Source organism: Lactuca virosa, chromosome 4, assembly GCF_052849685.1.
Source record: "Lactuca virosa cultivar CGN04683 chromosome 4, Lactuca_virosa_CGN04683_v6, whole genome shotgun sequence".
In the NCBI taxonomy this organism is placed as follows: Eukaryota; Viridiplantae; Streptophyta; class Magnoliopsida; order Asterales; family Asteraceae; genus Lactuca; species Lactuca virosa.
The window spans coordinates 257,966,361-258,038,449 of record NC_136429.1 but is presented as its reverse complement, the minus strand read 5'-3'; the positions used below and the strand labels follow the sequence as shown (position 1 = coordinate 258,038,449).

Sequence of the window (72,089 nt, the reverse complement as noted above, 5' to 3'; positions counted from 1 at the left end):
ATAAAAGAGTTTAAGTAAAAGTGTTTGACAAGTAAAAGAGTTTGTAAAACAGTTTGGAGTAAAACAGTTTGGTAACACAGTTTGAAAGGTAAGAATCCACTAGTTTGGTAGTTATTAATCACATGTGATTGATATAATAACTATAATTGTTCAACTTGTATTCCCCCCCCCCCCTATAAAAGCATTTAAAAATATTTAAAAGGTTAATTAAGGGGTATGAACTCACCTGTAGTGAGTGGTTTGGATGAACTGAAGAAATAGGATTGCTAGGTGTCAAGTGATGACTTGTACACACACAATGATCCTAGTTAACATATAAATACACATATATGTATCCAATTAGTCTTTAAACAACTAATTAACAAAGTTAAGACATCCTAAGACATGATTAACACCTTATATAGGTGTCATAAGCCCCTAGGATTGCATCTAAGTGTTATAGGACAAAGCTATTGGGTTTAGGGTTCAAAGGAACCCCTTATAGGAGTTTACGGTTTTGTGACCTCAACTCAATGAGTTTACGGTCGTAAACCCATGAGTTTACGGCTGTAAACTCATGTCCTTATGACCATTTTGTGTTTTGAAGGCTTATGAGTCCCTAGAAGCTATTCTACTTGATGGTTAAGCCATTGGAAGAGGTTAGGGCACCATTTCACTCCTTATTGGAGTTTACGGTCCTAAGACCATTTCTCTTTGGGTTTACGGTCGTAAACCCCTATGGAGTATGGTATTTTGGTGTTTTCAAGTCCTAAACATATCAAGGTATGAGTCTAGACTAGTTTCCAAAGCTAAGGAAGGGACTAGGGCCACTTTAGCCCCTAAATTAGGGTTTACGGTCCAAGGTGTTCTTGGACCGTAAACACCTTTGATCTTGGTGTTTCTTTGTGTTTTCTTGATGTAAAGAAGTGTATCAAGCCTTAACATACTCTAGGATAGAAGTACTTACAATATAGAAGCTTGAAATGAGCCAAAAGTCCAAGAACACTAGTATGTGTTCTTGGTGTTCTTGGTGAAACTTGAAGATTCACCCTTTTGGAAAGATCTAACGGATAGAAGTGTGTTAAATCACTAGATTAAGTGATATACTAACTTGAAAGGGTTAGAAACACTTACTAGATGAAGATTTGGAAGAAATCTTTGGATGATACTTGAGAGAGTTTGAGATTTGATCTTGAAAAGGTGGAAAAATGCTAAAAATGGCTAAGTGCCACTTTTATACCCCTCCCCTTTAGGGTTTACGGCCGTAAACACCAAGTTTAGGCCGTAAACTCTAAACTTTCGATGTGTCGGGACTTTATTGTTACACAATAAACCCTAGGGCATCCTCTCTCCTGATATCTCCTAAAGTGCTAATCCTAAAATACCCAAACTTATTCCAAAAAGTCTGAAAATTAACAGTAACTGTTTTGACTTCTATTGACTTGAAATGTTGTACATAATAGAAATTTCGGGTTGTCACGGTAACTCTAGAGGATATTCAGGTGGAAGACAGCTTGAACTACATCGACCGGCCGGTAGCCATCCTCGACAGGAAGACGAAGGATCTAAGGAACAAGAAGGTCGAGTTGGTGAAGGTACAATGGTAGCACCGCAAGGGCTCAGAGTGGACTTGGGAGCCGGAGGACGAGATAAGGGAGCACTACCCTGAGCTATTTCCAGATGCAGCAGACTTCGAGGACGAAGTCTAAAATAAGCGGGGGAGATTTGTAACACCCGGTTCCTAGTATGTATTTTGAATTAAAACTTTAATTTTTGCAAAGGGACTCGACGAGTCGGAGGCCCCAGAATCGTCGAGTAGGAATGAAGGATTGGACGCGGAATTGAAGCCTATCTGATGAGTCGAGAGGCCTCGACTCGACGAGTAGGGCTGCCAGAGTGAAACCCTAATTTTCAGGGTTTGCACCCTATTTAAACACCTTAATTGACCTCAACTATAGCCTCTATCACCTCCAAGCCTTATTCACAAAACCCTAATCCATTTTGAGTGTTCTTGAGCCTTTGTTGTATGTTCGTGGTGATTTGAAGCTTGAGAAGGAAGAGGAAAGCTTGGGGATTTAAGAGGAGGCAAGTAGATCCAGAGTTTGTGCTGCATTTCCAGCTCATTTGAGGTATAAAGTCTATACCTTGTCTATTCATCTATTAGATCCTTTCATAGAGTAGTTTAGGGCTTTAAGGAACCATTTTTGGAACCATTCATGGACGCACGCATGTTTGGGGCTAAGACTTCAGATCCAGAGTCTTTGAGGGACTCCATGGCATAAAGGTGCCAACTTTATGGCCATGGGAGTCACATGCATCATATGAACCACTTTTTAGGGCTATTTAAGCTAAATAGCCCATGCATGAACGTAAAGTTTGTAACTTTACGTATTATATAGACCCAAGGAGGCCAGATCTATGTTTTGGATGCATTAAGCCCGACTAAAGTCGACTGTGTGGAATTAGACTTTGGGGGACTCGATAAGTCATTCATAGGACTCGGCGAGTTGGGTCGTGGTTCCCCAACCTTTTCTGTTACTGAGCAAACGGTTGAGTCTAGAAGAGGACTCGGCTAGTTGGACGTGTTTATGGACTTGAAGATCAAAGAACTCGATGAGTCCAAGGATGAACTCAGCAAGTTTAGAGCAAATGTCCCAACTAATATGAAGAGGAACTCGACGAGTTCAAGGATGAACTCGACGAGTTGTGAATGAAATACCCCGACTCTGTATGAAGGAGAACTCAACGAGTCCATGAAAGGACTCAACAAGTTCAAATGGAAAGTCATGATTTTGTCATAAGGAGAAACTCGGCGGGTTAGAGGGTAACTCGATGAGTTAGATCGTGAGTTCGAGATTCCCAGAATCATGGAACTCGACGAGTTGATGGACCAACTCAGCGAATTGAGTCAACCAGAGGTTGAATTTGACTTTGACTTTGACCAAAGGTTGACCTTAACTTTGACTTTGACCAGAGATGACCCTTATAAGGTTTATGAGTATGAGAGGATAGTTGAAGGAGATTGTTATGTGTAGGAGTTGATAGGAGTTGATCCCAGCACCAAGGACAGTTCACCTATTTCACGACATTTAGGTGACTTACCTTCCAGTAGGAGTGGGTCTAAGGCACCAATGTCGGCCCACTAGTAGGTGATTATAGATGAGATGATTGTCTTTGTGATTATTGTCTGGTATGCCACTATCTGATATGCTTTATGTGCTAGTATGCTATGTTATTATGTGGTAGTGGTAGGGGTGAAATATTCCCCGGTTACCGGTTGAGAGAGACCGAAGTAGAGGCCAGCACCCAGATATGCTAGGCAGTTACCGGTTGAAAGAGACCGAAGGGGAGGCCAGCACCCAGATCTGATAGGCGTTATGTGATTATATGGTATGTGGTATGATGGGGGAACTCACTAATTTTTGTGCTTAAGGTTTTCATTTTTTGTTTCAGGTACTTCTTCTTCGAAGGGAAAGGAGCCGGTACGGTAGCAGCGCATCACATACATGATTTTCCGCACCTGAGATTCTTGGGATTCGTACTCTGAGGTATTTACTATTTTATGATATGGTTTTGAGACATGTGATCTATGGTTTTAATGAAATGAATTAACTTGATGATGTTTTCTTATAAATTGTTTTATGAATCGTTATATCAAAAATGAAATTTTTGGTCTTGAATTTTGGCATGTTACATCTTTGCTGTTTACACATCCTTCTTTTTATATATATACACACAACACATAGATATTTATTCGTTTACACATTACGTTAATTTAATATATACAACACACATATTACATATTTCTTTTATACACAACAAATATGCATATATAGAGGTTGAAATAAACCATGTTTATCTACTCCATGATTACATAAAATTTAATTTAGTAATTGGTAAATTTGGTCTAACGAATTAGAATGAGTATTTGTATAACGTGTTTATTTAAATTTATACCTTCTTTCAACAAAAGTTTGAATGTTTCTTATTTGATTATATTTATATATACATAAAAAATTTCAATTTTCTCTTATTTGATTATATTTATATGTACAAAGTTGATAAAATTTGATAATTTACTTATATTTTTAGGATTGAAGTTAGATTTATTAATTTTTGAATAATTTTCTTAATAATTAACGGTCCCCAATTAATCCCCGATTAATCCCCGCCTAGCCGATTAATCCTTTGATCCATGTTCACCGAATAGCTAACGTCGAACGTTATTTACAACATTGTTAGATACATACAATCACATGTAATTATATACACGATAACAAATATTGAACCAAGAACACGAAAACAAATCTTTATCCAAATTAATCAAATGTGATTAAATACATATAATCACATGTGATTAAATACATATAATCACATGTGATTATATGAATCTAATAAAATATGATTTATGTGGACATAATTCATTTTTGCTTTGTCGATTCAATAGTTGTTCTCATGTATTTTATCACATGTGATTATATTTATAATCGTATGTGATTAAGTACATGAGCACAACTATTGAATCGAGAAGGAAAAAATAAATCTTGTCCACCTCAAATAATATGTGATTATATACATATAATCACATGTGATTAAATACACAAAATCAATTATTCAATCGAAATGCAAAAATAAATATTGTCTACATAAATCACATCTGATAAGATTATTGCGCTATTAGATCGATAGATTCAAAACAGATAAACTCGAATGAAGCAATCAAAGAACACAAGAATGGATCAAAGATGCCGAATGATTAATATCACACACCTCAGAAGAGCTTGATGAAGAACTTTGACTATAAAGGTGTGTTTAGGGTTACAATGCAAAAGCTATTAATGAGAACGTTAACCTTAAAGCTATACATGCATGCATTATATATAAGCTAACCCTAAAGAATAACCACGGTTGGACAGGCCCAGACCGGGTAAACAAAATAGACTATTAAACGAGCCCAAAGACGCAACACTTAAACCCAACAATCTCCCCATTTGCGTCAATAGAGGCGAGAAACTACTTCAGTTGAGTGAGTGTAGACTTCTTCACTGTCTTGAATACATTCGGTATAATCGCCAAAAGAGTGTGACGAAATGCTATATACCACCGAAGCACGTCAGAGAAGTTTTTCTTATCTGAATCACTGTTCTGTTTACACCTGTGAGTTATATCAAGTACATGCTCCAAACAAGTTGTGGAGAACAGGTGTTTGTCAACTAGAGCGAAAAGAAATTTTTCACCTTCGCTTCTAGTGAACAAAACAGTGTGATGAACTGGATCTATCTTGCCCATTATCATCTTATTTAGATCACTTGCCTTCCCGATATTCTTCACAATCGGCTTCCTTCTCATAACATTTGCAACTTCCTGATCCATCTTAGCAACATGGATGTAGGAAGCCAACATTCTTTTAAGATGATCGAGGATCAGCTCATACTGTTGTTGATTGGTAAGCAGAATGTTGAACAACAAAATCCAATCATGTGGGTTCAGGTTTGGAAGATCAGCTAACAAAATCATATGAACCGAGTTATCCGAACCTCGGGTCACCCTGAAGTTAACATTGATAAATTTTCCAGCAACAGTTGGTTTCAATACCTTGACAGAGGTTATTTTCTAAGCACTCCAAGTCAAGTATTGGGGTTGGGGAAAATTCAAGATAATAATCGATTAGATCTTGATCAACCTGTGGGTGAGGAGAAGGGACTTCAACCGTTGAATCAAAACAATGGAACACGAATGCCCTACAGGTGATGGGCATGTCAAATTGAGAATCCCTCGTGTTTTCTCGATCAAACAAGGCAACAGGTTCTAGCCAGTGAGTGCTGGGAGACTCAATCGCTTCCTTGATTAATCTTTCTCGTGTCCAAATGGGAAAAAGGGCCTGCTTGCAAATCAGTGCGTCTTGAGCTTCTTTCTCCTTTCGCTCTTTCTCTTCTTCATCTCTGGCTATTCTCATATTTTCATTGATCTCTTTATCCCTTTTCTTTCTCTTTAAAGCCTCGGCAATCGTTTCTTCTTCTTCATCATCACTATCTTCCACAACACCCTTCGATTTTTCTTGTCCAGCAGAACCCGAAGCTACATTAACCTTCGGTTCGGTTTCGATAATGACTTTGGTTGGAATTGGAGGATTTTGAGCACCTTCTCCCCCTTGTTGCGGAGTGACCACGGACTCCGTAACACCTTGAATCTGACTCAATATCTGAATAGCAGGAAGAAGTCTAGCTGTCAAGTGATTCCGGATAGTAAGAGTGAGAACAGGATCATGAGCATTGACAACATTACTGAGAATCGAGAGAACATCCCCAGCACAACTTTTAAGAACTGCCCGCTCAGCCTTGAGTGATGCAATTTCCTTCTGAGCATGAGCAAGTTGAGCTGACTGGACTTCAAGTTATGTAGTCTTTCGAGCAAGGTCGTCCATAATCTTATTTTCCATGGCCAGGTCAGCCTGAAGCTTACCAAGGCGAGAGTTGACCGAAGTGAGAAGAGAAGTGTGATCAGCCTGGAACTCAGTTCGAACAGAGTCAAATTTTGCTTTCTCCTCTTGAAAGGACTTTGAGAGCGAATCAACAGAAGCATTAAGCTTTGCAGCATTGGAATCGGCATGACCTTTGAGTGATTCCAAAAAGATCTTTGAATCATGAACGAGATCTGTTACTTTTGTTATAGCTTTCTTGCAGGTAGATGTGGAGGCATCCATAGCCTTTTTAGACTCGTCGATTGAGGCTGTATATTGCTGAAGAGCAGTGTCAAGAAAAGCTTTTAAAACAACATCGGAATAAGTTGTTGAGGTACCAAGCAATTTGTCAAGCTTTTCATGAAGATCTTGTAAATGGAGCTTTGTCATCGGAGCATCATCATCATTTTCACTTGGAAGTCGATAAGGACTATAATAAGTGGAGTCAAAATCAAATTCACCTCCCAGAATAGGCTCAGAGTCTGTTGATGGTGATGGTGAGAGAGGTTTGGTGGTAACAGGGGTGTCAATGGGAACGGTATGTGCCCCCGTATCAGATATGTTGACACTTACCGAAGGTCCAGTGGTTGTGGTTGTTGTAGCTTGAGAAAAGATTGGTGGTGGTAGTGGAGCAGTAGTAGTAGGTTGAGAAGTGACAGGTGGTGGAATGGGAGCAACCGAGATTGGTATTGTAGTTTGTTTTGGAAAAGGAGGAGGAGTAGGAACGTGAATTTGTACCTCAGGAGTTGGAGATCGGGGAGGAGTATTTCCCCTTGGTATGCCTTCGAGTTGAACTTCCTCTTCTCCATTTCCTGGTTGGTCCTCTTCATTGGAAACAGAAGGCGTCTATGCCTTTGGTCACTTTGCCATCTGCTTGATCTTTTTATTTTTGGGAGCTGAAGGTGCAGCTTTATTAGCCTTACGCTTTTTAGGAGATGAGGGACCCTCGGTCTTAGCTTTCTTAGTCTCCTGTTTCTTCCCCCTCTTGGCAGGTTTTTCAGCTACCTCCAAAGCACTCTGCATCTCAGGAGTGAGTTGGCGTGGACCCGAAGGCGGCAATTTCCTGTATTTAGCCATGACTCTACTTTCACTAGAGACACATCGGCTCATTGATTCAGGAATAGAACCGATGTACGGGTAATTGGTAGGGTCAGAAACAACAATTTTGACCGTGTGAAAAGTAGCAATAGAAGACAGCAGAGCATCCGCCATGACTGGAATCTGAAAAGTCTCAATAGCTCTGCGAGTGACTAATGTCCAGAAACAAGCACATGAAATCTCAGAATCTCTAGACGAGGAGTTGAGGCTCTGCACCAGTTGTGACCAGATTAGAGAACCATAATCCAAATTGATGCCATTGTAGAGACCATAAAGGATGGTCATGAAACATTTACTTGCCCCATCGGACCCTGCAACCTTTTCTGCTAATCCCTTGTAAAGAAGTGTAAGCAGACCATTCCATTGAGATGGTAAACAGGACTTCTTGAATTTCGTCACCGTAGTTAGAACGTCCGTGTATCCCATGTCATAGAACATCGAAAACAACTGAGTTGTTGTTATGAAATCTGGTGAGATGACAGAAGCATCTGCAGCAAGCCCTAGCAGTGAACAAAAGCGTGCTTTGGATACAGATGTCCTTTGATCAAAGATATCGAAGAAGATCTGTTCCTTGCGTTTGTCATAGGAAGCAGTGAAATAGACATGTAATAGAAGGGACATGGGAACTGATTCGACTTGTGTAAGAGCAATCACCAATAGAGAATACTTGAGACACTCTACAACGTGAAGCATGTACGAATCATAAAGGAAAGGGCCCAGTTGAATGATGAGATTCTGATTGGGTTTTATCTTAAGCAAAGATGATGAAGCAGTTTGATCTTGAGGAGAGGATGCTTCCGCCATTGTTGTAGTGACGAAGAAGATGAACAGTTGTATATCGTCGGTTGTTTTCGAGAGAGAGGTTGAAGAAGGTAAGGATGTACAGTAGGTGTGAGAACCCCTTTTATAACGTTGCTAGGAGAGAGAAAATATCCGATGTGATGATGATACGATCTCTGAAACGTCGCCTGAAAAAGCGCGATTTGACAGCTTGGTTTCCCTAGATATACGTCAGCAGGCATGGATGTAGGAACCATTTCAAATTCACACGCCCAATTAAGTTCTTATCCATTTATCGTCTCTTTAAATCCGAGTACAGGCAGTTGTAGACAAGACTCATCCTTTCTCTTCACATGAAGGAACCTTCGCTCCATATTAAAGCGAACCATCATTTCTGTTAGAGCCAAAAACACAAATCTGGAATAGTGTCATTAGTACCACGAACTAGAATTTGGAAAATCATAAAGATCTTTGTGCAAGAGTGTGCCAATGAAAAAGAAATAAAGCAAAATATTTGTGGGATTTAAGTGATGTCTATTTAGACACGAAACAGTGGATCCCGGGCACGAATCTCTTCCTTCAAAGTCAAGAGAGATTGAGAAGTGTCTGTGTTGCTTCCCGTGAAATACGATCAAATGTTTGTAAAGAAACATTGAAAGGCATCTTTTCAAATATAGGCTTTAGTGGGTAGTTTATCTTCAACCGAACATCGATACTTAAAATAAGACCGAAAGTTAGATGAAGTACTTGTGAGACCGATGTGGTCTGTTGAACAACTAGGTTGGAGAATATATAAAGTGACGGATAATAATAAGAAATCTCAAAAACAAAAAAAAATTGGATCTTATGGGAAGAAACGTCTTGGTGTTAGACAGTTTCATAAAGATCACGCAAAAATAAAAAGAGATTTCGTGCGGTAACAAGTGATAGCTTGAACATTTTAGCGTTCACCGTCAATTCATTCAAGGTGTTGGATTTTGGGTTTCCCTTAGCACATGGTGAACGTATCTAAGATCATCAACACAAAGATTGTGTACCCATAAACTTCAGTGGTAATTGCTGAGAGTCTCAAGGGTTACTTTTATGAAGCGAAACTTAATGGAGAAATGTGAGAAGATGGTTAAGGAACCGAAAGTACCTCTGCTATATAAGAATGACAAAGCAGAAAACTCTTGACTCGTTATGAGAAGAGTAAGGTAGCTCATGACTTGAGTGATTTTAGCAGCCTGATTGGGAAGAAATGATTGGTGTATATAGAATCATTAAGGCTTCACTCAGAGTCTTGGAGGCTTCGGTCTACATGCAGCAGCATGCTTCTAGGGACACTTAACTAGTACAAAGATAAGAATGTTATACATGCCCCAACGTCATAGTGTTTCGCATATGTTAATCTTGAATCATGGTGAGAATTGAGAGATAAAACTAAAACCAAATAGAAATATTTTGGTAGTTTTTGAACTTTTCTGAAAAATTATAAAAACAGAAAAGAAAATATTTTTGGATTTTTGTAATTTCTGAAAAATACTAAAAACAGAAAAGAAACTAAATACTATCGACAAACACACGAAAGAATTAATAAGCTTTACAAAGATATACAACCGAAACCATACCCTAGAAAAGATGAAGCGAAATAGGCCGAGCGATCGGGCATTTCGGTTCCTGAAAAATTTAGAGCCGAAATAGACCGAGCGTTCGGTTCATTTCGGTTCTAAAAATTTCTAGAGCCGAAATAGACCGAGCATTCGGTTCATTTCGGTTCCAAAAATTTCTAGAGTCGAAATAGACCGAGCGTTCGGTTCATTTCGGTTCCAAAAATTCTAGAACCGAAATAGACCGAGCGTTCGCTCTATTTTGCTTGTTCAATTTTAGTGAGAAGAAAGGGGTTTTGGTACTGAGTCAGCTTCCATCATTCCTAAGCCTTGGAGTATCTTGTTAAAGCTTGTTTCTGGTAAGGCCTTAGTGAAGATGTCAGCCAATTGATCTGAGGACCGAACGAAGTGAACTTCAACATTACCATCTTCAACGTGGTCCTTGATAAAGTGGTATCTCAGTGCAATATGCTTAGTCTTGGAATGTTGCACTGGATTGTGACATATTCGAATCGCACTTTCAGAGTCACAGTAGAGAGGAATCTTCTTCATGCTTAAGCCATAATCTCTAAGTTGGCTTTGTATCCAAATGACTTGTGATGTACAGGATGCTGCAGCGATGTACTCAGCTTCGACTGTGGAAAGAGACACGCAGGTTTGTTTCTTTGACTGCCAGCTGACGAGTTTGCCATCAAGGAACTGGCACCCGCCGGTTGTGCTTTTTCGGTCCAATCCACATCCACCAAGATCAGCGTCATAGAAAACTTGAACAAAGAAGCCGGATTTTGCAAGATACCAAAGACCGAGAGACGAGGTTCGCTTCAAATACCGGAAGATATTTTTCACTGCAATCATTTGAGGTTCTCTTGGATTCGCTTGAAACCTGGCACAATAACAGACATAAAACATTATGTCCGGTCTACTAGCTGTTAGATACATTAGTGACCCTATCATTTGACGATAGAGAGTCACATCAATAGCCGGTTTCTCAAGATATGGAGTCAGCTTCGTACCAAATTCCATTAGAACCTTTACTTTTGAATCTCCCGTCATGCCGAACTTCGCCAACAGAGTCTTCGTGTATGCTTCCTGATTAATGAAGATGCCTTCTGGTCCCTGTCTTATATTCAGTCCAAGGAAAAAGTTAATCGGACCCATTGCTCTCATTTCAAACTTAGTCTCCATCAACTTCCTGAATTCAGCTGCTAAGCTACGATTCGTGGAGCCGAATATGTTGTCATCGACGTAAATTTGAACAATCATTAAGTGTTCGCCTTCTTTCTTGCGAAAGAAGGTTGGGTCGACTGAACCTTGTTTGAATTTTGACATTTTGAGAAAACGTGTTAGAGTTTCATACCAGGCTCTCGGAGCTTGCTTCAAACCATAGACTGCTTTATCCAGTATGTAGCAGTGATCGGGATACTTCTCGTTCACAAATCCGGGTGGTTGCTCAACGTATACTGTTTCTTCTAGTTCTCCATTCAAGAAAGCACATTTTACATCCATTTGGAAAACTTCGAAGTTTTTATGTGCATCATATGCCAGAAAGATTCTCACTGATTCCAACCTTGCTACAGGAGCGAAGGTCTCTTCATAGTCTATCCCTTCTTCCTGACAATATCCTTTCACCACTAGCCTCTCTTTGTTGCGAATGACGTTACCCTCTTTATCGAATTTATTTCTAAAAACCCATTTTAAACCGACTACAGATACATCCTTTCGTGTGGGAATCAGCCTCCAAACTTGATTTCTTTCAAACTCATGGAGTTCGTCTTGCATAGCTTGCACCCAATCAGAGTGATCAAGAGCAGAATTTACCGTCTTCGGTTCAACTTTAGAGACAAATGAATTAAACATGCAGAATTCTACTTGAGAGAATAAAGCAGCTTGCTTCGCCTTCATTTGAGAGCGTGTGAGAACACCCTCAGATGATTCATCAATAATTTGAGTTTTAGGATGATCCTTTGTCCATTTTATGAGAGGAGGGTAGTTTGGATCATAAGCAGGATCCAGCTCAACATTGACTTCTTCTTCCAGTTCTGACAGATCGCCTTCGTCATTTGCACTTTCATTCTCCCCCTCAAATGGCGAACCGAATCCCATATCACGATCAGTACTTTCCCCCTCAAATGGCCCTTCATGTGTTGGGGTTTTTGATGGATTCTCCCCCTGGAAAGGCATGTCGGTTGTTTTTGGTGTAGACGAACCCTCCCCCTAGATTGTGCAGATTGGATTTGGAAGGTCATTTGAAACTGGACTTTTGCTAGATTCTGGAGGTTCGCTTGAAGGTTGCTTCTTGGATGGATGTTGAAGCTCGCTTCTCATGTCTTTTGCAGCTTCGTCAATAATCTTCTTCAAGTTGTCGATTTTGTTATCAGCTGCTTTCGCTTCTGAGTGAATCGCCTTCTCTGGTTCATCAAAGAGCAGCATGTACTCTTCAAATAGATTGGAAATTAGAACCGAGACTTGACCTGATTCTGGAAAGATTTCCTCCGTTGGACTTTCGGTTGTTCGTATTTTCTTCACGTAATTGTCATCAAAAGTAACATAGTAGGTTTCTTCAATCTTTTTCGAGCGTTTATTCAGAAGCCTATATGCTTTTGAAGTAAGCGAATAACCAAGAAAGATCCCTTCATCTGCCTTAACATCAAATTTTTTTCGGTTCTCTTTGGAGTTGAAAATAAAACATCTTGAACCGAACACGTGGAAAACCTTTACATTGGGCTTACGATTACTCAAAATCTCTTATGGAGTGATGGAAAATCGTTTGTTGAGGAAGGATCGGTTATGAGTGTAACATGCAGCAGCAATTGCATCAGCCCAGAAGTATAGTGGAAGAGAAGCGAAGCTCAGCATGGTTCGGGCGGCTTCACACAAAGAACGGTTTCGCCTTTCAATGATCCCATTCTGTTGTGGAGTATAGGGAGAAGAGAAGTTGTGAGTTACTCCCTTTTCAGTCAGAAAATCTTCAAAGTCTTTGTTTTTGAACTCTAGACCATTGTCGCTTCTTATGTTCCTTACCACCTTTCGCAGCTGCAGTTCCACTTGCTTAATAAATACCTTCAGCTTGGGAGTGGCCTCTGATTTCTGTTTAAGAAAGAAAACCCAGGTGAAGCGAGAAAAATCATCTACAATTACAAGTATAAACTTACTACCACCGAAGCTTTTGATAGCCGAAGGACCACATAAGTCGATGTGCAGTAGTTCAAGAGGTTTGATGATCTTTGTATTGATGCGAGAATGGTGACTCTTTCTGCTTTGTTTGCCCATCTCGCATGTTACGCACAGGTGTTCTTTATCGAATTTAAGAACAGGAAGTCCACGCACGTGATCACCAAGCACCAGTTTATTAATATCTTTAAAGTTCAGGTGTGATAGTCTTCGGTGCCACAACCAACTTTCATCCGAGTTCGCCTTCGACAACAAGCATATTGCTGGCTTTCCTTTTATAGGGTTGAGATTTAGAGGATACATTTCCCCTTTGCGCTCAGATTTCAACAGAACTTTCTTTGTCCGCTTTTCAATTATCTTTGAGCCCTCATCATCGAATGAGACTTTCAAACCGGTTCCCACGACTAGTTGAGAAACACTGATGAGGTTGTGCTGCAATCTTCTACTTAGGCTACTTTTCGTATTGAGAATTCTCTGTTAGTTATCATCCCATACCCTTTGATCGTGTCGTATGAGTTGTTTCCATATTTAACACATCCACCATCCTTGAGGGACCGAACTCCCTACGCTCTTCCCTCCTTCCTGTCATGTGACGAGAACAGCCACTATCAATATACCATTCTTCGTCAAACTGTTCGTCACTGATAACCTGCAAAATTAAGTAGATTTAGGAACCCAAAGTCTCTTGGGCCCTGGTGAGTCTTTTACAGAGTAGGGAATTGCAACTGAAAGATCAACCAAATATGTTCTTTTTATTAATATGGTTTCATCTTTTCGTTTGATGGTGTAAACTTTGATTTTATTTTTATTTTTCTTCAATTGGGGTGTGTTATTGTTAGTTGGTTTTTCAGATGAGTTTTTCTTCGGAGTCCTAGGTTTAGCTGTCTTTTTGGTATTTTGGACTTCGGAATCTGAGACGAGCTTCCCCTTTCCTTTGATATCCTTCACAGAGTTGGACTTTGGTTGAGAGTGAGGAGGATGGGATTTAGGACCGAAACTTGACGTTTGGTTCTGAGCACTTGCGTTGGGACCGAAACAGGACATTCGGTTTTTGGCGTAGTAAGAGTTGGTACCGAAACCTGACTTTTGGTTCTTGTGACTACTAGTATTGGGACCGAAAGTAGACGTTCGGTTTACCTGACTGCATGACTGTCAGTGATTGCAAGAAGGAGACTTGGTCTGTGCTTCCTTCTTGAGATTAGAATCTTTTTCAGGGTGAACATAAGAGGGGTTTTGGGATTGCCAAAACTGTTTTCTCTCATTGAGGTTCTTCATGTATCTTTTGTTCCTCTGGCGTTTCTGTTCAGCAAGTTGCTCTTGAGTTAAGTGAACATTGGCCTTAGGTTTCGTTTTCTTCTCATGAGCTTCGGTTGTTGTTGATACACTGGAATCTTTCAGTGGTTCGTTTGGTATTTCTTTTGTACCACTTGTATTGGGTTTATCAAAGCTTGAGGGCTTGTTGAGGGGTTCAGGTATGTATCGTCCCTTAACTCTCTACGAGGTTTGCTCTGACAGACCTACTGTTTCGTCTGCATTGTCGATAGGAGCGGACCAGAAGTAGTTATCGCAACCTTCAGCATTATCTTTATCAACCATGGACGTCAACTCTGCCGTTTGTTTCTTAGTTACACCTGTGACTGCATACACTTGGTTTGGTGTAGTTTGTAACTTCTGATAAACAACGGCCTTTTCTTTGAGTTTCTTGGACTTGTCCTTTGACACCCGAGCGTACTCAACCGAATTTTCAGATATGAGTGGTTTTGCTGCATCAGGGTCGCTCTTAAGAAATTCTGAACAATCGACCACATCTTCTACGGAGATTTCGCTCATCTCACTGTCCTCATCAAATTCAGAAGTGGTTTCTAAATTTATTTTATTTTCTAAACTTAATTTGGTGTTGGATGAGTCAAACTTCTGTATAGTCTCGGTCTTGATTTTTAATTTATCATTTTCGTCCAGTAAATTCTTAAGCATGCATTTATGTGTAACATCCGGATTCCCAGGTATCTTATTTTATGTATTTATATTGAGTTTTGGAGAGGGACTCGGCGAGTAGGCGCTTAGACTCGCCGAGTAGGACCGCGCATGGTTGGACTGGTTTAGTGGCGGACTTGGCGAGTCCATACGTGGACTCGGCGAGTCCATATGTGGACACGACGAGTCCATATGTGGACACGGCGAGTCCACGCTGTTTAATGAAACCCTAATTCTCGGGGCTTGGGCCCTATTTAAGGACCTTTATAGCCACCATTTGCGGCTATCAGACCCCTGAGAAACCCTAGAGAGCAGAGTGAAGGCGTGTAGTGCAAGAGGAGGGCTATTTCATCATTCTAAGTGTGATTTTGCAAGAAACAAGGAAGGTTGATGAGCTCAGATCTATCATCCATTTCATCAGAGGAGGCTACTATAGGTACTAATATGTGCTCAAACTCGTGTATTTGGTGTTCTAGTTGAATCTAGGGTTTCCTTGTGCCTTTTTTGGCTTGGATTCGAAGTATGTGAGGTCCCAAGGTGGATTTCTTTTTAGATCTGGACCTTAGGAGGTCCAGAGAGTCCTATTCACATTGCTTTTTGCTACTCCATTAGAGATATGGCCCTAGGTTGCCATTTTAGGGGTTATTCCACCCAAAGAAGCTTTTTGGTCATTGCATGAGTGTAAAGGTCAGACCTTTACGTGATTATAGTGGTTGGGAAGGCCAGATCTATGGATTAGAGGAACAGATCTGACCTCAGAAGGTCGTTTGAGTGTGAGCATGGAATGTACTCGCCGAGTCCATGAGAGGACTCGACGAGTTGAGTCGGGTTGCCCCGCGACTCGCGATCTGTGACGACCCGTGGAGCATAGGGTTGACTCAGTGAGTCAAGAGAGGACCAGGGGCGAAGAGGGCAGGCGTGTACTCGCCGAGTCACCCTAGTGCACTCGGCGAGTCGGGTCAAAGATGACCGTTGACTTTTGTTGACTTTAGGGTTCTGGTCAGGACTGATTCAGGAGAGTTCAAGGAAGGGTAGAATGGCCTTCTACCCAGTTTTAGAGATGAGATCATGAGAGAATACTGATCAGAATGATATTTGAATAATAGGAGGAGGCTAAGTCGGGACGTTGAGCACGAGAGTTCATCCGACTTCATTGAGGTGAGTCTTCTCACTATATTGTACCTGGAAGGGTACCTATGTGTGACCGGAAGGTCTTGTGTGCTATGAGATGCATGTGTTATATGCGGTTATGTGATATGTGTGTGTTATATGCGGTTATGTGATATGTATGTGCTATATGTAGTTATGTGATATGTATGTGATATGTATGTTATGTATGGTATGGACCGGAAGGTCAAGATGATATGGACCAGAAGGTCAAGAGGATACGGACTGGAAGGTCGATAGGGGTAGGACCGGAAGGTCTACCGGGATTTGGGACGGAAGTCCCCTAAGACACATGGATCGGAAGATCCTGTAGAGTATGGCCTGGAAAGGCGTATGTGGGGTATGTGGTATTTTGGGGAACTCACTAAGCATTTATGCTTACAGTTGTTGTGTGATGTGTTTCAGGTACTAGCGAGGATCGCGGGAAGGCGCCGGCATGATCCGTACACACTGAGAGGATTTATGTTTATGAGATCTTGGGACATGTTTTATTATGACACAGTGATACATTATGTTTTGTGATTGTCATATGGTTGAAAGTATGTTTTTAAAAATGAAAAATTGTTTTGAAAAATTACGTCGTTACAAGTTGGTATCAGAGCCTTGGTTTGAAGGATTCGGGTGCATCTTCGGATGAATATGAACTCAAACTGAGGAAATGAGAAAGTTTCACATAAATAAACAATTTTTCTAAAAGAGTAAAAGTTTTGAGAAAGGCAGAAGGAAGCAGTGTGTACGATCATCCAGCGCCCGAACGGTGATTTCCCAAAATACCCTTATATTATGTGTTATGAGATATGATACGATATGATATGCATGCTAGAGTAGGCTAGGTATTCATATTAGGACTAGAGTGGCCTGATTTGTGATGCCTTAGCCTAGGAAGGATTTTGCTGCTATGTGATGCTTGAGAGCGAGTAGGTAGCAGTGAGGAGCTGATGAGAGGCCTACCGAAGGGTAGCCTATGTGTGACAACCGTCAATTCAGGTCATTCTCGGACTCATGCATCTTTATAATAACCATTCACGCACATCATGCCATGGCCTAGTAGTATAAAAATTAGGTCAAAATCTTACATAAACTAGGATCCATCTAAGATCTAGGACTAATATACTTGACACTTACGATTCTAGTAAGTTGCTTAACTACAATAGGAAATGCCAATGCTATAATTAGAATGAAACTTTCAAGCTTTGTTATAATTGAAAAAGGGTATAAAACCCTAAAAATAAATTAAAATATTCTAATTATATTTCATTATGATGATGAATATCAAACAATATTCCAAAAACCCTAAGAGAGCTAAAAATCCAAATTTATAAATCATAAAGCTTAAAAACTTTATAAAATTTGGCTATAAACTTCCTAATATCAAATTTTTATTAATCAAATTATGGATTATACCAATGAAATAGAAATATAATTTATCATGCATTAATCATAATTAATTAGTTAAAAACAAGACTTTTAAATAAATCAAATTTCTTAAAGAATCACTTTTATAAAAATTAGATTTTTATAAAAAATTGAAGAGGGAATGCATATAATTTGAATTTTAAGAGAGAGGGAGCCTCTCTCACTCATAAAATCGCCCCCCCCCCCCCTCCTCCAAGACACTCCTTTTCCCCAAAAATCTTAATCATTTTATCCCTCTCTTACACTTCAACTTCCCCTTCACTCTTCCACTTCTCTCTTCATTTCCTCTCACACTCCACCTTTCCAACTCTCTTCCTCTCTCTCTAACTCACGAAAATCCTCCATTTGCTGCCATAATTTCGAGATTAAGGAGGTCTTGAAGTGTTCTTGCTTCTCTCAAGATCAAAACCAAGGTAAACAACACAATCCTCCCTCATGGTTTCATGATTTTACTTCCTCTTCTTCATGATTTTCTCTACTTTTCGGATTCTATGCCCTTCCATGGCTAGAAATCCTTACTTTTCCCTTGTGGTTTGTAGATTCTCACCATAACACAATGTATGTGTTTGAGATGGTGGAAATCCGGGATCAAACCCATGCAAGGAGTGAAAATGATGCACATATGTTCATGTGACTTCAAAAACAAGTATTACATCTTCTTCTCCATTTCTTTTGTGTTCTTGCATAGTCAAAAGCATTTAAACCATTTCTAGTACATCTTAGATGCTCATTCACTCCATGCATGTGCTAGAAATCGGACCTTATCAAAGGCATGCATGATGTTCTTGTCAAAATGCCCTAAGGATGCACTCAAAGCAAACATGCAATCTGCCAGATTACTTTGTTCAACTTTGAACGACCATAACTCGGTCATTTCTTAACCAAATCATGATATTATTTTTGTATGGGATAATTTCATGAGTTAACTTTCACACCCAACTGGTCTTACTGTAAAATATTAAATATCCGATTTTTGGCAATTTTTACAAAATGGTTGCGCAAACAGCTCTTTTTCTATGATCACCATTTTTGCCTTGCATTATCAATGGCCTTAAACCCAACCATAAATCTGGGGAAAAATACTTTAGAAACTTAACATATGCAGTGAATGATGGTTGAAATTTTGTGGCTTAAAACCCCACTGAATGGGCTACATAAATTCATAAACTTCAGCCACATTTATATCTCATGCACCATTGCATGCAACATTTCTTAACTTGTTTGGGTTCAATACCCCTATTTCCCTTCTGAATAAATTTCGAACATTTTTTCCTTTTGAAAGCCCTCATATGCATGTGATAATCTGTAAAATACCAAAAGCTTTTATCATTTCTTTGATTTATTAAAATTATTGCAAGAAAACAAGGGCATAAATCACCTAAAATACTTCCAGAGGTCTATAAATCCGGAATAAATTCATGGATGACCCCTATGGTGAATAATGACCCCTCACTAAATTTCATCGATTTTTGTTGTTGTTTGGTATGATTTCCGATTTTCTTTTTGTTTGGGTATAATAAATCACAAAACCACTTTAGAGAGTGTGAAAATTGTATCTAACAATTTTCGCAGCCCTTACCTGTGGTGGGTGACTCAGAAACATAATTTCAGAATTTTTCATCATGCCTTGCTATTTTTCCCAATTTTTGGTAATTATAATGGTTTAAAAATAGGAAAAATAGTTCTGATTATCCAAAATTCATGAAAATTTACCAGAACATCATGTTTTGCAGTAGGAGGTCACATAAAAATTTTAAGGATTTTTCTCCACTGTAAACTATTTTTCTCTTAATTTCTAAAGTTAATTACACTTAAATGCTCATAAATACCCAAAACCGGATTATATTATATGAAGACCACTTTTAATATTTTTCTCAGCTTATTTATACTGTAAATGATGTTACAAAAATTTTTGGTAATTTATTTTAACTGTTTAATATTATTTCTTCAATTAAAGATTATTTAAAGGAATAAAACAAGGAAAAATAGAAATACCCACTGAAAAATATCTTTTATATTTTTCCCAGCCTATTTATGTATAATAACAGTTAAATAAAAAGTTTGGGTAATTTTGGAAACTGTTTTCTATTTATTTCAATTTTTATTGGAATAAATGCTCAAAAATCATAAAATATAATTAAACAGCTTCGAAATCCATTTTTATAATTTTCCCAGCTTAGTATTGTGTAATAACAGTTAAATAAAAAGTTTGATAATTTTTATCCTTTGAATGCTATTTCCGTGAATTTATGATGTAATAAGGACTTAAAATTTTGGAAAATTTATATTCCAATGTTGTAATTAATCGCACGATTTGTAGAATTTCATTATTTCAGAAAAAGTGTAACCAATTAATATAAAATCAAATACTAAAACATAAATTGGCATTTCACTATATGTAGAATTTAGTATATTATCATTAGATTTCGACATGGAAACTCACTAGTGTGTGTTTGATGTCGTAGGATCCCGGTAGTAAGACGTTGCTGCATTCCGAAGTACCACTTGTACCTACTCGAAACATTGTGAGTATTCACGCATTCCCCTATTTTCAGTTTTATGTTTTGGGGTGGAAAAGCATGTCCACAAAAACTATTATTTGCATGTTGTATTTAAATTGAATTGTATCAAACACGATTTCTATTGTATTGCTATGTTTCTTTATGTATGTTTATGCAGCACGGAACATGAGAACTTATCGTACTAAGGCCCTTCCCTTATCTCTAACCATTAACACTTTGAGCCAATGGTCATTATGGATAGTGCTATTAGGAATTGACAACTCCTCACTCGCCCTATTGCTGGAGTGCATGATACCATATTCATCTATGGAACGATAAGCATAGATCTCGATAGGGCTTCAGTCATAGGTTTGGTTGAGACTCATTGTTTGCTCATACACATACAAACTCGTTTCTCGTTATAGCAATAAACTTGTATTCATTAATAGCAATCAACTTGGTTTATCATTAAAGCAATGTACTTGTAATTACGAAAAACTTTATTTCAAGCACGATTTTATATACTTGTGAACTCACCAACTATTTTCATAGTTGACGCTCGTTTTACATGCTTTTTCAGGAAATAATTAGTAAGTGGATGTAAGGATTTATCATCATAGAGCACGCTGCATCGTGTTGAAGCTATTATGAAGTTATATTTTGAACAATGTTGTTTTGGAAAAACTTGTACTTTGTTTCTTTTAAGCTATGGGTTGTAAACTTTAAAATACTGCTATGATGATGTATCTTTATCTTTTGCAATGAAACCGTTATCGCTGTCATATCTTGCGTTTCCGCTTTAGCGGGGTGTGACAGAAGTGGTATCAGAGCTAAAGTTATAGAGAACATCAGTTTTCCTTTAAGAAAACACAACCTATAACCAAAACTTATAAAAAAAATTCCTTTTTACATCAAACATATTACTAATATAATTAGGTCGGGAATTGTATCGTTGGACCTCAATTAAACATAGCCTGATCACCTATGTTTAACTAAGGAAAGATTTATACAAAGCTTGAGCTAATTATAATGGGAATATGTTCAACAAAATTTTAGAGAAAACTTTATTTCAAAAATTCAAAAAGGTTAATTTTGGTGTGTGTAAGCATTGCATATTATAGGCATGCATTGTCATTTATTTCATATCTCATTGAATCTATGTCTTAGTCCACTATGTCGACATCGTCATCTTCTCACGCTGCCGCCTCAGCCGATGAGTCCGGCTACGTCACTATTATCCCTCGACGAAATCCCCCCGCCTCGGTAGAAGAAGACCCATCAGAGGATACGGAAGATACAGGGAACTCAGTGGAAATCAGCAATGACAACGCCCCAAGTCAACGACGCGAGGCATCACCTACATCAGTGTTGCCACAGCCACCACTTTATGGGCTTCGTATTCGGAGGACAGCAAGGAAGAGTGTCCCTATCCCAGGAAGGATAGCAACCAGTACAGCAGGACATGGCACGGCAGGACCTAGCGGGGTAGGACCCAGCGTTGCAGGACCGAGAGCACCCACACCACAGCAAGTCATAGGGATACCTGTCAGGCAGCCAGGTATGACCTCGGAGGAGTCCCGGAGATTGCAGTCGATGGCAGCGGGCCTACGTCACAGTCTCGCTGTGATAGCTGGGCATCGGGAAGTTTTGGATGAAGTCTTGACAAGGATGGAAATCCTGTTTCAGCATTCGATGGAGAATGTTGACACTGCTAGTGCTGCTAGACGAGAGGCAGGTCATGCGATGACGGCATATTATGTGCTTGTTGGGCTGTTACTGATTGTGGTGCTGATGATTCTTGTTGGGATAGCGATTAGTGTTTGGTTCTGATTTCAGTATTTTATTTTATTTTGTCATGAAATGAAAACCCATGTTGGGTGTCTTTTGGGAAAGACATTTAAAACTTTATTTTGGATCGATGTATTGGTTTGGTTTTAAGACAATTTCAAATGGTAATGAAGAATTTTATTTTATGTTTGAAAACTTTTACTATGAGGTCAAACCCTAGAATTTAATTGGTAAATGGTCGAATAAAGAGATTTTTCTTTTCTTTCTTTCTAAAATATATATGCCTAGTATTAATGCAAACCAATGATTTGACAACACTTACGGTTTTCAAAATAGTAGTGAACTAAATATTATACATTATTTTATGTATTTATACGTATTTCTTCTCCTGTGTAATAGAACCATGTCAGGAAGGCCTAATCGCGGGCGCCCACAGAACGAAACACCCGATGTTGCTCAAATTGTAGCACAACAACTCATGGAAGCAATCCCAAACATTGTTACTCAAGTAACTGCGGGTCTTAATGCTAACCAAGGAAGTAGTGGAGGAAATCGGGGAAACAATGAAAGAGAATGCAACTACAAGTCTTTTATGGCCTGTAAACCTAAGGAGTTCCATGGAAAGGAAGGTGCGGTCGGGTTGCTGAAATGGATTGACAGCATGGAGTCGGTCCTTCACATTAGCAAATGCCTCGAGCGCAACAAAGTTGAGTATGCATCTTGCCTATTCCAAGATAGGGCATTGACCTGGTGGAATACTCTAGTGCAAACCCGAGGCCGTACAGCGGCATATCAGCTAACTTGTGAAGACCTAAAGAAGCTGCTGATAGAGGAGTATTGTCCCAAGGATGAACTTCAGAAGCTTGAATCTGAATTCTGGAACCATTCTATGGTAGGAACACAAATAGAGAAGTACACAGTCCGATTTCATGAACTAGCAAAACTGGTACCTCACATGGTTACTCCTGAGGAGAAACGGATAGATCGTTACATCTGGGCTCTGGCATCAGAGATTCGGGGAATGGTTACCTCAGCAAACCCAACTACCATTCAAAGTGCAGTAAGTCTAGCAAATCGACTAACCAATGATGTGATAAGGATGGGAGCATCGACAAAGGAAAGCTCTAGTAGCAAGAGGAAGCCAACAGATCAGGGAGAGAAGAAGTATGGAGGCAAGTCAGGGAGGAAGCAGAATGTCTCAAGAAACTTTATGGTAAGAGCCCAGGAGCAAGAACCAGTGAAAACTCAAGAACGGGAAGTGCAGGAGCGAAAGCAGTACTCAGGGCCGCTTCCGAAGTGCAATAAGTGTAACTTCCATCACAAGGGAGCTTGCCCAGTATGCCAAAACTGTAAGCAAACAGGCCACTACTCGAAGTATTGTAAGGTGAATAAGGAGGGAAAAAGGACATGTTACGAGTGCGGGAGTACTGATCATCTCCATAGATCATGTCCCAAACTGAACAATGGACCTGGTAACAATGGACAAGGCCAAGCCAGGCAAAACTTTCAAGTAAATCAAGTTGGACGGCCAAGAGGTGTAGCCTTTGTGATTGGTGCAGAAGAAGCTCGTCAGAACCCTGAAGTGATAACAGGTACGTTTCTCCTGAACAACCATTTTGCATCGGTAATATTTGATGCGGGAGCAGATAGGAGTTTCGTTTCTTTAACATTTAGACCGGTACTCGACTTGAAATCAAGAAAGATGAGGAATACTCATACTATTCAACTTGCTGATGGGTATGAAATTAGGGCTAATGAAATAATTCCTGGCTGTACTCTGAATTTAGCAGATAAACTCTTTAGCATTGACCTAATTCCTATCGAGCTAGGTAGTTTTGATGTAATAGTAGGAATGGATTGGTTATCCAAGAATAGAGCGGACATTGGTTGTTACGAGAAAGTCATTAGGATACCTCTCCCTAATGGAGAAACCCTTATCATACACGGTGAGAAGCCAGGAAGAAGTTTAAACATTGTATCGAGCATAAAGATTCATAAGTACCTGAAAAAGGATTGTATTGCATTCATGGCCCACGTGATAGAAAGAGAACCTGAAGCTAAGCAACTCAAGGAGATCCCGGTGGTTCAAAACTATCCTGAAGTGTTTCCGGAGGAATTACCCGGTCTACCCCCTCACAGACAGGTCGAATTTCGGATAGACTTAATTCCCGGAGCGGCACCGGTAGCAAAAGCACCATATCGCCTCGCGCCATCCGAGATGCAAGAACTGTCCGGACAACTTCAAGAACTTCTAGACAAAGGGTTCATACGACCAAGTTCTTCACCTTGGGGAGCTCCAGTGTTATTCGTCAAAAAGAAAGACGGGTCATTCCGAATGTGTATTGATTATAGAGAACTGAACAAGTTGACAATCAAGAATCGATATCCTCTCCCTCGAATAGATGACTTGTTCGATCAGTTGCAGGGCGCTTCATACTTCTCAAAGATCGACCTCCGATCAGGATACCATCAACTAAGAGTTCACGAAGGAGACATTCACAAAACAGCATTTAGAACCCGTTATGGACAATATGAGTTCTTAGTCATGCCTTGTGGACTAACGAACGCACCCGCTGTTTTCATGGATTTAATGAATAGGGTCTGTAGACCATACCTAGACAAGTTTGTAATTGTATTTATCGATGACATACTTGTTTACTCACAAACCAAAGAAGATCATGAGAGACATCTGAAGCTAGTGTTGGAGCTGTTGAAGGAGCAGAAATTGTATGCCAAGTTCTCTAAGTGTGAATTTTGGATTCGGGAAGTACATTTCCTTGGTCATGTGATCGGCAAAAGAGGAATTCATGTAGATCCAGCTAAGATCGAGGCAATCAAGAAATGGGAAGCCCCCAAAACCCCGACAGAAATACGACAATTCCTAGGATTAGCTGGGTACTACAGACGCTTCATTGAGAATTTCTCTAGTATTGCTCAACCATTAACATCTTTGACCCAAAAAGACAGAAAATTTCTTTGGGAAGAGAAACACGAAGAGGCGTTTCAAATCCTGAAAAACAAGTTGTGTAATGCACCAATTCTGGCTTTACCAGAGGGATCAGAGAACTTTGTAGTGTATTGTGATGCGTCTCATCAAGGATTAGGATGTGTGTTAATGCAAAAAGATAAGGTCATTGCGTATGCTTCTAGGCAACTCAAACCGCATGAGAAGAATTATACCACCCATGATCTAGAACTAGGAGCAATAGTTTTCGCTCTTAAAATATGGAGGCATTATTTGTACGGAACCAAGTGCACCATTTATACCGATCACAAAAGCCTTCAGCACATCCTAGATCAGAAAATGTTAAACATGCGGCAGAGGAGATGGGTAGAGTTGCTTAGTGATTATGACTGTGAGATACGATATCACCCAGGGAAGGCTAACGTAGTAGCTGACGCTCTTAGTAGAAAAGAAAGGGTGACACCTTCCCGTGTGAGAGCTTTGGGAATGGTAATTCAGACAAACTTGAAATCTCAAATCATTGATGCCCAGGAGAAAGCTTTATTCAAGGAAAATCTTCCAGGTGAAACTTTACATGGTTTGGAAGTGAGATTTGAAACCAAACCTGATGGAGTTCGTTATTTTAAGGACAGGGTCTGGATTCCAAGGGTTAACGATCTGAGAGACATGGTACTAGAGGAGTCTCATCGATCTAAATACTCAATCCACCCTGGAGCGGATAAGATGTACAAGGATCTTAAAGAGTACTATTGGTGGCCTGGAATGAAAAGGGATATTGCCTTATATGTTGGGAAGTGTTTAACTTGCTCAATAGTCAAAGCTGAACATCAAAAACCATCCGGCTTATTGCAACAACCCGAAATTCCCCAATGGAAATGGGAGCAGATATCCATGGATTTCGTTACTAAATTTCCTAGAACTTCTAAAGGTCACGACTCAATTTGGGTCATAGTGGATCGACTGACGAAATCTGCTCACTTTCTCCCCATTCGGGAAGACTTCAAGATGGAAAAATTGGCCCAAATCTACATCGACAGAATTGTTTCTCTGCATGGTGTACCCCTATCCATCATTTCTGATAGAGATAGTCGTTTTACATCATGATTTTGGTGGATGCTATAGAAGGCACTAGGGACCAAGATAGATTTGAGCACAGCTTACCACCCTCAGACAGATGGGCAAACAGAGAGAACAATACAAACATTGGAAGACATGCTACGGGTGTGTGTCATTGAGTTCAAAGGAAATTGGGATACTCATTTGCCTCTAATCGAGTTTTCCTACAATAACAGTTACCACACGAGTATCCAATGTGCCCCATACGAAGCATTGTATGGACGCAAGTGTCGTTCTCCATTATGTTGGACAGAAATCGGAGACAGACAATTGACTAGACTCGACCTTATCCAGGAAACAACTGACAAGATTGCTATCATCAAAGGTAGGCTTAAAGCTGCTAGAGATCGTCAGAAAAGTTATGCGGATAATCGTCGAAAAGCATTAGAATTCCAAGTAGGAGACAAGGTACTTTTAAAAGTGTCGCCTTGGAAAGGGCTTGTGCGTTTTGGTAAGAAAGGAAAACTAAGCCCGAGATATATTGGACCCTTTGAAGTCATTGAAAGGATTGGTCTGGTAGCTTATAAACTCCAGTTGCCCCAAGAGTTAAGCGCCATTCACGACACATTCCACGTCTCCAATCTTAAGAAATGTCTAACCGACGAAACATTGATAGTACCCCTGGAGGAAATTAAGATCAATGATAAGCTAAACTTCGTTGAGGAACCGATAGAAATCCTTGGCAGGGAGGTAAAACAACTTAAGCGGAGTAAGATCCCGATTGTGAAAGTTCGTTGGAACTCAAAACGCGGGCCGGAGTACACCTGGGAGCGTGAGGACTTCATGAAGGAAAAGTATCCACAACTTTTCCCATGCGATGACAAGCGATGACATAGAATGAATTTCGGGACGAAATTTTTTTAAGTGGGGGATACTGTGACAACCGTCAATTCAGGTCATTCTCGGACTCATGCATCTTTATAATAACCATTCATGCACATCATGCCATGGCCTAGTAGTATAAAAATTAGGTCAAAATCTTACATAAACTAGGATCCATCTAAGATCTAGGACTAATATACTTGACACTTACGATTCTAGTAAGTTGCTTAACTACAATAGGAAATGTCAATGCTATAATTAGAATGAAACTTTCAAGCTTTGTTATAATTGAAAAAGGGTATAAAACCCTAAAAATAAATTAAAATATTCTAATTATATTTCATTATGATGATGAATATCAAACAATATTCCAAAAACCCTAAGAGAGTTAAAAATCCAAATTTATAAATCATAAAGCTTAAAAACTTTATAAAATTTGGCTATAAACTTCCTAATATCAAATTTTTATTAATCAAATTATGGATTATACCAATGAAATAGAAATATAATTTATCATGCATTAATCATAATTAATTAGTTAAAAACAAGACTTTTAAATAAATCAAATTTCTTAAAGAATCACTTTTATAAAAATTAGATTTTTATAAAAAATTGAAGAGGGAATGCATATAATTTGAATTTTAAGAGAGAGGGAGCCTCTCTCACTCATAAAATCGGCCCCCCCTCCTCCAAGACACTCCTTTTCCCCAAAAATCTTAATCATTTTATCCCTCTCTTACACTTCATCTTCCCCTTCACTCTTCCACTTCTCTCTTCATTTCCTCTCACACTCCACCTTTCCAACTCTCTTCCTCTCTCTTTAACTCACGAAAATCCTCCATTTTCTGCCATAATTTCGAGATTAAGGAGGTCTTGAAGTGTTCTTGCTTCTCTCAAGATCAAAACCAAGGTAAACAACACAATCCTCCCTCATGGTTTCATGATTTTACTTCCTCTTCTTCATGATTTTCTCTACTTTTCGGATTCTATGCCCTTCCATGGCTAGAAATCCTTACTTTTCCCTTGTGGTTTGTAGATTCTCACCATAACACAATGTATGTGTTTGAGATGGTGAAAATCCGGGATCAAACCCATGCAAGGAGTGAAAATGATGCACATATGTTCATGTGACTTCAAAAACAAGTATTACATCTTCTTCTCCATTTCTTTTGTGTTCTTGCATAGTCAAAAGCATTTAAACCATTTCTAGTACATCTTGGATGCTCATTCACTCCATGCATGTGCTAGAAATCGGACCTTATCAAAGGCATGCATGATGTTCTTGTCAAAATGCCCTAAGGATGCACTCAAAGCAAACATGCAATCTGCCAGATTACTTTGTTCAACTTTGAACGACCATAACTCGGTCATTTCTTAACCAAAGCATGATATTCTTTTTGTATGGGATAATTTCATGAGTTAACTTTCAAACCCAACTGGTCTTACTGTAAAATATTAAATATCCGATTTTTGGCAATTTTTACAAAATGGTTGCGCAAACAGCTCTTTTTCCATGATCACCATTTCTGCCTTGCATTATCAATGGCCTTAAACCCAACCATAAATCTGGGGAAAAATACTTTAGAAACTTAACATATGCAGTGAATGATGGTTGAAATTTCGTGGCTTAAAACCCCACTGAATGGGCTACATAAATTCATAAACTTCAGCCACATTTATATCTCATGCACCATTGCATTCAACATTTCTTAACTTGTTTGGGTTCAATACCCCTATTTCCCTTCTGAATAAATTTCGAACATTTTTTCCTTTTGAAAGCCCTCACATGCATGTGATAATCTGTAAAATACCAAAAGCTTTTATCATTTCTTTGATTTATTAAAATTATTGCAAGAAAACAAGGGCATAAATCACCTAAAATACTTCCAGAGGTCTATAAATCCGGAATAAGTTCATGGATGACCCCTATGGTGAATAATGACCCCTCACTAAATTTCATCGATTTTTGTTGCTGTTTGGTATCATTTCCGATTTTCTTTTTGTTTGGGTATAATAAATCACAAAACCACTTTAGAGAGTGTGAAAATTGTATCTAACAATTTTCGCAGCCCTTACCTGTGGTGGGTGACTCAGAAACATAATATCAGAATTTTTCATCATGCCTTGCTATTTTTCCCAATTTTTGGTAATTATAATGGTTTAAAAATAGGAAAAATAGTTCTGATTATCCAAAATTCATGAAAATTTACCAGAACATCATGTTTTGCAGTAGGAGGTCACATAAAAATTTTAAGGATTTTTCTCCACTGTAAACTATTTTTCTCTTAATTTCTAAAGTTAATTACACTTAAATGCACATAAATACCCAAAACCGGATTATATTATATGAAGACCACTTTTAATATTTTTCTCAGCTTATTTATACTTTAAATGATGTTACAAAAATTTTTGGTAATTTATTTTAACTGTTTAATATTATTTCTTCAATTAAAGATTATTTAAAGGAATAAAACAAGGAAAAATAGAAATACCCACTGAAAAATATCTTTTATATTTTTCCCAGCCTATTTATGTATAATAACAGTTAAATAAAAAGTTTGGGTAATTTTGGAAACTGTTTTCTATTTATTTCAATTTTTATTGGAATAAATGCTCAAAAATCATAAAATATAATTAAACAGCTTCGAAATCCATTTTTATAATTTTCCCAGCTTAGTATTGTGTAATAACAGTTAAATAAAAAGTTTGATAATTTTTATCCTTTGAATGCTATTTCCGTGAATTTATGATGTAATAAGGACTTAAAAATTTGGAAAATTTATATTCCAATGTTGTAATTAATCGCACGATTTGTAGAATTTCATTATTTCAGAAAAAGTGTAACCAATTAATATAAAATCAAATACTAAAACATAAATTGGCATTTCACTATATGTAGAATTTAGTATATTATCATTAGATTTCGACATGGAAACTCACTAGTGTGTGTTTGATGTCGTAGGATCCCGGTAGTAAGACGTTGCTGCATTCCGAAGTACCACTTGTAATTACTCGAAACATTGTGACTATTCACGCACTCCCCTATTTTCAGTTTTATGTTTTGGGGTGGAAAAGCATGTCCAGAAAAACTATTATTTGCATGTTGTATTTAAATTGAATTGTATCAAACACGATTGCTATTGTATTGCTATGTTTCTTTATGTATGTTTATGCAACACGGAACATGAGAACTTATCGTACTAAGGCCCTTCCCTTATCTCTAACCATTAACTCTTTGAGCCAATGGTCATTATGGATAGCGCTATTAGGAATTGACAACTCCTCACTCGCCCTATTGCTGGAGTGCATGATACCATATTCATCTATGGAACGATAAGCATAGATCTCGATAGGGCTTCAGTCATAGGTTTGGTTGAGACTCATTGTTTGCTCATACACATACAAACTCGTTTCTCGTTATAGCAATAAACTTGTATTCATTAATAGCAATCAACTTGGTTTATCATTAAAGCAATGTACTTGTAATTACGAAAAACTTTATTTCAAGCACGATTTTATATACTTGTGAACTCACCAACTATTTTCATAGTTGACGCTCGTTTTACATGCTTTTTCAGGAAATAATTAGTAAGTGGATGTAAGGATTTATCATCATAGAGCATGCTGCATCGTGTTGAAGCTATTATGAAGTTATATTTTGAACAATGTTGTTTTGGAAAAACTTGTACTTTGTTTCTTTTAAGCTATGGGTTGTAAACTTTTAAATACTGCTATGATGATGTATCTTTATCTTTTGCAATGAAACCGTTATCGCTGTCATATCTTGCGTTTCCGCTTTAGCGGGGTGTGACACTATGCCAGTGAGATATAGTGTACTTGTGATCTGGGATCCAAGGAGGAGGACTTAGAGTGAATGCTGATGCGGTATGGACGGTAGTATAGGGCCCGTACTACTGAAGACACCGGAGCAGTGAGCACCTTAAGTAAGAATCCATTGGGTACTAAGGAACAAGTGGGGTTGAGTTATCGAGTGCGAGTATACTCGAGCGAGTTTCTGATATGTTTATGTTATATTTCAGAGACATCATGGTCGGGACACGTCACAGACCTGAGCCGAGTGGCGTGAGTGACGAGGAGCTTCGTCAGATGATCCACGATGAGGTGGCGGCGGCGATCAGGGCCGAGATTCCGGAGATGTTTAGGTCTATCAAGACCACACTGATTGAGACGTTCGATGAGCGGTACGCCGCGGTGACTGAGGTTGCTGCTGCTGCAGCTACTGCAACTGTGGCTGCTGCCAGACCTCAGGGAGGTGATTCGTTGTTGCTACGGGAGTTCAGCAACACGAAACCACCAGAGTTTGATGGGACGCAGGATCCGATCGCTGCGATGAGATGGATTGCTGATATCGAGGGATGCTTCTACACGAGTTCATGTCCGGAGCATCTGAGGGTACGGTTCGCGTTGAACCAGCTGCGATTGGGAGCGAAGGATTGGTGGAAGTTCGTGACGACGAGCTTCACTCTTGCGGAGATCTCAGCGGTGACCTGGGAGAGGTTTATCGCTATGTTCAGAGATGAGTATGTTCCCCCGGTGGAGAGGGAACGGTTGGTTCAGGAGTTCTTGACCCTCAAGCAGGGTACTGATTCGGTTACTGTGGTTACCCGAAAGTTTCATGAGAGGGCGATGTTTTGCCCTGAGCAGGTGTCTACTGAGCAGGCACGTATGAGCCGGTATTTGGGCGTTCTGAGGAGAGACATTCGGTAGTTCGTGTCGAACTCAACGTACCGGACATTTGCTGAGCTCCAAGCAAATGCCCGGAAGAGGGAGATTGAGTTGGAGACTCAGGCCAGGGAGGAGGCCGAGTCTCAGAGGATGGATCGGCGGCCGGCACAGTCTCAGCCGGCAGCCAAGCGGACCAAGTCCGCGGCAAGGGACATGATGGGTTTTATCGATCAGGTGCTTGCTACAAGTGTGGCAAGGAGGGGCATATCGCCAAGGATTGCCCCTAAGGGATTTATGGTTTGCTTCCATTGCAACCAGACTGACCATCGGAAGGCCGAGTGCCCGCAGTTACATCAGGGATCAGCACAGGGATCTGTGCCTGCTGCTAGGGTTACCGAGGTTCGGCTAGCGAAGGTCGAAGCACCGAAGGCTCGCGGGAGAGCTTTCCAGTTGACAGTGGAGGAGGTCCGCGCAGCGCCCGATGTTGTGGCCGGTATGTATTCTTTATTTATTTATGTTGAGTTGAGATATTATGCTTATATGATGATATGCGTAGGTACTTTTCTTTTGAGTTCTGTACCTGCCTTAGTGTTATTTGACTCGGGTGCGAGTCGATCTTTTGTGTCGATAGCGTTTAGTCGACACATCAGTAGCAGACGAGAGGCGATGAGTCGACCTCTGCGAGTTTCCATAGCTGATGAGCGAGCGGTATATGCTACGGAGGTGATACAAGGATGTGTACTCGAGATCTTCGGTGTTGAGTTCCCGATAGATCTGGTCCCGATAGCGATGGGGGACGTGTGTGTCATAGTGGGCATGGATTGGTTGAGCCGATTTGGGGCTGTGATAGACTGCGAGCGACAGTTGGTGACGATACGAGACCCTAGTGGGGGAGTACTTATGGTGTACGGCGAGGGTACCCGATGTGGGTCAGCGTTCTGTTCGGCTGCCAGAGCGAGACAGAGTTTACAGCAAGGCTGCAGTGGGTTTGTAGCCTATGTGATGGACACACGAGAGGCCGCTGGGAGGCCAAGTTCGGTGGATGACGTTGCGATAGTGCGCGAGTTCCCGGATGTTTTTCCCGAGGAGTTGCCGGGTGTGCCTCCCGAGAGGCAGGTAGAGTTCCGCATTGATTTGGTTCTGGGGGCAGCGCCTATCGCCAAGGCGCCTTATCGCCTTGCGCCGCCAGAGATGCAGGAGTTATCCTCGCAGCCCTAGGAGCTGTTGGGGAAGGGGTTTATTCGACCGAGTAGCTCGCCATGGGGAGCGCCGATCCTTTTTGTCAAGAAAAGGATGGTTCACACCGGATGTGTATTGATTACCGGGAGTTGAACAAGTTGACGGTCAAGAACCGTTATCCATTACCGAGGATCGACGATTTGTTCGATCAGTTGCAGGGAGCGTCTTGGTTTTCCAAGATTGATCTGAGGTCTGGATATCACCAGATGAGAGTGCGTGATGAGGATATCCAGAAGACAGCGTTCAGGACTCGTTATGGGCATTACGAGTTTGTGGTGATGCCTTTCGGGCTCACCAATGCACCAGCAGCGTTCATAGATCTCATGAACAGGGTGTGTAGACCGATGTTGGATCGTTCGGTGATCGTGTTCATCGACGATATCTTAGTGTATTCAAGATCTAGAGAGCAGCACGAGGAGCATCTGAGAGAGATTCTCGGGGTATTGAGGACGGAGAGGCTTTATGCCAAATTCTCCAAGTGCGAGTTTTGGTTGCGAAAGGTCCAGTTCCTGGGGCATCTCGTCAACCAGGATGGGATTGTGGTCGATCCGGCCAAGATTGAGGCGGTTATGAGTTGGGAGGTGCCGAGATCTCCCACCGAGATCAGGAGTTTTCTGGGATTGGCCGGCTACTATCGGAGATTTATCAGAGATTTCTCCAAGATTGTCGTGCCTCTCACCAGATTGACCCGGAAGGGTGTTGCTTTCTCATGGGGTCCGGAGCAGCAGACCTCGTTTGAGACACTTCGCCAGAGATTGTGCGAAGCCCCTGTGTTAGCCCTCCCGGAAGGGATGGAGGATTTTGTGGTGTATTGTGACACATCGATATCGGCGTTGGGTGCGGTGCTTATGCAGAGAGGACATGTGATAGCGTATGCATCAAGGCAGCTGAAGCCTCATGAGACGAGATATCCCACCCACGATCTGGAGTTGGGGGCAGTGGTGTTCGCCCTCAAGATCTGGCGTCACTATTTGTATGGGGTTCGGTGTACCATATACACGGACAATAAGAGTTTGAAGTATCTGATGGATCAGCCCAACCTGAATATGCGACAGAGGAGATGGTTGGATGTGGTAAAGGATTATGATTGTGAGATCCTGTACCACCCGGGCAAGGCTAATGTGGTAGCCGATGCACTGAGCCGTAGGGCGGAGAGTGCCCCAATTCGAGGCACTTGTATGAGATTGATTGTGATGAATCCGGTGTTGGACACGATTCGGGAGGCCCAGGCAGAGGCCATGATACCGGAGAACCGCAAGAGGGAGCGGGTGATCGGGCAGGTGTCCGAGTTTGTCACCGATAGTCGAGGGCTGATGACCTTTCAGGGTCGGATTTGGGTGCCGTATGCAGGAGGGGCACGTACCATTTTGATGGAGGAGGCGCATAGATCGAGGTTCTCGATCCATCCCGGGGCCACAAAGATGTATTTGGACCTGAAGAAAGATTATTGGTGGCCCTGCATGAAAAGGGATGTCGCGTGGTTTGTTGAGAGGTGCTTGACATGTCGTAAGGTTAAAGTCGAGCATCAGCGTCCACATGGCAAGTTGCAACCACTCGAGGTTCCCCAGTGGAAGTGGGAACAGATTTCCATGGATTTCATCACCAAATTGCCGAGGACCGCGAGGGGTGTCGATGCAATTTGGGTGATCGTCGACCGGCTGACGAAGAGTGCGCATTTTCTTGCTATCAGTGAGGGCTCTTCTGCCGAGAGGTTGGCAGAGTTGTATGTGAGGGAGGTGGTATCGCGTCATGGGGTACCGATCTCGATCGTGTCAGATCGAGATGTACGTTTCACTTCCAGGTTCTGGAAGAAGTTCCACGAGGAGTTGGGTACGAGGTTGCATTTCAGTACTGCCTACCACCCCCAGACGGACGGACAGAGTGAGCGGACGATCCAGACGCTCGAGGACATGCTTCGAGCATGTGTGTTGGACTTCGGGGGAAGTTGGGACACGTATCTACCATTGGCTGAGTTTTCCTACAACAACAGTCACCATTCTAGTATTGGGATGCCTCCCTTCGAGTTGTTGTATGGTAGGAGGTGTCGGACTCCCATTTGTTGGGGAGAGGTAGGGTCGCGTGTGATGGGCAGCACTGAGATAGTGCTGCAGACGACAGAGCAGATACAGCAGGTTAGACAGATACTACTGACGGCTCAGAGTCGTCAGAAGAGTTACGCTGATCGGCGACGATCCGAGCTGGAGTTCCAGGTGGGGGACTTCGTACTCCTGAAAGTATCTCCTTGGAAAGGAGTGATCCGATTCAGGAAGAGGGGCAAGCCGGGGCCCCGGTACATCGGTCCATTCAGCGTGACCGCGAGGGTGGGCAAGGTAGCTTATCGGTGAGAGCTACCTGCGGAGTTGAGCCAGATTCATGATACCTTCCACGTGTCCCAGTTGAGGAAGTGTATAGCCGACGAGTCGGCGGTAGTACCACTGGAGGATATTCAGGTGGATGCGAGCCTGAATTATGCGGAGAGGCCAGTCGCGATCCGGGATCGGAAGATCAAGGTTCTGAGGAACAAGGAGGTGTCACTGGTGCAGGTCCAGTGGCAACATCGGAAAGGGTCCGAGCTGACCTGGGAGCCGGAGTTGGAGATACGGGAGCAGCATCCGGAGTTGTTTGTCGAGCAGGACTTCGAGTGCGAAGTCTGATTCTAGTGGGGGAGAATTGTAACATCCGGATTCCCAGGTATCTTATTTTATGTATTTATATTGAGTTTTGGAGAGGGACTCGGCGAGTAGGCGCTTAGACTCGCCGAGTAGGACCGCGCATGGTTGGACTGGTTTAGTGGCGGACTCGGCGAGTCCACGCTGTTTAATGAAACCCTAATTCTCGGGGCTTGGGCCCTATTTAAGGACCTTTATAGCCACCATTTGCGGCTATCAGACCCCTGAGAAACCCTAGAGAGCAGAGTGAAGGCGTGTAGTGCAAGAGGAGGGCTATTTCATCATTCTAAGTGTGATTTTGCAAGAAAGAAGGAAGGAGGACAAACAAGGAAGGTTGAGGAGCTCAGATCTATCATCCATTTCATCAGAGGAGGCTACTAGAGGTACTAATCTGTGCTCAAACTCGTGTATTTGGTGTTCTAGTTGAATCTAGGGTTTCCTTGTGCCTTCTTTGGCTTGGATTCGAAGTATGTGAGGTCCCAAGGTGGAGTTCTTTTTAGATCTGGACCTTAGGAGGTCCAGAGAGTCCTATTCACATTGCTTTTTGCTACTCCATTAGAGATATGGCCCTAGGTTGCCATTTTAGGGGTTATTTCACCCAAAGAAGCTTTTTGGTCATTGCATGACTGTAAAGGTCAGACCTTTACGTGATTATAGTGGTTGGAAAGGCCAGATCTGAGGATTATAGGAACATATCTAACCTCAGAAGGTCGTTTGAGTGTGAGCATGGAATGTACTCGCCGAGTCCATGAGAGGACTCGACGAGTTGAGTCGGGTTGCCCCGCGACTCGCGATTTGTGACGACCCGTGGAGCATAGGGTTGACTCAGTGAGTCAAGAGAGGACCAGGGGCGAAGAGGGCAGGCGTGTACTCGCCGAGTCACCCTAGTGCACTCGGCGAGTCGGGTCAAAGATGACCGTTGACTTTTGTTGACTTTAGGGTTCTGGTCAGGACTGATTCAGGAGAGTTCAAGGAAGGGTAGAATGGCCTTCTACCCAGTTTTAGAGATGAGATCATGAGAGAATACTGATCAGAATGATATTTGAATAATAGGAGGAGGCTAAGTCGGGACGTTGAGCACGAGAGTTCATCCGACTTCATTGAGGTGAGTCTTCTCACTATACTGTACCTGGAAGGGTACCTATGTGTGACCGGAAGGTCTTGTATGCTATGAGATGCATGTGTTGTATGTGGTTATGTGATATGTATGTGTTATATGCGGTTATGTGATATGTATGTGCTATATGCAGTTATGTGATATGTATGTGCTATATATGTTATGTATGGTATGGACCGGAAGGTCAAGATGATATAGACCGGAAGGTCAAGAGGATACGGACCGGAAGGTCGATAGGGGTAGGACCGGAAGGTCTATCGGGATTTGGGACGGAAGTCCCCTGAGACACATGGATCGGAAGATCCTGTAGAGTATTGCCTGGAAAGGCGTATGTGGGGTATGTGGTATTTTGGGGAAGTCACTAAGCATTTATGCTTAAAGTTGTTGTGTGATGTGTTTCAGGTACTAGCGAGGATCGCAGGAAGGCGCCGACATGATCCGTACACACTGAGAGGATTTATGTTTATGAGATCTTGGGACATGTTTTTATTATGACACAGTGATACATTATGTTTTGTGATTGTCATGTGGTTGAATTTATGTTTTTAAAAATGAAAAATTGTTTTGAAAAATTACGTCGTTACATTATGTTCTTTGGACTCAATGAAAGATTCAATTTTGTCCAGTCCATATTTGTAGGTTACTGATATCTCATCTGAAGACATTATAGATTCACATTAAGCAATGACTTCGTCTTCCTTAAACTCAAGGAAGGGCAAAATCATTTTATGAATCTTTTTACCTATCTCACAATCTAGATGTAACTGGGTGATGTTAGTATATAAGCGTTTAGCAATCAAACAGAAAACATCTCTTTGTTTTAAAAACTTCAAACTGTCTCGTTGCACATAAATAAGTTCATCCCTAGCCCTAACTAACTCTGACTCCTTCTGCTGTATCCAGATCCTTCTTTCCTCACTCTTGGAAGACTCCCTGCTGAGTTGGTCAGTTAGGTTAGAATTTGCTAAGCGAGTTTGCATAAGACTGCCACTTAAGTTAGAAAATTTGAATTTTAATTCATTTAATTCTTTTTCGTAGTTTGTTACTGGTATTTTGAGTGATTCTAGGATAGATTGTACCTTCTTGATCAACTGATCGCAATCGCTGATCTTTTCACTCACAGGCTTAGCAGCGAAACATTTGTCTTCTTTCGCTTCCTCATGCTTACATTCGGTTGTTACCATTAAGCATCTCCCAGCCGACTCAACAACTCCTTCTCTCACCACATAATCTCTTCCATGCGAGGGTCTGCGTACATCTTCATCTTCAGAGTCTGTAGACCAGACTTCTACTCCACCAAAATCATCATCAGTAACATGTTCCTGGACAATTAAAGCATTCGTAGAAACGTTAGTTTCTTTCTTCTTCTTTATCTCCTCCAGCTTTCTCATGTAGTAAGCTTCGTCATCTTCACCATCCTTCTTCTCAGCCATCTTCCTCAGCATGCAATCCTTGGCAAAGTGGTTCTTGCCATGACAGTAGTTACAATCGTACCCAGAGTCTCCCACAAGCTTACTCTCCCTCTTTTCGTCGTCCTTTTGAGAGGTGTTCTTGGTTTCTTCTTTCACCTTTTCTGAACTGTAGCTTCCCTGCCAGTTTCGGTTCTTATTGATCGGGAACTTTTTGCGAGCGAACTTCTTTAGGTTTGTAACCATCATTGCATATTCTTCACTCGATAGATCGCACTCTGACATATCAGATTCCTCCTCTTCGTCTGCTACATTCTTGCTCTTAAAAACAAGGGCCAGTGAACCCACACCCGAAACTACCTTCGCTTCCTTTGTCACCACGCTTTCATAAGATTTGAGTATACCCATCAGTTTCGCCAGCGAATATGATTTAAATTGCGCATGAGCCTTCATGGTCGAGACCACTACCATCCATTCGGGCCTTAAGCCATTCATGAATGTCACCTTTTGTTCGATCACCTTCCTTTCAATACCATACTTCATCATCCTGCTGAGCAAATGGTTGAACCGATCGAATGTCTGAATGAGTTTCTCTTCGGGTTTTTGTTCGAAAGCACCGAACTCAGAGAGCAATAGGGCTTGGATCGAGTGCTCTAGATCCTCATCAGTTGAATATAGTTCTTTCAACCTATCCCATATTTCTTTAGCTATTGTGCATGAACTTACCAGACGAAAAGTGTCAGATTGCAAAGCGAATCTGATCATCCTCATGGCTTTAACGTTGCATAACACCTTGTCTTTTTTGTCTTGAGGAATCTTCTCTACGTCCGCAAAGAGTTGGTTATACTCTTTTTGAGTCTTGATAGTTCTGTTCGTTCCAGAGTGAACAAACGGACCCAATGTTATTGCTTCCCAGATAAGATAGCCATTGTCTTCGGATCCAACGACGTAGTCTTCAAAGTGATGCGCCCATACTTCATAATCTTGAGTATAGAGAATAGGTAATCTCGTAGTGGATCCTATACTGTTGGAGATGTTGATTGGATTGATTTGAGAATCGTCGTGAGACATGATGAAAAACTTCTTCTTTTAATCTTCTTGAATCAGACTAGTGATGTTGAAACTAGGGTATTATCGAACACCTGATACACCGTCGACGAGAAGAAGACGGCTTCTATATATTCGATAAAAGCGGAAACCCTAATGGATTCTTCAAACAGAAGAGATGCGTATATTACACTGTCTCCTGCTCTGATACCAATTGATGAGATTATTGCGCTATTAGATCGATAGATTCAAAACAGATAAACTCGAATGAAGCAATCAAAGAACACAAGAATGGATCAAAGATGTCGAATGATTAATAGCACACACCTCAGAAGAGCTTGATGAAGAACTTCGACTGTAGAGGTGTGTTTAGGGTTACAATGCAAAAGCTATTAATAAGAACGTTAACCTTAAAGCTACACATGCATGCATTATATATAAGCTAACCCTAAAGAATATCCACGGTTGGACAGGCCCAAACCGGGTAAACAAAATAGACTATTAAACGAGCCCAAAGACGCAACACTTAAACCCAACAATATCTAATTAAATACATATAATCAAATGTGATTATATGTATCCAATCATATATGATTTATGTTGATAAGATTCATTGTCACATTCTCAGTTCAGTAATTGTTCTTTTTCCACTATAATCATATGTGATTAAATACATATAATCATATGTGAGTATATGTATTTAATCACATATGATATATATGGACAAAAAATTATGATGTCTATATACATCATATGTGATTAGATACATCAAATCACATATGATTATATACACGAGAACAACTATTGAATAGAGAACACATAGATAAATATTGTCCACATATATCATATGTGATTAAATGCATATAATCACATGTGATTATATGTATCTAATCACATAGAATTTATGTGGAAAATATTCATTTTCGCGTTCTCGATTCAGTTATTATTCTTGTGTGTTTTATTACATGTGATTATATGTATCTAATCAGATATGATTTATATGGACAACATTCATTTTCGCATTCTCGTTTAATAGTTGTTCTTGTACATTTATTCACATATGATTTATGTACACAAGATTCATTTTTGCGTTTTTGATTCAATAGTTTTTCTTTTTCCACATTAATCATATATGATTAATACATACAATCACATATGATTAAATACATAAGAAAAAATACTGAATAAAAAAATGCGAAAACGAATATTATCAATATAAATCATATATGATTTGATACATATAATCACATGTGATTAAGTACATGAGTATAGTTATTGAATTGAGAAAGAAATAATGAATCTTGTCCACATATATCATATGTGATTAGGTACATATAAGCACATGTGATTTTATGCATTTAATCATATATGATTTATGTGGACAATATCTATTTTTGTGTTTTTAATTCAATAGTTGGTCTCGTGTATTTAATCACATACGATTTATGTGAAAAAGATTTGTTTTCACGCTCTTGATTCAACAAATCATATGTGATGAAATATATATAATCACATGTAATTATATACACGAGAACTATTGAATGAAGAACATTAAAACAAATTTATGTCCATATTAATCATATGTGATTAAATACTTATAATCACATGTGATTAAATATATGAGAAAAACTATTGAAACTAAAACTCAATAATGAATATTGTTCATATAAATCATATGTGATTGGATTCATATAATCACATGTGATTATATGTATCTAATCACGTATCATTAAAGTTGACAAAAAATATTTATTGAATCGAGAATGCAATAATTACATATGTGATTAAATATATCTAATCACATTTGATTAAATATATCTAATTACATGTGATTATATGTATCTAATCACATGATTTATATGGACAAAAAAATATTGTCCATATAAATCATATGTGATTAAATACAAATAATCACATGTGATTATATACACATAATCACATATGGTACTGGTGTGTAGTGATGTTTAGAGGTGGAATATTGTAGGTGGTGGTGGTGGTGGTGAAGGGTGGTGGGGGTGACATGTATAGTGGTGATAATAGTGGGTGGCAGGTGGCGGCGGCGAGTGGAGGTGATGGGTGGTGGAGATGGATGAAGGTGATTGGTGGTGGTGGTGGGTGGGTGGGTGGTGGTTGGTGGTGAGGATAGCGATGGTGTATGGTGGTTTTGGTGGGTGATGAATGGGGTGGTGGTGGCGGGTGGTTGTAATGGGTGGTGAAGGTGGGAGGTGGTGATGGGTGGTGGTCGATGGTTGTTGGTGGTCGGTGGTTTTAGGGGTGGTAGGTGGAGGTGATGGTGGTGGGTGGTGTTGATAGGTGGTGGTGGTCGGTGGTGATGGATGGTGGTTGTGGGGGGTGGTGGTGATGGGTGGTGGAAGCGGGTGGTGGTGATAGGTGATGGGTGGTGGTTGGTGGTAATGGCGGGTGGTGGTGATTGGTGGTGGTGTTCGGTGGTGATGGGTGGTGGCGGTGGGAGGCGGTGGAGATGGGTGGTGGTGGTGGGTGGTGGAGGCAGGTGGTGGTGATGGGTGGTGGCTGGCGGATGGTGGTGATAGGTGGTGGTGGTCGGTGGTGATGAGTGGGGGTGGTGGAGGTGGGTGGTGGTTGGTGGTAATGGTAGGTATTGGTCATAATGGTGGGTAGTGGGTGGGTTAATGGGTGGTGGTGATCGGTGGTGATGAATAGTGGTGGTTGGTGGTAGTGGCGAGGGGTGGTCATAATTGTGGGTAGTGGCTAGGTGGTAGTGATGGGAGGTTGAGGTGGGTGGGTGGTGGTTGTAGTGGGTGGTGGTGGGTGTGGGTGATGGTGATGGTGATGGTGGTGGTAATGGGTGGTGGGTGGTTGTAGTGACAGGTGGTGGTCATAGTGGTGGGTGGGTGGTAGTGATGGGTGGTAGAGGTGGATAGTGGTGGTGGGTGGGTGGTGGTTATGGTGGTTAGTGGTGGTGGGTGGTAGTAGGTGGCGTTGGTGGTGGTGACGGGTGATGGTGGTGGATGATGGTTGTGGTTGGCGATGGCGGATGGTGGTGATGATGTTGGGTGGTGGGTGGCGGTGGCGGTGATGGGTGGTGGAGGTGGGTGGCGGTGACAGGTGGTGGTGGTGGATGGTATTTTTTGGGTGGTGAGTGGTGTTGGTTGGTAGGTTTTTTTTTTTTGCTTATTGTTTGGTTTATATTAATATTATATGATGATTTTAATTTAAAAAAATTGTGTGGTCAAATTTTGTTTTCAGATGTTCTCGCAATAAGAAATGTTGTTGATTGACCGCTTCGATATATATATATATATATATATATATATATATATATATATATATATATATATATATATATATATATATATATATATATACACACACACACACACACATACACACACACACAAACTAAGTATGAGACCATGTATTACATAGATTTATTTAAAAGAAAAAAATAAATATAAAATTCTAAACATTTGAGAAGTGTGAATTTATAAGAAAAATGAGAAAAATATTGAATTATAAAAATTAAAGTGTTTTTTTCTATAAATTTAAACAAATAATTTAGATAAATAAATAAAGAAAATTGATGAAGCTTTAATTTAGTAATTTTGAAATTTAAAGGAAATTTCATTAAGGAAATTAATATTCATTTATTATTGCATTTAAATACTATGTGGAATTAATAAAATAGAAAAACCATAAAATGACATATGGAATAAAAATTAATTCAAAATAACGACAAAATGGCATTTGCTAAATTGAATGAGAGTGTGACAAGTGTCAAAAAAAACATTCATTTATTAGAGTGTGTGTGTGTATATATATATATATATACTAGTTTATAACCCGTGGGAACCACAGTTAAAAAATTAATTAAACTTTCATAGTAAAAAACTTAAAATTATTAATCATATATTTTAAATAAATTATTAATTAAGATATATTTTTTAGTTATATAAAATTATATTCATTGATTTAAATAAATACGTTAACTTATAATCTGTATTAATTTTATTTAAATTATTAATTTTTCTGACTGACTGATAGTCTGATACTGTCCAGTATATGTCAAACACAATACAACCTGTTTTGTCCTGTTTAAAATTTTATATATATATATATATATATATATATATATATATATATATATATATATATATATATATATATATATATAGGGAGTGGTTCAAATAAGAACCACAAAAGATTAAGAACCTAAGAACCCACATTTAATAATTAATATGTATTGTGAATATTACTAAATATGTTAAAATCTTAATTTTTGTCTGTTTGTTAAGAAAAGGGAAAAATCGTATTATTTTAGTCTGATATTTTCATTCATACAATCGTTCTATATTTTTAACCCAAAATTGATGTAAAATGCAAATTTATACAGTCCATTTACATTTTAATAGACAAAATTCACAACTTAATACAATCTATTTTACATTAATTCACAAATTTAAAGAAGTCAAACCCAAACTCTATCACCACCACCAGCAGCACACGCTGCCACCAACCACATATGCCAACATTGCAACCATCTTTTCTTGAAAATCAGATATGCATATAAAGTCATGCAATGAGAGGGTAAATATTACATTCATAATTTAATAAACCTATTAATTCACTCATATTGAATTTAATACAAAACAATTAAAAAAACTAATGCATTCTTACGTACTTATACAACACAAAAAATAAATATATTCTAAAAAAGTTTATTCATAAATCATTTATATTTTAATACAAAATTTATAAAAAAAATCACAGTAAGTTGCAATCAGTTCACAAGTTAATATAATCAATTATCGTTTAATACATAAAATTCATAGGTTAATATATTAAATTAACAATTTACTACACTGAAATGTCATATTCTTAACTTAAAACTTACATTTACACTTTCAGATATCAGTTCACAAGTTAATATAATCAATTACCGTTTAATACATAAAATTCACAGGTTAATATATTAAATTAACAATTTAATACAATGAAATGTCATATTCTTAACTTAAAACTTACATTTTTACTTTAGATATGAAGGTTAGTGTTTTTTTTTCAAAGTTAAATTTACACAATATTCTTAATTTAAGTTTTTGTATAATGATATTTAAATTTAGAAAAAGTCATATATGTGTGTAATGATTATTATTTCTCATATTTCAGAAGCAAACACAAAATTCATAACAAACTCACAGCATAGTACAATCAATTCACAATTTAATACGTAAAATTATTTATTTACATCAATATTATCAACTTAATAATTACATTTATACATTCATATATGCAGACATTTCTATGTATTAAATTGTGAATTTATTATATTAAGTTGTGAATAAAATTTACAACTTAATACACAAAATTCACAGTTTAATACAATACATTTATAGCTAATTTACAAGTATAATCTCATATGTTACTGTTTTAAACAAATCATTCACAGTTTAATACATACATAAATTATCTCATATTTCATAACCAAACATCAAAAGAAAAACATATACAATTTAGTGAATAAAAAAAATCTGATCTAGATAGAAAAAAAATCAGAATTCACAGTTTAATTCAATATTTAAGACATTAATTCACAACTTAATTCAATATTTGAGACATTAACTCACAAGTTAGTGAATAAAAAAATATATAATCACAGTTTAATAACTTATATATTCACAAATTAATATATAAAAAACACATATTCACAGTTTAATAACTTACCAAATTTCGTTTAAGCATTTCATCAGACACGTTGTGTTCACCATATACATCATATCCATAATCACCATAAAACAGAAGATCTGAAAAAATATACAAAGTGACGTTATATTAACAATTTATTCATTGTTTAACTCTAAAAAAACTTCACCAGTAACATTCACAACTAAATTTACAACTTAATAATTTATCTAATTTCATTGAGGCATTTCATCAAACACCTTGTGTGCATCTTTTTGTTTACAGATTTTTTTTATGTAAAAAATAAACACCATCACCAGATACAGATACACCACATATATAGGTGGTTGTTTGACGTTGGAGGTGGTGGAGGTGGTTTAACGTCGACGGTAATACTCTCTCTCCATATCTGAAACATTTTTGCGATTTAGAGATAGAATGGAACTAAAGGAGGCCGAGTTGTTGGTGGTAGATTGAGGTCGTTAGCAGCGAATCGAAGTAATGAATGAGAAGAGGCAGTGACAACAGATCTAGATCTGAAAGAGGCGCTTCCAGATCTGAAGTTTGTGCGACAGATGTATGTGTTCTCGCAGGTGATCAGAAGCTGCGAGAGAAGAAGGGAGGTAGAGTAGGTGGATCCGTCGTCGACGATAGTGGCGGTAGTAGGCGTCGTGGCGGTGGTGGAGCAGCCATTGTGGCGGAACTGGGCCGTCAGCAGTGGTGGTGTTGGTATTTATCACAGGTGGTTGAAGTAGATGAGATAATTTCTTTTGTTTTTGTAAAACAACGAGTGTAATGCATCAGGTTTTATGGAATAAGAAAAATAGCCTTAATAATAAGTGGTTCTTAGAGTTCTTAATTTTTAGTGGTTCTCATTTGAACCTTTACCTATATATATATATATATATATATATATATATATATATATATATATATATATATATATATATATATATGCGCTTAGTTGATTTTGTTATCACTTATTTCAATTTCTTTGTGCAACATTCAAAAAAAGAATATACGATGGTTCCTAAGACTATTATTGTTGTACTTTTGGGAGTTTTGATTTGCAAAGCTGACAATGTTTTTTGTAGAGATCTTGTTGGAGACGAAAACACATCGACACGACATGGCGGAGTTATTAGTAATATTGGTTGTGGAGCCCCAACAAGAATCTCATGTGGAGGTAATGTCATACAGATACATGTAAGAGGAGATGTTAAAGATGAGTTTGTAAGAGGGCCTAAAGATTATATCAGTGAACCATATGAGAATAGTTCAACCGAAGCGAACCAGGCAATTGCAGGTGCTCTGAATGGGGTGATAGTAAGGGAAAATGAGCAAATTGGTGTGATTAAGGAGCTGGAGCTACTTTATGAAAATTCTCTAGAGGGTGGGGAAAATGCCACATCGAGTGAGCTAACTGTTTTAGCATTCCAGGCGATTATAACAGATATACAGCTTGTTATTAGAGCAGTCCAAAAGCTACAACAACGACTTTCTAGTTCTTAACAATGGAGATGGAGGAGGATGAATATTTAGAACAAAATTGGAGCAAACACCTTGGTAACGGTATCTATGTTTAAGTAAACATGTATGGTTTGACTTTATATCTACAATTCATGTTTTATATCTCCATATGTATTAAATCAATAAAGAATAAACCGATGCAATACTGAATTTCGATTCTTGGTTGTTCCCTCTTATGACTTTGTATTTGTATTTGTACTTTGAAATGTTTAGAATTATGGCTATAGGTCTTCAACAAAATAACTCTTTTTTTTACCATTCAAGTGGAAGCTCCTTTCTTTTTACCCTTCTTATGCACTATTAATTTCTTACCATTTTTATTACTGATAAACAACTTCTTACCCTTCTTCACATATAAATTCCCCTTCACTTTTTTTCCTCCAATTTTCACTTGATCAGATTCTACAATCTTAACTTCCTCTTCCACCTTCCTCATTGGTTTAAACACTTCTGTAATCAAAGGATTCAAAACATCACTGGAACACTCAAGTTTCAAATTCATACTCATTGCCTCATCCCAAAGCTCTTTCCCCTTTTCAAATTCACCATTTTTACAAAGCTTTGGTATTAACAAATCATAAACTTTTTCATACCCACCTAACGAGCTTTTCTTCATTAAATCAAACAACTCAAGTGCATAATTCACTCTCTCAACCCCACAAAGAACACCAATCAAATCATAATAAAATTTTCTTTCAGGAATCAAACCTTCTTCAATCATCTCATCAACCATTTGTTTCCCTTTCCCAAATCTACCTGTCAAATACAAAACTCTTGCCACAAGATAATACGTTACCCAATCAGGAGCACATGAACATGAACATGAACATGAACACACTGTTTTTTTCATTGTGTTGAGAATTTGTAAAGATTCTTTAACTCTTCTAGTCCTACCCAAACAAGACAACAATATATTGTAACTTACAGTAGTGGGGGCAATTTTGTAACTTCGCATTTCAATCATCACATTCAATGCTTCGGGAACAAGCCCAGAAGGATTAGACTTCAAGTTTTTCTTGCAAAGACATTTGAGAAATGTGTTGTAGCAGAAAAGGTCTGGAGTAATTCCTGCACCCTTCATGTCTTTGATGATTCTTCTTGATTCTTTCACATTTTCTTGAATAGATAACCCGTGAAGTAGGTTTTTGTAAATAACAAGTTTGACACTTGAGATTTTATCTTTATGGTGATAAATGACTCCTTCTGCCCTTTTGATATGCCCTTTTGAACATAAAGCAGAAACTATGGCACTAACTGTGGTACTATCTTGTGGGCATTTTAATTTGTGTAAGTTCTTGAATATTCCCAATGCTTCATCTACTCTTCCTAGTTTCACCAGAGTTTCGGCTACATTACTAAATGTTGAGGTTTCCATAGCCCTATTTTGTTTTCCAAGATTTGAGATTAACATGTCTAATGCTAGGAAATCTTTCTTCTCAGAGAAGACTCTGATAGCATGGTTGTAATCTTTGTCTTCCAGTTTAACATCTGAATGTTTTTCTGACCATAAAAAGAATCTAAGGAGTCGTCTTGTGGGTGCTTCTTTTTTACTTGAATCTAGCACTTGGGTAATGAGTGATGAGCAGAAGGAAACGTTGACTGAGTTAAGAGTGGCTTCTAAGTCGTCTAGACTGCCTATCCCATGAGAGACAACATCGCACAGCTTTTGAAGATCAGTTGATGGTGGTGTTGGGGGAAAAGTAGAGTAGTGATATAACAAAAAATGCTTCGGATTCAAGATAACGACATTTTGCCACTTGGGTTTCAGTAAGGACTTCATATTCTTGGAGAAAACCGTGCAAACGCACATAGTTACACGGCCATTGTTCTCTGAGGCATTTCATCGAGCAACTGGTGTGTATGAAAAAAATTCCCCGAACAACGCCCTCCAAACGTGCATCTTTGATCTATACGTCTGAAATCTCAAAATTAAACCTTAAAACCTGAGAAATTGAGCTCTAGCTTTTGGGAGCTAGTTACAGGTGGGACATGTCGGTGATGGTGCGGTGAACTGGCGTCGGGCTGTCAATTGTCACAAGCAGAAGCACTCAAAGGGGATACGACGAGGCGCCGTTTACATGGAAAGGGGTTGGAGGAGGTGTTGCGTGTTGGTGTCCTACGTCGCGGCTCGGGGCAACTCGGTGAGGACAACAGCAGGTGGTCAAAGGGGAGCTTTTACGAGGGAGAGTTCCAAGCACAAGTGTCAGCTTTTTCACTTTTAACTTTTTCAATAAACTAGGAAAGTCTAAAAGTTGTTTGAGAAGTGGAAAAATAATTTTAAAACCAACTTTTGACAAAGCATACAAACTAGTTTGCAAAAGTCACTTTTTGTATCTTTTGGAACTTTTGCTTTTTAAACATCATCTTTTGGAAAAAGATCTTTTACGAAAAGTCATTTTACAAAAAGGATTTTTCCCCTTGAAAAGGAATCCCAAACACCCCCTAAACCATCTTTAGATAAAAGAAAAAGTTTTACATAGACGTAGCGGGTAAATGAGCAACAAGTTGTGTCGCAACCTCTTTTTGGATGATAAAACTAATTCTTTTAAAAACAACATCTATAGATCTAGGATTCATAACATTACTATGCATGACCTGTTAGACCCTATTGAGTAGCTCCACAGTTTCTGGCACAAAGGAACCAAAAGTATCAAATGCAGAGGGTATAAACGTGCGTTGATTTTCTATGCACGCTTTCTCATGTTTTCTCACTTTGCTTGATGCAACTTTTAAAACAGCTTCCCACAAAGTGAAAATCTCACTCCCCAAGCCCACAAGAGGGGAAACCCTTGTTCGATCCTACCATGTTTGGTTAACGATATTAAAATCAAGACCGCATTTACACGAGTCAATTAAGAGGCGAATATTTTCACCGGAAAAGGTTTTGCATTTGTAAGATTAAGGATGGGACCGGTCGTTTTCATTTCGATTTTGAAGGTGTCATCTTAGAGCATCCCCAACTCACTCCCATTTTCCATTATTTCCCCCATTCTTCTCCAACTCTATTCCATTTATTCCCCCATTTTTGGGGAAATGAATAGTATAACACCAAATATGGTGTTATACTATTCATTTCCCCAAAAATGGGGATGAACTTTGAGTTGTCGAAATTAGACCCTCTTTTTATATATTTATATATTTCTGATTTTTTTATCTACTAATTATATTTTAAATGTAATATTTAATACTTATAATATTGGGTTATATATTAAATTATATCAATTAATTATAAATATAAAGTTTGCTTTTGTTTATCAAATTCATATTAAAATTTAAATACATATTGAAATTTTAAAACACGATAACGTATTTTAAAAAAACCTTATAATTAAGTGTTATAAATATAATCTTATTTATTTAATATTATTGTAATGAAAAAAATATAGATTATATATTTGTTAAAACCAAATTAATATAAGGGGTGTGTTTGACAATTTATATAAGTTAGAAGAATGAAATATATACTTTTTGGGAGTAAACATGGGGTAAAAAATAGAGTAGAGTTGGAGATGAAACACTATTTACCCTATTTTTTACTCCATTTTTGAGAGAAAAAAAATGAAAGTGGGTTGGAGATGGTCTTAGACCGGAGGGTGTGGGTGGGAAACTCCCCTTACTTTTTGTGGGCCACAACAGATTTCTCTCACTTTCCTTTCCGTCACCAAAAGCCAAAGAGTGTGTGGGAAACTCACATCACTTTCTTTTGATTTTTTTAAATAAAACTAATTGATTTTAATGATTATTGGAATTTAAAAGTATAGTGTCTATTTTGTAATTTTTGTAAACTATTTTAGTGAAGAGAATTCAGAGCTCGGGTGTATTCTGCCATAAGACCTAAACATAGGGGCCAAATATGCCATTTCCAGAAACTTCTCATCTGTCTTCCTTCTTCCTCGATTAGAACTTGCAAACTCAAAAAAAAAAAAAAACAAGTTCCAGCCAATCACAAGAAGAGAGAGAGTACGACAACCCTCCCCCCACCTCCTATCCCGCACTGCCGGTGCGGTGTTCCTCCGAGCGGGAATGGCTCACACACACCCTTCCTGCTTCATTCCGTCCAACCTTAGTAACACGACGCTAAAATTACAGTATACAAAACCGGTCCTTGTGATATGTATAAGTTTTATATCCGGTCCAAAAACGAAATTATTTTTATGAGAATTTTATGTTTCTAATATCCGGATGGATTCCAATTCGAGGCTTTGCATTAAATAACTAAATAACCTGAAAACTGGACAAAATAAATGAATTTTGTTGTTTCGGATCCCATCCCAAATGGACAAATCCATGCTTATTTTCATCGGTATAGATGCGTAAAAATCGAATTTGAATTTGTTCAAAACGGAAAAAAAATTCAATCTATAGATATTTCTTTTATCTGGTCACATGATATTCAACCGAACAACCGATCCAAAGGACACAGCGCAAATACAAGGGAAAAAAATGAAATCGGATATTTACCTCGGATAAAAATTCAGTTACAAATAAAAATCCAAGTAGATCCAGATATAATCGTTGGATATTTTTGCAATCTCACCGGTAATATGACCATTCGCAATCTCAACTTCTTTTTTCAATTTCAAAACTAAAAAATGACATCTTCACAAGCTTCTACTTACGCACCCATTATACAGATCATATCTGATACACATAATAGCACATACTTCAAGTAATAAGTCACATATCACTTACATTCTATCACATCTAACTAAACACATATGTATGCTAGCATTATGATCACTAGTCTAAACTACATTCCCTCACTTAAGAGGCTTTTCTCTAATTGCCCTGCATAGACCACCTTCCTCAAAGAGGCTTCGCTTGGTCGACCATCCGTGCATGGTCATCCAGAATGAACACATAACGTATGTTATCCTTCTAATCATTGGTCACAACTAGATTCCCTCACGTAAGAGGCTTTTCTCTAGTTGCCCTGCATGGACCACCTTCCTCAAAGAGGCTTCGTGTGGTCGACAGAGGCGTAGCTAGCTTATGTGAAGGTGGGTCCTAAGACCTACCTTTTTTAAAATTATAATATAAGATATATATGGAAAAAAAATAGGAACTACCTTATTATTTATAAAGGAACTACCTAATTATCTTTGGTAAAAAAAATACTAATCTATATTTTTTTTATCCAATAACCATTTAGAATAGCCTAAATGTCTCAATATAGCCGAATCCATTTAAAATTAAACAAAAAAATGAATTAGAAACGTCGCAACACGCTACGAATCAGATAATCATCGTCAGCCTCTATTGTTCATGTCGTTCGTCAGTTGCTGTCCGGCCAGGCCACCAGCCACTGCCCAGGCACCCACCATCTCCACTGCTAGTATTTTAAGGCATACAATCCGACCGCCACCACTAGTATTTTTTACCTTATTGTTTTTTTTTTCAATTTCATATACATAAGGAACCATGTGGTTTTTGGTTCTAGATTCGCCACTGGTGGTCGACCATCTGTACATGGCCATACAGACTTAACAACTGGATTCCCTTTCCAGGGGGCTTTTCTCCGGTTGTCCAATCCATAACCACTTCCCTCACTTAAGAAGATTTTTGTGGTTTCACCTAACATAATCACATAGTCCATGTAATAAGTAAGTTCATAAGAACTCACCTAAAGAAGTGAAACACATGATAAAACCATTTAAGTGGCTAAGATGGATTGTCCAGCTCCCTGAACACCTACAATCATATACATAGTCCTTACTTGGCCTATATTACAAGTATTATATTATAATACTTATAAAATAGTTAATGATACTTATACAGATTATTCGTTCATCAACTCACCCATTAAACTGATTATAAAATGTATTTACTTAGTCCAAAACATTTATTTGGTTTATGAAACCTAAAAAAAATCTACGATTTATTAGCATTCGATCCCTTGATCAAACTTATAAATTTATCATACTATATAAACCCTAAAAACAATAAAATTGGCCATTTAGTAATTCACATGAAATAAATCACTAAACCTTACTATTGTGATTGTTTATTCACCAATAATATACTATTGGGCCTTATATTTAATAAATGACAAAGATCATATTTATCTTCTTGTTATTATCCTCTAAAACGCATATATACACATGCAGTATGCAGTACGTATGACAATCACAAATATTAAAAGGAATGGAAAAGGGTAATTACCTCAATTACTTCCTATGTTGACTTTCTCATTCTTCATATTTGTTTACTTGGATTCTGCCACTCCTTCATCATGAAAGCCACCTACAACCACTCACGTCAACTGGGTTGACCATTTGAGTTTATTATCATAACAATCTAACACAGAAATCAAAAAGTGAAGAATGGATCCAAATTTTATCATCAAATCACATGTGGAAAAGCCTGAGAAATTCAAAGTCTTAGATTTTCGGAGATGGCAATAGGAGATGTTTTATCTAACAACTCTTCATCTTTCTAATGTTCTCACTAATGATTCTCATTCCCCTCTTACTGATGTGACCACTGCTGAAGGGACAAATCCACCCACTGTAGCCCAATTGGCAGAACATCAAAGGGCTGTGGAATCTTGGAACACAAAAATATATAATTGCAGAAATTATATTCTGAATGCCTTGGATGATTCCCTCTATGATATATACTCGACCATCACTACTGCAAAGAGGGATATGAGAATTATTAGAAAAGAAATACAAAACAGAAGTGACATGTTTCAAGAAAATCATGATTGGAAAGTTCACGAATTTCAAGATGGTGGATACCAAACCTGTCCTTAAACACGTGGAGGAACTTCATGTAATTGCACATGACCTTGAAGTTGAAGGTATGAAAATAAACTCTAACTTTATTGTTGGTTCGATCATTGAAAAACTTCCTCCTTCTTGGAAGAATTTCAAATTATATTTAAGCACATAATTGATGAAATAAGTTTTGAGCAACTTGTGTTGAGAATTCATGTTGAAGAAGATAACAGATTGAATGAGAAGGCTGATACAAATTCTTTGGAACCTAGTGGAAACTTTTTTGGAGAAGCAAGTACTTCAAGGAGAAAGCATAACAACAAGAAAGGTAAGAATGGCTCCAAAAACTCTTCAAAAGATGGCAAAAATCATGTCCAAACAAGAAAATTTTTAAGAAGAATCCAGGTCCATGTTATATTTGTGGCAGAACTGGACACAAGGCCATTGATTGCAGATTCAAGAAGGGCCAAGGAGACAATGGAGGACAAAACAATAGAGGGAACGATGGAAACAATGATGGTAATTCTGGTGGAGGAACTTCTCGTCAAACCAACATAGTTGAATCACCAAATCAGTTTGTTGCAGTGATTCAAACCAACATGGTTAGCAATTGTGAGGACTGGTGGATTGATATTGGAGCCACAAGGCACATTTTCAACTCTTGAACCATGTTTTTTACATACCAGAAAGTCTCTAATTCTGAACCAATGTTTATGGGGAATGCTACTACTACAAAATTTGATGGAAAGGGAAAAGTGAAGCTGAAACTAACTTCTGACAAAGAACTTGTTCTAAGTGATGTCTTAATAACAATGGATTCAAAATTGTATTCAAGTCTGATAAGTTTTTTCTTACCAAGGGTGGGGTGTATGTTGGAAATGGATACCATAGTGTCACACCCCAAAACCGAGAACGACGGAAACGTTCTGGGGTGGAGGACGTCATGTACAATATCATCACAAAGCATAATAGTAAATACAAGCAACAACATCCATTGCATTAATATAATAATTTTAATACAAGCGTGTTCTGTACAGTTTGTAATACACCAAAAGTATAATCAAAATAAAAGATGAGTCTTATATGTGCTCCATCTTCTCAAAAGCTGCATCTGTACCTGTCTACTGATGACCTGAGAATACAAGTTATTTTGAAAGAGTTTATCAGTATAAAGCTGGTGAGTTCATAAGTATTTAGTGTCATTGCTTGTATAAAATGTTTACAACAATGTAGTACGATAGTTGATATCAATGTTTGAAAATAGTATGCTCCCTAGAAAATCCTATATTTTCCAGTAAAAGTAGTCTTCTACTAAGACCCGGTTGGTTGCATGTTTGATCCTTTGAAAATGTAAAAGTTTTCCCAGTGAAACTATCAGTATGAAAATATAGTTTTAGACTTTATTCATGTAGAGTAATTGGGAAAATAATGGTTTACCCCAGCAGTGTCACTTCCGGCTTAATGTAATGAAAATGCAGATTCCAGGTAGTATTAAATGTACAATACACCTCGGGGAATCCGTTTTGCCTTTAATTCTTAAAGTGTTAATTAAAGGTCTGAATGTGAACTCGTATGTAACCATGCTGATTGACGATCGAATAACTAATGACCCTCCGAGTCATATGTAGAAATGTGACATTATGTCACCCCTTGGCCTTTCGGCTGGGACTGTAGCTAGCAGTCGGGATGTGGGAGTGTCTGTCCCGTATAGATCTATACACACAATGCCCGCTCTCCCTCCAGGAGACTCTGGTTACACGGTGATACCACTATGAAGTGTCGTATCGAGAAGTAGTATGTCACATTCTAATTATAGTATATCCTCTTGTATATTGTATAATGTATTTGCTGGTATAATGTATAGAGTGTTCTCTTGGATAGCATATAGTATTCTCTTTGTATAGTATTTATCATGTATTAACTCATAACTATACTGACTCTGTTAGATGTCATTGTAATAGGAGTAATGAATAATAATCCTTAACTATACCTATTATTGTTAAATAGTAATGTTGGTTGCATGCCTTTGTTACACAAAGGTACTGAACTGAAGTGAAGACTTTTATATCCAACACAAATATATATGATATATAACTAAGAATTCAATGACAGTCAGACAATTAGCAGAATACCCTAAGTCCACAACCAAACAAGGAACAGGAAATAAGGTGAGCTATCAGTCCTAAGTCCTTCAAGTCTTACTTATATAAATATCTTAGTATAGATATGGTTTTGAAGATAAAACAAGTTTAAAAGAGTTTGAAAACAGTTTTAGCATTTAAAGAACTTGATAAATGGTTTGAAACACTTGAAAACCCAAAGTTTGATGGAAATCTGAAAGTAGCAATAAATTATGTAGTCTGTTCTAGTTATTAATCACATGTGATTGATACAATAACTATAACAGTTCAACTTGTATTCCCCCCTCCATAAAAGCATTTAAAATCATTTAAAATGTTGATTTAGGGGTATGAACTCACTTGCAGTGAGTGGAGTGGATGGAAGTGCCGGGTAGGATGCTAGGTGTCAAGTGAGGACTTGAACACACACACGGATCCTATGTAACATGTAGTGATACATAAATGTATCTAATTAGTTATTTAATCACTAATTAATCAAGTAAAGACACTCTAATGCATGAAAACACTTTGTTTCAAGTGCTAGGAGTGCTAAGGGTTGCATCTAAGGAGAGTATGGCCTCACATTGGAGTTTACTCCTCAAATGGTGGCCCTTATGTGTGTTTACGGTTTCTGGACCATTTCCCCCATGAGTTTATAGCCATAAACTCATGGAAATGGTGCATTTGTGTGTTTCAAGGTCCTATATCTCACAAGGAAAGGTTCTAAGTTCGAAACAAAGGCTTATGAAGTGGTTAGGGCACAAAAGGACCCCTCATTGGAGTTTACGGTCCTTGGACCATCCTTGAGAGTTTACGGTCGTAAACACTTGGGTTTACGGTCGTAAACCCATGAGTTTACGGCCGTAAACTCATGTATGCCTCAATCTTTTCGTGTTTTGGTGTTTCTATCTCATGCATGCAAGTTTCTAGCCCTTTATCCAAGCATTTGAAGGTGTTAGGGGCATCAAAACACCCTTTGGGGGTGTTTACGGTTTTGGGAGATCCCCAAACCGTAAACACATATGTTCTTGGGGTTTTGGATGATTTTCCATGGATTAACAAGTATACTAACCAAATAACTAGCTAGAAGGAGTATACTTACTTATATGAAGCTTGTAAGAGTGTTTAGGACCCAAAAACACTAGTGTGTGTTCTTGGTGTTTAGAAGAACACTTGAAGATCTAAGTAAAAACCAAGAATCCATGGATGAAATGATGTATAAACACTAGATTAAGTGTTGTATGAACGAATCTAGGAAGGAAACACTTACATTTTGGCAGATTTGAAGAAATGAAATTATGATACTTGAGAGAAAAAGCTTGGTGTTCTTGAGGTGGGAAGTGGAGAATGAGGAAAAAGGTGTGTAAACTCATGCTATATGCATGAGTCCTTGGGAAATTGGTGTTTACGGCCCAAACACCTCTTGTTTGGCCGTAAACACCTAGATAAGGTGATGATTGTTTTGTTTGCTACCCCTCACTAATAACGTCACTTCCTTTTATTTAATCGTTTGACGAAAAATAAAATAAAACACCCAAACGGACTTAAATCCGGCCAAAAATGTACTGAAATGTTTTTGAATATTATACGAAGTGTTTAACTGTAGAGATTATACAAATGAAAATTTCGGGTTGTCACATCATCCCCCGTTAGAGGGAATTTCGTCTCGAAATTAGAGTTCAGGCAACTAAGTTATTACAAAATAACTAAGTAAAAAGATGAGGATATTTAAGTCTCATTTGATCCTCGCGCTCCCATGTGAATTCCGGTCCTCGCTTGGCGTTCCAGCGAACCTTCACGATTGGGATGCGGCTTTGTTTCGTTCGTTTGACCTCACGGTCCATAATCTCTACAGGTTCTTCCACGAAGTTGAGGCTCTCATTGATCTTGATCTCGTCGAGTGGGATTACAAGAGTCTCGTCGGATAGGCACTTTTTCAAGTTTGAGACGTGGAAGGTAGGATGTACATTACTGAGTTCGCGGGGTAGGTTGAGTTTGTAAGCTACGGGGCCGATCCTAGCGAGGATCTCGAAAGGCCCTATGTATCTTGGATTCAGCTTTCCACGCTTTCCGAAGCGTATCAAGCCTTTCCAGGGTGAGACTTTCAAAAGGACTCGGTCTCCCACCTGGAATTCCAAAGGTTTCCTTCGTTTGTCTGCGTAGCTTTTCTGTTGGTCTCTAGAGGCTTTCAATCATTCACGAATCTGAACGATCTTCTCTGTCGTTTCCCGAATGATTTCCGGACCCGTGAGAGTGCTGTCCGGAACTCGTCCTTTAGCTAATTGAGTGTCACCCACCTCAGCCCAGCATAGAGGGGATCTGCATTTCCGGCCGTAGAGGGCTTCAAATGGGGCAGCCTTGATGCTCGTGTGATAACTGTTGTTGTAAGAGAATTCGACGAGATGTAAGTGGGTATCCCATGCCTTACCAAAGTCGATCACACAGGCTCGCAGCATATCTTCCAGAGTCTGGATGGTTCTCTCACTTTGTCCGTCGGTCTGTGGATGGTAGGCTGTACTCATGTCTAACCTCGTTCCTAGGGAGCTTTGTAATGACTGTCAGAACCTCGAAGTGAATCTGCTATCCCTATCGGAGATAATAGATATAGGGACACCATGCAGTCGTACGATCTCCTTAATGTATGTTCTGGTGAGCTTCTCCATCTTGTCGGTTTCCTTGATGGGTAGGAAGTGTGCGGACTTGGTCAATCTGTCGACGATGACCCATATGGTATCAAGTCCACCCGCTGTCTTGGGTAAATTGGTTATGAAGTCCATAGTGATCCGCTCCCACTTCCACTCGGGTATCTCCGGTTGTTGGAGTAGACCTGATGGTTTCTGGTATTCGACCTTGACCTTCGCGCAAGTAAGGCATTTACTTACGAAGGTAGCAATCTTTGCTTTCATTTAGGCCACCAGTATGACTTCTTGAGATCCAGATACATCTTATCTGAACCTGGGTGGACGGAATATCGAGTATTGTACGCTTCCTTCATGACCAAGTTTCTGAAGCCCCCGTGCTTCGGTGTCCAGATCCGGTCCATGAGATATAAGGCTCCGTCACTCTTGGCTTCCAGGTTCTTATCCATTCCTCGCAGGGATTCTTCCGCTACATTTTCAGGTTTCAAAGCTTCGAGCTGAGCCTCCTTAATTTGTGCGGATAGATGCGAATGGATAGTCATTGTTAGTGACTTGACTCTTCGACCAGAATATTCTTTCTGACTTAGGGCGTCTGCTACTACGTTGGCTTTACCCGGATGATAACGAATTTCGCATTCGTAGTCATTGAGTAGCTCGACCCACCGTCGTTGTCTCATGTTGAGATCTTTCTGGTTGAAGATGTGTTGGAGGCTTTTGTGGTCGGTATAGATGGTGCTCTTCGTACCATACAGATAGTGTCTCCAGATTTTTAGGGCGAACACAACTGCTCCTAATTTGAGGTCGTGCGTGGTGTAGTTGACCTCGTGTGTCTTCAGCTGTCTTGAGGCGTAGGCGATGACCTTACCTCGTTGCATCAGAACACAGCCGAGCCCTTGGTTGGATGCATCGCAGTACACCACGAAGTCTTCTATCGCTTCGGGGAGGGACAGTATCGGTGCGGTGCATAAGGCTCGCTTCAGAGTTTGGAATGCCTTCTCTTGTTTCTCTTCCCAGTAAAAGGCCACGCCTTTCTGGGTCAATTTAGTCAGGGGTTTCGCGATTCGAGAGAAGTTTTGAATGAACCTGCGGTAGTAGCCAACGAGGCCTAGAAATTGACGAATTTCTGTAGGCGTCTTTGGTGCTGACCAGTTCTCAATGGCTTTAATTTTGGAAGGGTCCACGTGGATTCCTTCTTCGCTCACTATATGCCCTAAGAATTCGACTCTTCGGATCCAAAATTCGCACTTAGAGAACTTCGCGTATAGCTTCTCCGATCGTAAGGTTTCCAGGACTTGTCGTAGTTGATTGCTATGCTCTTCCTTACTTCGAGAGTAGATAAGTATGTCATCAATGAAGACGATAACGAACTGATCCAAGTAAGCACGGCATACCCTATTCATCAAGTCCATGAATACTGCGGGCGCATTGGTCAGTCCAAACGGCATTATTACGAACTCGTAGTGTCCGTAACGAGTTCGAAAGGCTGTCTTCAGAACATCCTCCTCAAGCACTCGCAACTGGTGATACCCGGACCTCAGATAAATCTTGGAAAAGTAACTCGCCCCTTGCAGTTGGTCAAATAAATTGTCTATGCGAGGAAGAGGGTAACGATTTTTGATCGTAAGTTTGTTGAGTTCCCTGTAATCTATGCACATACGGAACGATCTGTCTTTCTTCTTCACGAACAAGACTGGTACTCCCCAGGGTGAGAAGCTCGGTCTTATAAAGCCCTTGCTGAGCAGCTCGTTAAGTTGACCAGACAGTTCTTGCATCTCAGCAGGCGCTAGACGATAGGGCAATTTGGCTACGGGGGTGGCCCCTGGGATTAAGTCGATTCGGAACTCGACTTGACGTTGGGGAGGTAATCCTGGTAGCTCTTATGGAAAGACGTCGGGGAAGTCACGTACCACGGGGAAGTCTTTCAGGTCTTTTGTTTTCTGGCTCGTGTCGACGATGTGTGCAAGGAACGCGTGATATTCCTTACGCAAATATTTCTGGGCTTGAATACTTGAGATGATATGAAGGCTCGTACTGGGTTTGTCTCCGTAGATCAACAAGGTTTCGTTATTTGGTAGGTTCAGACGGATTGCTTTGTCGAAACACAGAATATCGGTACGATGGAGACTCAACCAGTCCATGCCCACAATGACATCGAATCTCTTGATTGCTACTGGTATGAGGTCTATTGGAAACGAATGGTTATCTAGTGTGAGGGTACAACCTATGTTGATTTCATTAGAACTCTCTGTCTTTCCATTAGCCATTTCTACGACGAATGTTTCTTTTAGTGGTTGCGGTGATTGTTTAAGTAAGTGTTTAAAGTTTTGGTTTACGAAACTCCTCTCTGCCCCACTATCAAATAGGATACAAGCATAAGAGTTATCGAGAAGGAACGTATCCATGACTACTGTGGGATCTGCTACTGCTTCATTGTGGCCAATAGCAAGTAGTCTGCCTGCTCCTCCCGCATTCCCAGCCTTTGGACAGTTTCTTTTGAAGTATCCTACCTTGCCAAAGCCGTAACAGGCCTCGCTTACTCCCGAACTGGGGACCTGGGAAATGGGTTTGGGTGGTGTTCGGCAAAACCGGGCGGTATGGCCCTTCCGGTCACAGTTAGTGCAGTGCATTTCCCGGCAGGGGCCGTTGTGATGGAAAGAGCACTTGGTGCACTTGGGTAGACTCCCTGTATATGTTTTGGCTGGTACAGGGGCAGCAAGAGTAGTGGCAGCATGGACTGCCACCGTTTGTTGGTTCTTTGAAGAGGATTGGGCTGATTTGCCCTTCTTTCGGTCCTACCGCTTCCTTTTGTTGTCGGATGTTTTGGTCGGTGCAGTGGCAACCGTTGTGGTTGCTGATGGAGTGTAAGGAACTTCATGATCAATCAACCTTTGGGCCAATTCCTTGGCACTGTCAAAGGTCGTAGGGTGTGACGCTAGGACGTTCCCTCGATACGGGGGCACTAAACCCCAGATGTATCTTTCAATTTTCTTGCTTTCGGTGGGGACCATGTTTGGACACAGAGTCACCAGGTCGCAGAACCTGGCTGTATACGCCACTATGTCGGCCCCTTTCATTTTGAGGTTCCAGAGTTCCTCCTCGAGTTTCTGAATTTCGCCCCTAGGGCAGTACTCCCTTGTCAGAAGGTCCTTCAGTGTGTCCCAGCCCATGACGTTGGCTTTTACTAAAGAGAGTGATTTGACATGGCCGTTCCACCACGTCAAGGCCCTTTCGGTGAAAGTGCAAGCTGCGAACTTTATCTTACTCTCTTCGGGGCACGAACACATCTCGAAGATGGCTTCAGTTCTTTCGATCCATTAGGATAGTGCAATGATCCCTCCGGTCCCATTGAAGAATGTTGGTTTGCACCTCATGAAATCCTTATAGGTACACCCCTGTGTACGTGGGTGGATTTCACCATGTCTAGAGTTGGTGCCCATCCCGACTCCACTTGCATCGCTAGAATTTATTTGGGCCATAGTAGCAGTCACAGCTGCGGTTACAGCTGCCTGAAACACCACCGCATCAAACTGTTGTGGTGGTGGTGGTGTTTGACTTGCAGGCGTGTTTCTGGTCGGACGCTTGCGAGGAGGCATCTTTTACTGAAATTTTATAAAGATGAGGACAATAGTAAGTATCGACTGTAAGTATGAGGAGAGTGTTTCATGGACTAAATCGCCATGGTTCAATTGTTAGATAGAAGCATATCAATAGAGTAGGAAAAACACAAGAGTAGGAACTTCTCACTAGATTAGATTAGATAACTGCCAAAATTACTGGTATTAATGATGTAAAATGTGTTCGGGAAAAATGACCTAACAGTAGGTCTTACATCAAATCATAAGGGAAAATGTTGGCAGTTTAGAAGTCTAGTTAGAGTACTTTCAAAGCTAGGAAAGTTCACAGACAAGTGCTCTATAGAGCATAGAAAAGATAGGCTATTCCTTAATCAAAAGAGAAAGATGAGTTAACATCTTCTACCGGCGACGGGTGTCCCTCGGATGAACCCTTAGGTCAGCCAGTTGACGTACAACTTCCTGAAGATGTCGTTCATGCGCTCTCTGACGCACTCGGAGTTCCATGACTTCGGCTCGGGATGCAGCCAGTTGCTGCTGTAGAGCCTCATTGGTCCTCCTAGTCCTATCCATAGCTTCTTCGAGTTGGCGGATACGGACAGTGTTAAGGTTAGAGTTGGCGTCAATTTCCACAACTCTGCCGATGGCTGAGTGGCTTTGTTCGACGTTCTTAGCAATCCTACGGACCATGATGGGCAAGAATCGGTCAGCTTAACCTCCCTTGCTTATGTTGTAAAAGCTTCGATCTCCGTTGAAAGGTAAGGGCTGACCCTGTTCATCACTCCATCGATTCAAGGTTATTGCCCACATGGGAGTGGGACCTTGAAATGCCGGACGGGGGTTGGGGTTTGGAGCTGATGGGGGTAGGTTGTTGACTTCTGGTTCAGAGTTGGAGCTATCCGAAAAGCCTTCTGCACGGTGATCATCCAAAGGGATTGGGTGATCATCTTCCGGCTCGTCATCAAGCCATCCTCCAATGCCTTGGTTGGGATAGTACGGATCGCCAGGGAGATGAAAGCCAGCCATGCTATCTACGAGAGAATGGGGAAAGAATAGTTAATAGTCGTACTAATCTAAGATACTTATAAGATGATCGTTATTAGTTGATTCAATACTTGCATAGTGCATACCAATTACATGCAACTGAAACAGGATAGAGCTTCGAATAAGTGACCCTAACTCTAAATCCACAACCAAACAAGGAACAGGAAGTAAAGCAAAGATCACAGATTCTAAGTCTATAGCGCCTTAGTCACATGTAACCTTGGCGTGCCCACTTAGCAACTATTGTCCTACTAGTAACGACCTTTTTAGTTCTCACATATGTAATTCATAGTAATGAAGAATACTCCTATAGTATTCTTGTTCTAATGTTCTTGTAGTAGTGTGGGTAAGTTTTTAGACTTGTTGCAACACCACAACCATTCTTAGGCACATGCTAGTCACTCCTCGGGAAATGTAGTTGATCAGGCTACATCCCCCCAGATTTGACTATATGTCTCTAAGCCTAATCGTGCTGTCCAACAATCTTAATACTTTTGTTCTGTTCTAGTATGATACTGACCTTGGTATAAATAGATGTATATATATACTTAGTTAAATATTTTATTATTTAAAAGTATATATTCTTGGTCAGAGTGTTTTAATCCCGATGTGTTTATAGTTCGTATATCTTTTATGGGTTGATATACTTGATTCACTATAAACAGTGCTCTGATACCAATCTGTCACACCCCAAAACCGAGAACGGCGGAAACGTTCTGGGGTGGAGGGCGTCATGTACAGTATCATCACAAAGCATAATAGTAAAGACAAGCAACAACATCCATTGCATTAATATAATAATTTTAATACAAGCGTGTTCTGTACAGTTTGTAAGACACCAAAAGTATAATCAAAATAAAAGATGAGTCTTATATGTGCTCCATCTTCTCAAAAGCTGCATCTGTACCCGTCTACTGATGACCTGAGAATACAAGTTATTTTGAAAGAGTTTATCAGCATAAAGCTGGTGAGTTCATAAGTATTTAGTGTCATTGCTTGTATAAAATGTTTACAACAATGTAGTATGATAGTTGATATCAATGTTTGAAAATAGTATGCTCCCTAGAAAATCCTATATTTTCCAGTAAAAGTAGTCTTCTACTAAGACCCGGTTGGTTGCATGTTTGATCCTTTGAAAATGTAAAAGTTTTCCCAGTGAAACTATCAGTATGAAAATATAGTTTTAGACTTTATTCATATAGAGTAATTGGGAAAATAATGGTTTACCCCAGCAGTGTCACTGCCGGCTTAATGTAATGAAAATGCAGATTCCAGGTAGTATTAAATGTACAATACACCTCGGGGAATCCGTTTTGCCTTTAATTCTTAAAGTGTTAATTAAAGGTCTGAATGTGAACTCGTATGTAACCATGCTGATTGACGATCGAATAACTAATGACCCTCCGAGTCATATGTAGAAATGTGACATTCTGTCACCCCTTGGCCTTTCGGCTGGGACTGTAGCTAGCAGTCGGGATGTGGGAGTGTCTGTCCCGTATAGATCTATACACACAATGCCCGCTCTCCCTCCAGGAGACTCTGGTTACACGGTGATACCACTATGAAGTGTCGTATCGAGAAGTAGTATGTCACATTCTAATTATAGTATATCCTCTTGTATATTGTATAATGTATTTCCTGGTATAATTTATAGAGTGTTCTCTTGCATGAAAACACTTTGTTTCAAGTGCAAGGAGTGCTAAGGGTTGCATATAAGGAGAGTATGGCCTCACATTGGAGTTTACTCCTCAAATGGTGGCCCTTATGTGTGTTTACGGTTTTTGGACCATTTCCCCCATGAGTTTATGGCCGTAAACTCATGGAAATGGTGCATTTGTGTGTTTCAAGGTCCTATATCTCACAAGGAAAGGTTCTAAGTTCGAAACAAAGGCTTAGGAAGTGGTTAGGGCACAAAAGGACCCCTCATTGGAGTTTACGGTCCTTGGACCATCCTTGAGAGTTTACGGTCGTAAACACTTGGGTTTACGGTCGTAAACCCATGAGTTTACGACCGTAAACTCATGTATGCCTCAATCTTTTCGTGTTTTGGTGTTTCTATCTCATGCATGCAAGTTTCTAGCCCTTTATCCAAGCATTTGAAGGTGTTAGGGGCATCAAAACACCCTTTGGGGGTGTTTACGGTTTTGGGAGATCCCCAAACCGTAAACACATATGTTCTTGGGGTTTTGGATGATTTTCCATGGATTAACAAGTATACTAAGCAAATAACTAGCTAGAAGGAGTATACTTACTTATATGAAGCTTGTAAGAGTGTTTAGGACCCAAAAACACTAGTGTGTGTTCTTGGTGTTTTGAAGAACACTTGAAGATCTAAGTAAAAACCAAGAATCCATGGATGAAATGATGTATAAACACTAGATTAAGTGTTGTATGAACGAATCTAGGAAGGAAACACTTACATTTTGGCGGATTTGAAGAAATGAAATTATGATACTTGAGAGAAAAAGCTTGGTGTTCTTGAGGTGGGAAGTGGAGAATGAGGAAAAAGGTGTGTAAACTCATGCTATATGCACGAGTCCTTGGGAAATTGGTGTTTACGGCCCAAACACCTCTTGTTTGGCCGTAAACACCTAGATAAGGTGATGATTGTTTTGTTTGCTACCCCTCACTAATAACGTCACTTCCTTTTATTTAATCGTTTGACGAAAAATAAAATAAAACACCCAAACGGACTTAAATCCGGCCAAAAATATACTGAAATGTTTTTGAATATTATACGAAGTGTTTAACTGTAGAGATTATACAAATGAAAATTTCGGGTTGTCACATCATCCCCCGTTAGAGGGAATTTCGTCTCGAAATTAGAGTTCAGGCAACTAAGTTATTACAAAATAACTAAGTAAAAAGATGAGGATATTTAAGTCTCATTTGATCCTCGCGCTCCCATGTGAATTCCGGTCCTCGCTTGGCGTTCCAGCGAACCTTCACGATTGGGATGCGGCTTTGTTTCGTTTTAATGCTAATGCTAATGCAACAATTTGGACTACTATCCCCTCTTCTATGTATATGCACGATCCTTCAATTTTAATGCAATAATTCGTTCTCTTCAAAGAATGGCAAAACTTGACATGTTACCAAAATGTTTGTTAAATAAAAAGTATGAAGTGTGAGGTTTGTGTAGAATCAAAATTCTCACAACATCCTCATAAATCAGTTGAAAAATCTAATGAAATATTTGGCTTAATCCATTCTGATTTATGTGATTTTAGAGCAACACCTACAAGAGGAGGAAAGAATTATTATATATCTTTTATTGACGATTGCAGCAAGTATTGCTATATTTATTTGTTAAACACCAAGGATGAAGCCTTGAATTCTTGTAAGAATTATAAGGCTGAAGTTGAAAATCAACTTGACAAAAAGATCAAATTCTAATGTCGGATCGAAGAGGAGAATATTATTCCAAAGACTTTGCTAAATTTTGTTCTTTACATGGTATTTTACATCAAACAACTGCTCCATATACTCCTCAACATAATGGAGCGGCTAAAAGGAAGAATAGAACATTGAAAAACATGATTAACTAAATGTTAATTCATTATGGAGCACCCCATAATATGTGGGGAGAAGCAAGTCTTGCAGCAAATTCAATACTTAATGGAATTCCTCATAAAAAGAGTGATAAATCACCCTATCATCCATGGAAAGGGAGATTATCCTTTTACAAAAAAAATGAAAGTGTGGGGTTGCCTTGCTAAGGTACACGTACCTCTTCCCAAGAGGACTAAACTTGGACCAAAAACCATATATTACATCTATCTTGGTCTTGCCATGAATAATGCAACCTATAGGTTTCTTGTGAATAAATCACATGTTGATGATATCCATACTCATACCATCATGGAATCAGCAGAGGCTAAATTCTTTGAAAATATATTTCCTTTTAAAGATAAAGGGAAAGAGGTTTCCTGCTATAGGAAAAGACCTCTAGATGATGGACTAAATGAAACCACTCTTGACAAAAGTTTACAATCAAATGAAGAGAGTTCTTCCGAGGTTTAAGAAGAGAACTTAGAACCTTGAAGAAGCAAACGGGGAAAAATAGCCAAAGATTTTGGACATGATTATATATGACCTATGTAGTGAATAATAACCCTACACTTATAAGGAAGCTATGGATTCTTCTAAAGCTCCTTATTGGAAAGAGGAAATCAAAAGTGATATTGATTCCATTGTGCAGAATAACACATGGAAATTGGTAGATTTACCTCCTGAGCAAAAACCAATTGGGCATAAATGGATATTCAAGAAGAAGTTTAGACCTGATGGTACCATTAACAAGAACAAAGCTCGTTTAATAGCTAACGGGTATCGTCAAAAGGAAGATCAAGATTCTTTGACATCTATTCACCTATAACAAGAATAACGTCAATTCGTACATTGGTAGCAATTGCAACCATTCACAATTTAGAACACACAAAATGGATGTGAAAAATACTTTCTTGTATGGTGAATTAGATGAAGATATATATATATATATATATATATATATATATATATATATATATATATATATATATATATATATATATATATATATATATATATATATATATATATGAATCAGCATGAAGGGTTTGTGCTTAAAGGTCAAGAAAACAAAGTCTGTAAGTTGGTTAGTTCACTTTACGGACTAAAACAGGTTACAAAGCAATGGCATGAGAAGTTTGACAACACATTACTTTCTAATGGATTTAGAATTAATGAATGTGATAAATGTGTTTATGTCAATGTAACAGCCCAAAATAGTAATAAAACTTTTCATTTTTAGAACCAACAATTTCAAACATAAAATTGTTCCAAAAATTCACAATACACCATATTGAATCATCAGAGTAATAATATCCAAAAAGTGCGGAAAACATGGGGGAGGATGTTGTGCCATCACGTCGGTCCCTTCACTTTCGAACCAGAACTACCTGAAATTACAAACATAAACTGTAAGCGCAAAGCTTAGTGAGTTCCCCAAAGTACCATATACCAAACATACGAATATGGGCCCCGCCCCGTGATGTATTTCAACCCAATAAACAAATATGGGCCCCGTCTTGGGGTATGTTTCAACCCGATAACCTGATACTTTTAATGACGAGGGCCAGATCCTGGTCTTACATAGAAGTGTCATAAGTGTAACACCTCTAATGAATCACAAACACACTTAGCAAGAGGATGAGATATAAGAGGGAGGAGGAAGCTTCAATCTTCGGCTATAACTCTCTACGGTTTCTAGTGGCCAAAAATTAACAATGGTATGGGTCTTTATATAGTGAGGTGACTTAGAGCCAAAGTTGGGGTTAAAAGTAGGAAATCCTAATTTCTTTGCTTAAGGACTAAGCAAACCCTAAACCTTCCATCCATAAGCCCTTGGACGAAAATTCTAGGGCTTTCCTAGAGTCCAAGCCTCTTTAGAAGGGTTCTAGAGCTTCTTTCCTCAACTATCAATAAATTGCCAAATAGTCCCTACACTTTTAATTAATTCAATTAATCCCAAAATTAATTCTAATTAATTTTTGATTAACTATTAATTAAATAATATGATTTATAATTAATATATTATTTCCATAATAAATTAATAAATCATTCATTTCAATTTATTAATCAAATAATAAATTTTTTCTCTTCCTAAATAGGTCATCCTGTCTAGTTGCTAGTATTAAGGCAACCCACAAGGACTGTGCTACTATCAATTCAAGTATATACCAATTACAGTTATGAGCTTAGACACCTAGTCCAAAAGTCTCCCACTTGGATAAGTCTAATAACTATAGTTGCCAGTATAACTTCAAAAATTGATTAGCAAATTGTAGCTCTCAAAGCCGATGTCGAACTCTGACCTAGTCCGTTACGTGTCCTAAGATAAGTGATCAAATATTCCTCCATTATACAAGATATCGTATGGATATGAGACATTGATTATAATCAATCTCTATGTCCAAGATTTGTTTTCCAATTTCTGATTCATGACGACTGAAATTAGACTACTAATTGAACACATCAATTCAGTCCAGGCTTGGCCAAGCGCTTTAGATGTCGACATCAAACCATCGAGGAGCCCACATATATCGCTTTTCCCGTTAGGGGAAAAGGAACGGATAAACTTTGACTTATATGCTTGTACTATTCACTCATCAAATCAAGCACATAAATACATTTCATAACATCAAGTTACTGATTCGTTTACGTATTATCAATGCACAACTGAACCGTAAACAACAACTCATATATCTCCATTTCAAGAATACAATATATTATCGTCTCAAAATTACTCGTGATAAAATCCATGAAGTAATTCTCTGAGTGTGGGTTCATCCAATACTCAAAATCCCCATTTCCATGTACTCATGAACATTACAGCAAAACCATTGCTATGTCTAATCTCCATAGATAATCTACAATTCAATTCATGACAGTCTTGATTCACTACTTACTTCCAAAAGTATGATCGATTGTGGATGTTTCAATAATCTAATTATTCGGGAAGTAAAACATGCAATGTGAAACACAATAATAACCTAATTAACTATGGTCTCAAACTATTGAATATAAATAAAACTCTTATTATTTAATCACCATATTAATTAGAATTTATTCATTGTATAATGTTTCAAGTAATCAACTAAACACTTGAATTAAACATCAGTCATGTCATGTTATAAACATGCATACTATGTGTCTCTATGGTCCTTCCTTTGTGAACATATCGATTAGACACTATTCCAATGATACTCATTTTGCAAATTAAAATACTTGTCACTACTAGAATGTGTTAGAATTCCAACATTCTATGCATTGTCCTTCTGTGATTTCGAGGCTTCAAAGTCACAGAGACTTAACCAACGATATCACAGAATGTTCCATTGGAACTTTGTTAGTAAAACAATTCCATGGTAACAAGTCTCAAATTCAAGATACACACCTTGAACACCTTCCTTGCATTAAAGTTTCTAACTCACATGTAGATTTCAATAATCAACTCCATCTATGGAAACATTTCCATATTCCCATATGACCATCAATTTTGATCAAGAATCATCCCAATCAAAAACATGTCACTGTGGTCCTTTAAACTAACACTATACTTCCAACTGTCCTCAAGCAACCAATCATTTGGTATAACCTCAGAATGTTATTGAAAGTTGTTCAACAACTTTAGTCACATCCAGTTCTAGTCCTTTTCCCTCTCAATGCCCTAGGCATTTGGAAAATCTGAACAAGTGGATATTATAGCATATGAAAACGATCCTATATCTGAAGCATATAGGACTCGGTTCATAATGTCTTACACAAAGACATGATATCTGATCATTCTATGCTATAATATTTCCATATATTGAATTTCCTATGTTGAATCATTTCAACACGATATTCATATATGTCCCAGACTAAGTTTTATTAAAACTTCAATCTAAACTTTTAGATTTGAAATGAAGTATTAATGCCCTCTCCCCAAAATCTTTCGGTAGCGAAACAATTCCCAAACTTTGCAATTTGGAAATTTGAAATATTTGTTTCCTACAACTAATATTTCCAACTTGCAACACTTAGCATAACAATTATGCTCCCACTAGCATAACAATTATGCTCCCACTAGCATAACAATTATGCTCCCACTAGCATAACATGTATCCAAAAATCAACTAGACTTCTAGAAATCAATACTTTTTGACTTTCTAACTAAAGTGCAGATTTCTGATACGTAATGCTTCGATAAGTCTTCATCCAGACTTCTCAAGCTCATAGACCTTTCATTAGATAGCATATGTATGTGTTTAAACTCTTTCAGACCTTATCGTTATAAATATTGAACGTTCAAACTGTACCTTGCTATTTCTCACAATTCGAACTATGAAAAGGGATGTCGTAATCATATTGCAAATTTGAGAACGCAGTTATCACAATTTCTGACCATAATAGTATTAATCGTATTTAAAATCTACTAGCGAAAATGTTTCCTCATTATCATTTTCATTAATTAGAGCGAAACCTTTTGCCACCTAGATTTTCTGGTGTATGCGTTCCTATCCATGTGAATCTATCATTTCCAACCTACAATCATAAGACAAGGTTTATGACAAATTCAAATTCTAGTTTAACTTTCATGGACAAGACCTTACTTGTTCTTAATTTCTTGCCTTCTTATAGCACAAGGGCCTACCAGTGCTTCCATCTTGTTTAAGCAACTCACCTATATTGATTAATGTGCTTTCACTGAACAACGTGCTCTTCCTTTAGCAGTCAAATGTGAACCATAGAAATCATAAGCATTGCCAACTCAACTGGAAGGTGCATAGAAATAAGAATGTGTCAACTTAACACGATAGATTATCAACCTCAGGTTATGTGCTAGTGATAACTAAAAGGTTTATTCTTGATTGACTCTTGAAATTACTTAAGATCAATAAGACTCCCACTGAATTCTTGACATATAAGTTTTTCTCTCAAGGAACATTCCTTGACGAGCAAAAACACATATTCAAAAGTTAGTGTGGATTCTTGACAAGAAACACTTCATGGAATTGGCCTTAGTTCATCCTTTGTTTTAACCAAAACATCACAACTTCCAATTCCAAATGTCCTAGAGTAAGAAAATATTATTACTCCACATTTCATGAGGTGTTATAAACCTAATTAGTATGAAACAAGCTTCAACATACGATTTATACTTACTAGAGTATGACTCTAAAACTTGATTGGAAATGAAGTATGACTCATCTCTCGATTGAACCATTTCAACAATATATGATTCCTCTTCTCAGTCAAAACAATTGCACTAAGATGTTATTCGAGGATCAATTATGATAAAGTTCCACAATCATTAAGATGATCATAAAACATGATACTAAAGTACTCTCCTTTCATTTCAGATCGGAAAAACTTTTATCTTTCTGCCTAATAGATTCTTCATATTCGTTCTACTACTTTTGAAACTTCTCAAAGTATCATAATTATGCTTAATCTTATAAACACAACCATGTTTACTGAAGCGTCAGTAAATCATAAATAATAAAGTTATCATCCTTTGTGTAGGATCTGAATAGTCCACCTCAATGTGTACTAGATCCTTTAGTCCTCACTTGACTCACATGTGAGTAAACATATGATCAATGAATTAGTCATAATCTTCCAGTGATCAAGATTCTCATACATCACACTATTCAAATTGTATGACTCCCAGTTTCTATCCAACTGAAACTTGGGTGATGATAATTCCTTTTCACTTGGTCAATCATGACACTACCACAAACGATATAATTGAGAATCAAATCCACATTTAACATTGATAATAATAGAAATGTAAGCATGGATTTTCATACAAGCCATTGCAAGGAAATATCAAAAATTCACATTTATTGATAATAAGCGGAAAATTTTTTGCCCTTACAATGCAAAACTATGAAAACAATGTTTCTAGACATTTCCTAAGAAATCTATTAAATTATCATAACTTCCAGGTAGTAGCTTCCAAAATCTGATCATCAAGCCATGCGACAGAAATCCATATCTCATGATCAGATTCAGCTCGCTCTTCTTAAGCTTCCTTCTTTCTCTTAGATCCTGCAAAACATCAAAATGTGATCATCACATAATGTATTAAGAATCTACGAATAGGAACTTATGAAAATAATGGAGTTAGATAATGGATGTACCTGAAGTAGAGTCATACGACTTGACTTTAGCATATCTAAGATCTTTCAGGTAGTCAGGGCAGCTTCGCAACCAATGCCCTTCCAATTGGCAATAGAAACATATGGGCCTTTTAGGACTGGCACGTGGAACTATCTCAGAACTA

General features: G+C 38.9%; 1 protein-coding gene and 1 long non-coding RNA gene across 2 annotated transcripts; both read right to left on the bottom strand.

Moving 5' to 3' along the window:
* Positions 1-43,339: 43,339 nt before the first annotated feature.
* Positions 43,340-44,777, bottom strand: LOC145108066 (uncharacterized). The gene is made up of 2 exons (XR_013708062.1): positions 44,697-44,777; positions 43,340-43,518 (listed from the first exon to the last, which is right to left on the bottom strand). It is a non-coding gene; the product is annotated as an uncharacterized LOC145108066 (long non-coding RNA).
* Positions 44,778-46,099: 1,322 nt separating this feature from the next.
* On the bottom strand, positions 46,100-48,414 carry LOC145108215 (Pentatricopeptide repeat (PPR) superfamily protein). Its single transcript, XM_079045225.1, has one exon. It carries the CDS (start codon positions 47,992-47,994, stop codon positions 46,444-46,446), a length of 1,551 nt encoding a protein of 516 aa, XP_078901351.1. The 5' UTR covers positions 47,995-48,414; the 3' UTR covers positions 46,100-46,443.
* Positions 48,415-72,089: the final 23,675 nt, after the last annotated feature.

Excerpts from the sequence above, each read along its gene's own strand:
- LOC145108215 (XM_079045225.1), bottom strand. The coding sequence starts at position 47,994 with ATGTGCGTTTGCACGGTTTTCTCCAAGAATATGAAGTCCTTACTGAAA.